At 35.1% G+C, this 71,226-nt stretch overlaps 6 protein-coding genes and 1 pseudogene across 10 annotated transcripts; 4 read left to right on the top strand and 3 right to left on the bottom strand.

Annotated features, from left to right (window-relative positions):
* The first annotated feature begins 6,096 nt into the window (after positions 1–6,096).
* Positions 6,097–6,821, top strand: LOC145619577 (uncharacterized). Its single transcript, XM_081674292.1, has 2 exons — positions 6,097–6,344; positions 6,548–6,821. The coding sequence occupies exons 1-2, from the start codon at positions 6,097–6,099 to the stop codon at positions 6,819–6,821; spliced, it is 522 nt and encodes a 173-aa protein (XP_081530418.1).
* A 4,177-nt stretch (positions 6,822–10,998) lies between these two features.
* LOC145621282 (uncharacterized) lies at positions 10,999–14,284 on the top strand. The gene is made up of 10 exons (XM_081676025.1): positions 10,999–11,153; positions 11,297–11,500; positions 12,078–12,115; positions 12,315–12,423; positions 12,515–12,538; positions 12,647–12,715; positions 12,967–13,005; positions 13,117–13,219; positions 13,319–13,376; positions 13,756–14,284. Exons 2-10 carry the CDS (start codon positions 11,330–11,332, stop codon positions 14,033–14,035), a joined length of 891 nt encoding a protein of 296 aa, XP_081532151.1. The 5' UTR covers positions 10,999–11,153; positions 11,297–11,329; the 3' UTR covers positions 14,036–14,284.
* Positions 14,285–15,494: 1,210 nt separating this feature from the next.
* LOC145621387 (uncharacterized) lies at positions 15,495–16,972 on the top strand. Its single transcript, XM_081676127.1, has 2 exons — positions 15,495–15,734; positions 15,850–16,972. The coding sequence occupies exons 1-2, from the start codon at positions 15,681–15,683 to the stop codon at positions 16,603–16,605; spliced, it is 810 nt and encodes a 269-aa protein (XP_081532253.1). The 5' UTR covers positions 15,495–15,680; the 3' UTR covers positions 16,606–16,972.
* A 6,791-nt stretch (positions 16,973–23,763) lies between these two features.
* On the bottom strand, positions 23,764–34,605 carry LOC145619275 (DNA ligase 1-like). The gene is made up of 17 exons (XM_081673937.1): positions 33,686–34,605; positions 33,272–33,388; positions 32,926–33,027; positions 32,733–32,849; positions 31,788–32,018; positions 31,538–31,632; positions 30,201–30,288; positions 29,524–29,655; positions 28,408–28,520; positions 27,756–27,857; positions 26,227–26,288; positions 25,763–25,834; positions 25,589–25,662; positions 25,419–25,475; positions 24,818–24,895; positions 24,626–24,703; positions 23,764–24,493 (listed from the first exon to the last, which is right to left on the bottom strand). The coding sequence occupies exons 1-17, from the start codon at positions 34,544–34,546 to the stop codon at positions 24,419–24,421; spliced, it is 2,454 nt and encodes an 817-aa protein (XP_081530063.1). The 5' UTR covers positions 34,547–34,605; the 3' UTR covers positions 23,764–24,418.
* A 10,177-nt stretch (positions 34,606–44,782) lies between these two features.
* LOC145620251 (protein SOSEKI 3-like) lies at positions 44,783–49,537 on the top strand. 5 transcript variants are annotated; one of them, XM_081674890.1, is made up of 6 exons: positions 44,783–45,000; positions 45,535–45,820; positions 45,896–45,965; positions 46,786–46,901; positions 46,997–47,885; positions 48,584–49,537. In XM_081674890.1, the coding sequence occupies exons 2-6, from the start codon at positions 45,631–45,633 to the stop codon at positions 48,861–48,863; spliced, it is 1,545 nt and encodes a 514-aa protein (XP_081531016.1). In that variant the 5' UTR covers positions 44,783–45,000; positions 45,535–45,630; the 3' UTR covers positions 48,864–49,537. The 5 variants fall into 5 exon arrangements, with proteins under 5 accessions (XP_081531016.1, XP_081531015.1, XP_081531013.1 ...); XM_081674889.1 differs by having other exon boundaries at positions 44,784–45,000; positions 45,568–45,820; positions 48,554–49,537; XM_081674887.1 differs by having other exon boundaries at positions 44,784–45,000; positions 48,554–49,537.
* Positions 49,538–50,927: 1,390 nt separating this feature from the next.
* Positions 50,928–52,960, bottom strand: LOC145620799 (benzyl alcohol O-benzoyltransferase-like). Its single transcript, XM_081675515.1, has 2 exons — positions 52,431–52,960; positions 50,928–52,092 (listed from the first exon to the last, which is right to left on the bottom strand). The coding sequence occupies exons 1-2, from the start codon at positions 52,881–52,883 to the stop codon at positions 51,193–51,195; spliced, it is 1,353 nt and encodes a 450-aa protein (XP_081531641.1). The 5' UTR covers positions 52,884–52,960; the 3' UTR covers positions 50,928–51,192.
* Positions 52,961–58,114: 5,154 nt separating this feature from the next.
* LOC145621547 (benzyl alcohol O-benzoyltransferase-like) lies at positions 58,115–60,831 on the bottom strand (annotated as a pseudogene).
* Between the last annotated feature and the right edge of the window lie 10,395 nt (positions 60,832–71,226).

Genomic DNA, 71,226 nt, shown 5'->3' with positions numbered 1-71,226 from the left:
ATAATAGTTTTTATTTTTTTTTTTTTATTTTTTTTTTTTTCCAATAAGATGAACTTTGTTAGACTAAAAAGTGCTTATCATTAAATGATTGAATTGAATAGGATGCTAGAAAAACTACCCGAGTACAAGATTCATACATTTGCTAACCAATTTGTAGAAAAGATATCACTCTTCTTATATTACCTTTTGTTTTCTTGAGACAAAAAAGAAAATGACTATATACTAAGGACAATGTATTAAATCATCTCTATGATGAAATTTTTTGAATTTCAATTATTTTTGTTTGCATAGGTTATTTGTATTTATTATTTATTTTTAAAGAATATTGTATGCCTTCCTATATAATAATACGTTCTAAACTTCCAATCAATGCACCTCCCATTTTCCTTCTTTCCATGCATCTTGCGGGCATTTTAGACTTATTAATTTGCTCAATAAGATAAGTTTAACTAAATCTACTCTTTACCTACCATCCAAATATCAAATGGAAAACAAACCATATTCTTGCTTAAGATCCGAAAAACCCCGTTATCGCGATATATATCGTGTGGATTGCTTTATTGTTATGGGTGAAAATTCTACCCAAGAAGAATCGAACCATGAGACGAACACGATGGTTTTAGGAAGTAGATTTCAAGCTTCAAATATCAATGATAGTTGATGAGATGGTAGAAATTGTTAAGCTTCAAATATACAAGGAAGTAAATTTCAAGCTTCAAAAACAAAAATAAACAATACAAAATGCATGAAAAAAGTCATATAAAACAAAAATGTACAAAGTATGAGTACAAGTAATGTATAATTATCAGATGCAATTTATTATTTCCACCGAAGAATAGTTTTTTTTTTTCCTTTTCCCAATAAGATGAACTTCGTTAGACTAAAAAGTGCTCATCATTAAATGATTGAATTGAATTGGATGGTAGAAAAACTACCCGAGTCTAGGAATCAGACATTTGATAACCAATTTGTAGAAAAGATATCACTCTTACATTACCTATTGTTTTCTTGAGACAAAAAAGAAAATGACTATACACTAAGGACTATGTACTAAATTATCTCTGTGATGAAATTTTTTGAATTTCAATTATTTTTGTTTGCATATGTTATTTTTAATTTTTTATTTATTTTTGAAGAATATTGCATGCCTTCCTATATAATAATACGTTCTAAACTTCCAATCATGCACCTCCTATTTTCCTACTTTCCATGCATCTTGCGGGCATTTTAGACTTATTAATTTGTTCAATAAGCTAAGTTAAACTAAATATAATCTTTACCTATCATCCAAATATCAAATGGACAACAAACCATTTTATTGCTCAAGATCCAAAAAATCCCGTCATTGCGATATATATCGTGTGGATTGCCCTTTTGTTATGCGTGAAAATTCTACCCAAGAAGAATCGAACCATGAGATGAACATGATGATTTTATGAAGTAGATTTCAAGCTTCAAATATCAATGATAGTTGACGAGATGGTAGAAATTGTTAAGCTTCAAATATACAAGGAAGTAGATTTCAAGCTTCAAAAACAAAAATGAACGGTACAAGATAAATGAAAAAAGTCATATAAAACAAAAATGTACAAAGTATGAGTACAAGTAATTTATAATTATCAGATGCAATTTATTATTTAATTTCCACTGATGAATAATAGTTTTTATTTTTTTTTTATTTTTATTATTTTTTTTTTCCAATAAGATGAACTTTGTTAGACTAAAAAGTGCTTATCATTAAATGATTGAATTGAATAGGATGCTAGAAAAACTACCCGAGTACAAGATTCATACATTTGCTAACCAATTTGTAGAAAAGATATCACTCTTCTTATATTACCTTTTGTTTTCTTGAGACAAAAAAGAAAATGACTATATACTAAGGACAATGTATTAAATCATCTCTATGATGAAATTTTTTGAATTTCAATTATTTTTGTTTGCATAGGTTATTTGTATTTATTATTTATTTTTAAAGAATATTGTATGCCTTCCTATATAATAATACGTTCTAAACTTCCAATCAATGCACCTCCCATTTTCCTTCTTTCCATGCATCTTGCGGGCATTTTAGACTTATTAATTTGCTCAATAAGATAAGTTTAACTAAATCTACTCTTTACCTACCATCCAAATATCAAATGGAAAACAAACCATATTCTTGCTTAAGATCCGAAAAACCCCGTTATCGCGATATATATCGTGTGGATTGCTTTATTGTTATGGGTGAAAATTCTACCCAAGAAGAATCGAACCATGAGACGAACACGATGGTTTTAGGAAGTAGATTTCAAGCTTCAAATATCAATGATAGTTGATGAGATGGTAGAAATTGTTAAGCTTCAAATATACAAGGAAGTAAATTTCAAGCTTCAAAAACAAAAATAAACAATACAAAATGCATGAAAAAAGTCATATAAAACAAAAATGTACAAAGTATGAGTACAAGTAATGTATAATTATCAGATGCAATTTATTATTTCCACCGAAGAATAGTTTTTTTTTTTCCTTTTCCCAATAAGATGAACTTCGTTAGACTAAAAAGTGCTCATCATTAAATGATTGAATTGAATTGGATGGTAGAAAAACTACCCGAGTCTAGGAATCAGACATTTGATAACCAATTTGTAGAAAAGATATCACTCTTACATTACCTATTGTTTTCTTGAGACAAAAAAGAAAATGACTATACACTAAGGACTATGTACTAAATTATCTCTGTGATGAAATTTTTTGAATTTCAATTATTTTTGTTTGCATATGTTATTTTTAATTTTTTATTTATTTTTGAAGAATATTGCATGCCTTCCTATATAATAATACGTTCTAAACTTCCAATCATGCACCTCCTATTTTCCTACTTTCCATGCATCTTGCGGGCATTTTAGACTTATTAATTTGTTCAATAAGCTAAGTTAAACTAAATATAATCTTTACCTATCATCCAAATATCAAATGGACAACAAACCATTTTATTGCTCAAGATCCAAAAAATCCCGTCATTGCGATATATATCGTGTGGATTGCCCTTTTGTTATGCGTGAAAATTCTACCCAAGAAGAATCGAACCATGAGATGAACATGATGATTTTATGAAGTAGATTTCAAGCTTCAAATATCAATGATAGTTGACGAGATGGTAGAAATTGTTAAGCTTCAAATATACAAGGAAGTAGATTTCAAGCTTCAAAAACAAAAATGAACGGTACAAGATAAATGAAAAAAGTCATATAAAACAAAAATGTACAAAGTATGAGTACAAGTAATTTATAATTATCAGATGCAATTTATTATTTAATTTCCACTGATGAATAATAGTTTTTATTTTTTTTTTATTTTTATTATTTTTTTTTTCCAATAAGATGAACTTTGTTAGACTAAAAAGTGCTTATCATTAAATGATTGAATTGAATAGGATGCTAGAAAAACTACCCGAGTACAAGATTCATACATTTGCTAACCAATTTGTAGAAAAGATATCACTCTTCTTATATTACCTTTTGTTTTCTTGAGACAAAAAAGAAAATGACTATATACTAAGGACAATGTATTAAATCATCTCTATGATGAAATTTTTTGAATTTCAATTATTTTTGTTTGCATAGGTTATTTGTATTTATTATTTATTTTTAAAGAATATTGTATGCCTTCCTATATAATAATACGTTCTAAACTTCCAATCAATGCACCTCCCATTTTCCTTCTTTCCATGCATCTTGCGGGCATTTTAGACTTATTAATTTGCTCAATAAGATAAGTTTAACTAAATCTACTCTTTACCTACCATCCAAATATCAAATGGAAAACAAACCATATTCTTGCTTAAGATCCGAAAAACCCCGTTATCGCGATATATATCGTGTGGATTGCTTTATTGTTATGGGTGAAAATTCTACCCAAGAAGAATCGAACCATGAGACGAACACGATGATTTTAGGAAGTAGATTTCAAGCTTCAAATATCAATGATAGTTGATGAGATAGTAGAAATTGTTAAGCTTCAAATATACAAGGAAGTAAATTTCAAGCTTCAAAAACAAAAATAAACAATACAAAATGCATGAAAAAAGTCATATAAAACAAAAATGTACAAAGTATGAGTACAAGTAATGTATAATTATCAGATGCAATTTATTATTTCCACCGAAGAATAGTTTTTTTTTTCCTTTTCCCAATAATATGAACTTCGTTAGACTAAAAAGTGCTCATCATTAAATGATTGAATTGAATTGGATGGTAGAAAAACTACCCGAGTCTAGGAATCAGACATTTGATAACCAATTTGTAGAAAAGATATCACTCTTACATTACCTATTGTTTTCTTGAGACAAAAAAGAAAATGACTATACACTAAGGACTATGTACTAAATTATCTCTGTGATGAAATTTTTTGAATTTCAATTATTTTTGTTTGCATATGTTATTTTTAATTTTTTATTTATTTTTGAAGAATATTGCATGCCTTCCTATATAATAATACGTTCTAAACTTCCAATCATGCACCTCCTATTTTCCTACTTTCCATGCATCTTGCGGGCATTTTAGACTTATTAATTTGTTCAATAAGCTAAGTTAAACTAAATATAATCTTTACCTATCATCCAAATATCAAATGGACAACAAACCATTTTATTGCTCAAGATCCAAAAAATCCCGTCATTGCGATATATATCGTGTGGATTGCCCTTTTGTTATGCGTGAAAATTCTACCCAAGAAGAATCGAACCATGAGATGAACATGATGATTTTATGAAGTAGATTTCAAGCTTCAAATATCAATGATAGTTGATGAGATGGTAGAAATTGTTAAGCTTCAAATATACAAGGAAGTAGATTTCAAGCTTCAAAAACAAAAATGAACGGTACAAGATAAATGAAAAAAGTCATATAAAACAAAAATGTACAAAGTATGAGTACAAGTAATTTATAATTATCAGATGCAATTTATTATTTAATTTCCACTGATGAATAATAGTTTTAATTTTTTTTTATTTTTTTTATTTTTTTTTTCCAATAAGATGAACTTTGTTAGACTAAAAAGTGCTTATCAATAAATGATTGAATTGAATAGGATGCTAGAAAAACTACCCGAGTACAAGATTCATACATTTGCTAACCAATTTGTAGAAAAGATATCACTCTTCTTATATTACCTTTTGTTTTCTTGAGACAAAAAAGAAAATGACTATATACTAAGGACAATGTATTAAATCATCTCTATGATGAAATTTTTTGAATTTCAATTATTTTTGTTTGCATGTGTTATTTTTATCTATTATTTATTTTTGAAGAATATTGCATGTCTTCCTATATAATAATATGTTCTAAACTTCCATTCAATGCATCTCCCATTTTCCTTCTTTCTATGCATCTTGCGGGCATAGCCGACCCCCCGATGAATGTGATAGAAGTGAGGATCGAATCATGGATGGAGCCGATCCCGGAGCCGATAGAATTGGTGTTCACTCTGAGAATACCCAATGAAGTAAGTCGTTTAATGAGATTTATCTCTAGTGCATATGTTAGTTCATCACCAACTATACCTGTTTTAATAGAAGACACAATACCAAATTTAGCTCCAAATTCTTTGCCTATTTCATGCATGGTGTGGAATGTGCAAGGGGCCGGAAGTCGTAATTTTATTAGTGCGTTACGTGATGTAATAAGGAACCATAAATCGAATGTTTTTTCACTTGTTGAGACTTATATGGGGGGTCAACAAGTCGAAAGAATTTATGCCATCTTGGGATATGCAGGTCATACTAGGGTGGATGCTCAAGGTTGTAGTGGTGGGACTTGGGTGTACTGGAAGACTGATCTTGTGACGGTTGAACTTATTTATCAACACAACCAATATATTACTATGGATATTAGGCGTGTTGGAGAGGAGCATTGGTTTTTCACAGCCGTGTATGCTAGTCCGGATCCAACGAAAAGAAGTGATTTGTAGCATGAATTGCAAGATTTTGCAGCTACTCATAACAAACCATGGATGCTAGCTGGTGATTTTAACGATACTCGTATTAATCATGAGCGTAGCACTTCTTGCTCGGAAACTAATTGACGTACTGCTCGTTTTAATGAATTGGTGGAAGATATGAATTTATTGGAGGTAGAATTCAGTGGCCTGAACCATACTTGGGCACGTGGTAATTCTACGGAGACTCGAACTAGTGCTCGACTTGATAGAGATTTGTGTAACAGTGAATGGAGTCTTCGTTTCTCAAATGCTGAAGCTAAAAAACTGCCCGCTATCCAATCGGACCATTGTCCGATTCTAATTGCACCCAATGGTTTTGCACTAATTTCTTCGATCAACAAGCCTTTCAAGTTCCAAGCTGCTTGGTTGAATCATGAGCAATTTCGTGGCTTTATGGAGGAGAAGTGGGATAAAAATTTCCCTATTGTACCTCTCCTCTAAAAAGTCAGTGGGAATTTACAAGAGTGGAACAAAGATGTGTTCCATAATATTTAAAAAAAAAAAAAAAACAAAATTTGCTAGCAAGAATAACAGGTGTTCAAAAATGTTTAGTTGATCAAAAAACTAGGGACCTCATCAAACTTGAAGCAAAGCTACGTAAGGAACTTCATGAGGTCTATGAGCAAGAGGAGTTATTATGGTATCAAAAGTCGAGGGTGGAATGGATAAAGGATGGTGATGGTGATTGTAACACCTCTTTCTTTCACTTGAGTACTATTGCTAGAAGATGGAGGAACAATATCACAGCCATTAAAGACAGTGCCAATGGGGAGTGGTTATATGAGAAGGAACGTGTTCAAGAAAACATTGTTTCATATATTAAAAATTTATTTGCGGAATAAGAGGAACAATCGAGCCATGGTCCAATGCCTTCTGATATTTTTCTAGAATTTACAAATTGTGATTGGGATTTGCTCTCACGACCCTTTGCAAGATGTGAGATTGAAAAAGTTGTTTTTGAGATGGGAGCAATGAAGGCACCGGGTCCAGATGGTTTTCAAGCCCTATTTTTCCAAAAACACTAGGATTTAGTTTGTGAGAATGTTTACAAAGTGGCTTTGGATGCTTTGAATAATGTAAAGGGAATCCCGGAGGACTTGAATGAAACATTTATATTGCTCATACCGAAAGTGGATACTCTAGAGCTTGCAACCCAATTCCGGCCGATTAGCCTTTGTAATGTGGCATACAAAATATTACTAAGGCAATTGTCAACAGGATTAAGCTAATGATGCCTCATTTAACTTCTTGTACTTAATAGAGTTTTGTGCCCGGAAGACAAATCACTGACAATATTGTGATTATGTAAGAGGTAATTCATACAATGAGGAATAAAACGGTGGAAAGGGTCTTATGGCAATTAAGATTGATTTTGAAAAGGCGTATGATCGATTGAAGTGGGATTTTGTTCGTAACACCCTCTATGAAATTAGGTTCCCTATTCTAATTAACGAGCTTATAATGGAATGTGTTACTACATCATCAATGAGGGTTCTTTGGAATGGAGAACCGACTCAAACTTTTAAGCCGGGGCGTGGTATTCGTCAAGGAGACCCTATATCTCTAAGTCTCTTTGTGTTACGTATGGAAAGGTTGAACCAACTCATTGGAGAATCTATATATTATTGAGAATAAATGGAAGCCAATTTATGCAAGTAGGAATGGACCCAAACTTTCCAATCTTTGCTTCGCCAATGACAATATCCTATTTGCCGAGGTAACAGTCGAGCAAGCAGTATTCATGCAAGAGTGCCTAGCCCGATTTTTCCGTGCCTCGAGACAGAGGGTTAGCTATCCTAAGTCTCGAATTATTTTTCTCAAAACATGTGCACTGAAGATACTATAAGCATATGTCATGCGCTTGGTATTGATGCAACGGATGACTTAGGAACCTACCTTGGTATGCCGACCCTCACTAGTAGAGTCACTAGCTCGTGATACTTTTGCATACCTATGTGAGAAAATTGATCGAAGACTCGCGGGATGGAGTCAAAATACATATCTCTTGCTGGCCGTATAACTCTAGCAAAGACAACTCTGACCACTATGAGTTCATATGCAATGCAAACGGCTAAAATTCCAAGATCAATTTTTGATGAGATAGATAAAAAAAAAATAGGAGATTTATTTGGGGTGGAGATAAGGAAAATTGTCGTATCCATCTTCTTTCTTGGGAATGTCTTCAAAAGCCGAAAGAACAAGGAGGTTTGGGAATTCGATCTTCGAGACAAGCAAACGCCGCTTTCCTAACTAAGTTAGGATGGAGAGTTTTGACGGAACCAAATGCTTAATGGTCTCGTGTTCTAACAGCTAAATACTGTAAAGGGAGATGTGATATTGACAAGTTCGAAGCTAAATCAAACGTGTCAAACGTTTGGAGAGGTATTACCGATAATGCCAAAGTTATATGTGCGGGTTCGAGAGTAGCCATTGGAAATGGAGCAAAAACTCTATTTTGGGATTACAATTGGGCAATGCCTAGCCCTTTGCGAGATGCTGCTATTGCTGAAGTCCCCCCGCATCTCAATGGAGCAACAGTTGAAGAGCTATGGGATGCTGAAAATGGTTGGAAGTGGGAGGAATTTGTAGATTTGTTCCAAGATAATATTCTGAAATTAATCGAAGCACATGCCTTGCATGATGATATTAATTCTGGTGACTTATTTTACTGGGTGGCTCTACTGAGAGTAAGTTCTCAATTAAATATGCTATGCAAATTATTCGTAGAGAGGATACATACAATTGAGAATGATCCGATTTGGAGTTTAATCTTGAAGCTAAAAGTGCACCACAGAGCAAAGATTTTCCTTTGGCTTGCTACTCATGATCGAATTATGACAAATGCAAACCGTTTGAAGAGGAATCTAACGGATAACCCATGGTGCAAGAATTGTAATACACATGAGCAGACTTCTCTACATGCGCTCAGAGATTGTCGAGTAGCTAGGGAGGTCTGGAGGCAAGTGGGTGGTCCTGCTTTAAACCCGAACTTCTATTCTGGCACCCTTTGACAATGGATTTTGCACAACATAAAGGTTCAAAATCGCAATGATCTTTCCCCTGAAATAAATATGGCCTACTTACTTCACTATAACCTTGTGGTGATATGGAGGTGGAGGAACAATTATGTCTTCGATAGAGCTAATGAGAATCCAATCGATATAAATCATTTTCTCCTAGCAAGGTTTGAGGAGGTATGACGCGTATTGGGTGATGAGGTGAGTAGTTTCCAACGTCCTACTAGAAGAAGGGAAGAAACCTATGTCAAGTGGCTAGCTCCACCAATTGGATGGCTTGCTTAGAACACCAATGGTGCAGCAAAAGGAGCCCCAGGACAGCAGGTGGTGGGCGTTTGATCCGTGATTATACGGGGAAGTTCATTCATGGCTTCTCTCTTAAATTTGGGAATTGCAATGCTTTTATAGCGAAGTTGAAGGCAGTTGGATATGGGTTGGATTTGGCAAAAAGAATCAGGGCAACCAAGGTTCAAGTGCAACTTGATAGCCGGCTTGTTGTAGCAGCTCTCACAAATGAGGAGATTCATCGAGGCCAGGGGTATCACATCATTCGAAGGTGCAAGAAGCTTATTGAATAGGGCAATTGGCAAGTGCAGATTCATCATATTTATAGAGAGGCAAACAACGCTACAGATTGGCTAGCAAATCAAGGGGTCGTCCAAAACAACTCAACTGAGTTGATTTAATTCCCTCATATTGGGTTAGGACGTATCTTGCATGATGATAGTGTAGGAGGGCTTTGCCACGTTTAATTCCTGTTTAGTTTTTGTTTGTTTGTTTGTTTTTTTTTTTTTTTTGTTTTTTTTTTTGTTTTTTTTTTTTTTTTTTTTTTTTTTCCGGGGCCTAGCCCCTCATTCGCACTAAAAAAATCACAAAAGCTAGTCAAAGTGTAATTTGTGAATATTGCAAAAGTCAAATGGTGCCAATTAAAAAAATGGAGGATGTATATTTCTTTTAGGGTCTTTCGTTAATTTCGCCCCTGAAAATGGTGGGTGTTGAAGTTAGGGTTTGTTGTGGTGTCGAGCATGACGTTTGCTATGGAGTTGAGGTCATGATGAGAAAGGTAGATGATGAATGATAAGGTTGAAGAAGGGATGATGAAGAAAGTTGAAGCAATGGAAGGAGACGGAAGGGAACGGAGGAAGAGGCCCTAAGACCAAGACTAAGACTGTCAAGAGGGTGAGTTAGCTAACAAAAAACAATAAAAAAATTGATAAACCCGTTAATATTTACCACTTTTATCATTTGATAATCTTCTCATGTTTCTGAATTGAGAAACTGGGGCTCCCTCATTCAATAGTTCAATATTCTTTTTTTAAAAAAATGAAACAATCAGCCACACATCGTGACCCGATCAAAGTTGGCTCAACCCAACACCGTGTAATGATTACAGATTCGTGTTGCCGTGCACAAGATAGTTTACCACAATTTACCTGATTAAAGTCTTGTTGACTTCACTTTACAAAAATATTTATTAAAAATAATTTCAATTCGATTAAAAAAAATTCAATTAATCAAAATAATTTTCATTCAGTAAAAATTAGTTTCATTCATTAAAATAAGTTTAGTCTTGTAAAAATAATTTCACTTTAGTAAAATAAGTTGACTTTAGTAAAAAAAAACAAAAAAAAAACAAAAAAAAAACAAAAAAATCAATAAATATAAATATTATAGAGAATTAGCAAAAATAATTTTAGTTCAGTAAAATTAATTTCAATTCAGTAAAAATAAGGTAAAGTGAGAAGGATGCTCAAAACCGGACCTTGTCCACAGTCACTCGACCTAACCAAACCCGACTATTTGTCGTGGTTGCTGAAAACCATGAGTCCATGGCTAGATCCCAAACCAAGCAAGCAAATTCAAATGTGGCTCGGGCGCCAATAAAATTTCAAAATGTCGGTTCGAACTTCGAACCTCAGCTTCGGATCACCGTTGTAACACCAAACCTCTTTAAGCTTCTTCCTCTTCCTCTTTCTCTTTCTCCCCCACCACACTTCTTTGAATCACCTTTGTTTTTCCTTCGATTCTCAAACTTTATTCTCATTGTCCCTCAAAAACCCATTTCTTAAAATCACAGAATTTTCCCTCTTTTGCTCGATTTTTGGTCAATCAATCTTCACTGATTTTGCGTTCTTTAATTTGAACTCCAGATTCTGGGTATTTTTCTTCTTTACCCTACTCAATTTCTTGCCGCTTTACTTTGTTTCAATTTCACTATAAATTTCTTCATTTTAATTAAGTTTTTTTGTAGCAAAAAAAAACCCCTTGATTTTTATTTTCTGAAGTATAATTTCAAACAGCTTCAATCTAATTTGCCGAAGTTGTTGTTATCGATGAAGGGTGATAAATCGATTAAGAGCTCAACATTTAGTAAAATGAGGAAAAGATTGTCTGATATTAGCAATTTGCATTCTCAACACAAATCGCCTTTCAAGAATCAGGAGAATGTTTTACCTGCTCCCGATACTTCTTCCAGTAAAATTTACATGGAAAAAATTCTTCAGGTGAAACCCTTTTTCTTCTATTCTCTTATAATTTATTCGTCTTTTTTTTGGTGAATATTTCCTCTTTTTATGGTTGATTTGAGTTCAATTTGCAATTTTAAATTGTACATTTTGATTTTGTTACTTAGGGAATTGGGTTTAGTTTATAATTTGATGAATTTTGCAAAACTTGTGAATTTAGGAAATGGGGTTTTGTATACAATTTGATGAAGCTTCTATGTGTTGAGTTTATTATTTAGGGAATTAGGTTTAGTTTACAATTTGTGTTTTTTAGGATTTGGGTTTAGTTTATAATTTCATGAGCATTGTGAAATTTGTGATTTTGGGAAATGGGTTTGGTTACAATTTGATGAACATTCTATGTTTTGTAGTTTTGATTAGGGAATTAGGTTTAGTTTACAATTTGTGATTTTGTTTGAAATTAGTTTATTGATGGACATTATACAGCTTAAATTTGTTATTTGGGAGAAATGGGTTTCGTTTACCATCCAAGAAGCATTATGATTTTGGGCAGTGGGTCTAGTTTAGTAGTTTATACAACCTAATGATCATTCTATGTTTTGAATTTGTGATCCAGGAAAATGCTGTGATGAAGAAACTTTTAGAAGCGAAAGAGTATCCTTCATTTTCAATTCTGTTTGAGTTTTGGCTTTGCTTGGTTTATGGATTATGTTATGTTGTTAATAACCTATAAGAGTAAATCTCAGAAAATAATGTCAGAAAGATGATGTTTAGAGTAAATTATACTTGGAAATTTAGAATGTCGAATCGGATATTAAACTATCTTCAGAATTTCCTTTACTAATATGTAAAGTAAAATTATTGAATCAAATGGAGTTGAGCTGCAGAAGCTGAGAGTTAATCTTCAGAGAACACAGCTGCAGAATTGGCATCTTGCTCAAAGCAATACTCAGATGTTAGCGGTTGGTGCATCCTTTTCATGCAGACAGTGGTTGTTTAAAGTTAGTTTTTTAGCTGAGTGGAGTGTTGATTTTCTTTTATTTATGTGTGCAGGAACTTAACATGGCTAAAGATAGGGTAAGTAAGAACATGTAACTGCTTATATAGAGATTGGTGAATGAAATCCCGTCTCCTTGACATTTTAGAGGATTTTTTAATGAACCGATTAATCTGATTGATATCCAGTTGAAAACCCTACAACATGAGCTTCTCAGCAAGGATGCCTTGTCTAAAGCAATGACTCTTGAACTAAAGGTGCGTAGTTTCTCATATTAGTCTTAGGGATTAGATTGCATGAAAGCCTTGAGAGAAAACTTGTCCTCATGCATTTAGTATAATAATTCTTTGATTCAAACTTTTGTTAATGGTTGAAATGCACTGGTAAAATAAATTGTTTCTGCTTTGAGACTTTAAAGTTAATTCTGCTGAGCTTTAATCCTTCTACAAGCTTCAGAAATACTAGGTAGCTGATGGTCCTCTTTCTGTTTGCTTTAAATATTTTGCAGGAAAAGGCAAAGGTGCACTGTAAAACAAATGGCTTGCAGGTATCTTGGAAATTGGCAGTGAACTTGTGTGCAAGTAGCCGGTATTGTGAATGTGTGAACTTTTTTGCTATCTGTGATCTTTTTCTAATTGATAATGGTTTGTTGGTGAAGGAAGAAGAGCCTAAACCAGAAGAAGCAGCTGTGGAGCAACCACTGAAGGACAATGAGAACAAAGTATCCAAAACGAAAAGAGAACGCCCTGCAAGAAGTCAATGTAATTTGCTTCTTCTGATTTATATGTTTTTGTAATTTTGATCCTGAGCACCAATTTATGTTTTCCGTGTGTTAACACATTCATATCTCACTCTTGCAGCCTTGGGACCTACAACATCTCAGCAAGCTGTTGATAAGGAGACGGTGGAAAACAAAAGGTCAGTTGTGTAGTCTGGTTGATTTTAGCATGCTCTGTAGTTTAGATTCCATTTTCTTCTCTTCATATTATGAGTGAGTATGAAATGAATTATTGCTGGAGGATATATGCTTTCTTAATGCCCTTTTTCTTATCCCTTTTTTAAAGTGGCCATGCAATATTACTCGCATAACCGTGTCTCATCCTTTTCCTATAAATAAGTTAGATTGGTTCTTGATTATGTAGAGAAAGATTGAATAAATTACAAGCAACAATATTTATGAATAAATAGTCCTGAATCATGCTTGCTAGCACGTCAAAGTAATTTATGTGATGGATTTATTGGAGAATTCTGATATTAGATGTCTGAGGACCTGAGATCTTGTATATTATGTGTTCAGGCGTTGTTTGAGGAGGCAATCAGCGAGGTTGAAGCCCCCAGGGAAACAAGATGACTTGTTTGAGATTGAAGTGGGAAAAGATGCTACCAACCAGACTACACATTTCTCACGTCGTAAATCAACCTCTGATAAAGCAGATGATGAAGAGTGTCTCTCAGAGTCCTCAAATAGTACAAGAGCACGACAATCGTCAATTGGAAGGCCACTGCGCAGGGTTACAGAAAAAGTTCAGTCATACAAGGATCCTCCACTTAATAAAAAGATGAGGAGACCAGCTTAGTAACCCTGCAGAATATCAGCCCGTGTGGATTCGATTGGAAAGGCCAACTAGGCATTCCTCACATCGTAAATCAATCTCTGTTAATGCATAGCCACTGATGTCCATGGCTCTGGAAATTATGGCTTGCTGTAGATTTGTGAAAGCTATCCTTCTAATACTGAAGTAGTTAGGATATTTTTGTCTGATCTTATTGTAACATATTTGAGCCTCTGACTTGATGCAATATCAGCTTCTGAAATCTTGCAACCATTATTACAGTGTAGAATTTTGTTAATTGCAGTAGGTCAGTACTGTTAGCTTCCAATAGTATGCTGGATTGTCATCCAGCAAATTCATGTTTATTGCTAGAAGCTAAACCCTTAAAATAATTGATTCTAGCTAAATTAAAGTGCAATCCTAACCTAATTTTAACTACTCCAATTTAAGTTACTTCTCTTTCATTTGTTTTTTGCATGTCAAATTGATTTATTGTAAGCTTCTCTGTAGATTTGGTCCTATTTATATGTTGCAATGAGGTTTCTGTTAGGATGCATTTGGGAGGATTATGTTCTATTCTCAATGACTAATAACATAACCTAGATCTGATATTAAGAGGCAAAATTTGAACCGTTGACTTTAACGTATGGACTAATGATACTAATTTACATATACCATTAACAATAATGGTGTACAAATATTATTCAGAACCTGTTTTTTACACCTCTTTTACGGCAAGAGGTGTAACAATTACTCTTAATATCATTTCTTATTGCCTGTCCATACATGTATAACTATAATTTGACCATATTTTTATACAATATGTGGGAAGATATCAATTTAGATGTTAGATTCGTCTCAATGTTATCTGATTTTAACAACAATGTACAATAAGTTTCCGAAATAAGTTGAAGATAACAAGTTACGGAGTATCAATTAAAAGAGTCGTTGAATACACTCCTCTTGAATAGACCATTACAGACTTTGGATGACTAGACCCAGAAGAAGCAACACAGCTCACAATCCAAGACTCCAAGCAAGTGTGGAAGACATACTAGAATGATATTAGTTTACTCCGTAAAATACAAGTTCCTGCTACAGCTACTCAAGTCTTTGATTGATAATTGACACTACTATTAATACAACAATTTATACTTCATCCGTCTTAAAAAGATCGCCCCAAATTCCAATTTCACTTTTTTTTGTGTATTGTACATGGATAGATACAGTTATTGATGAAGAAAGAAATAGTGAAAACAATTAAAGTTGCAAGTAGAAAAACTTACCAAATAGGATAGAGACACTTTTTAAGAATATCCATCTTTTATATAGTACAAAATACAGATTATGAGATAATCTTTTAAGGACGAAGGGAGTAACTCTATATCTTCTAACCATATATGGTGTATGGAATATAGGACTACCCCTTATTTTTCCAGCTATATTTTGGCTTCTTTTGGCTTTGTCTAAACCAACTCCACCTTACTCTTTTTACAATTTTTCTTCCTCCCACTTTATACTGCAGAAAAAAATAAAACAAACTGCCCCATTTTCTACCCACAAACAGTACCTAAACTACCATTTTGTCACCCTTATAAGAGGTAGGTACCACTAAAACTACTCTTAACCCCCACACTTCATTCCATTTTCTTCTCATTTGCAGCAAATTATGGAGACACAGAGAACTCCTCTTCTCAATTGGCCTTACTACTATCAAGGCAAGGTAATAATTTAGTTGTCGCATTACTAGTTCAAATTATAGTCAGACCGAACACTGGCAAGTTTATTCATCTATCTTGTTTATGTACTAAATTTTTTTTGGGAATTTTTGTATGCAGAGTGTAGAAGAGCTAAAGCATTCATTGGTATGCACAACATTGGAGCTAGAAACAACAAAATTAGCAGCTCAAGAAGAGATTAGGAAGAGAGAAGAACAATTAACCCATCTTCAAGAATTGCTTAATAAAGCAATTACTGAAAAAAATGAAGCTCAAGAAAATTGCAAAACCCTTCTCCTTGAAAAACTCTATATCCAACAACAGCAACAACAACAACAACAACAACAACAACAAATGGTTCTGCCTCAAGTACACTCAGGATCATCTTCAAGTATTGAAGATGAGCCTACAACAACAACAACAACAACAACAAAAAGAGTGTTTTCCAACAACAACAACAATGGAGGTAACTTGTCGTCTTCAGACGGTGAAGGGAGCATAATCTCTTCACCATCATCACCATTGCCACTGCAAACTTCACCATCCACTTTGCCGGAAACTGCCCTGCGCCTGCTAACACCCAAGAAGCCGTTACCCGAAAAGGGGAGACTCTTACAGGCTGTGATAAAAGCAGGACCATTACTTCAGACTCTGCTCTTAGCAGGACCACTCCCTCAGTGGAGGCACCAGCCACCGCCTTTGGAGAATTTCGACATTCCTCCGGTGTCGATACCGGCTGCAATGGCTACTCAGCCAGAGATTGTTCATCAAGAAGAGTTTCTTCCTAATGTTTGTGGCAGTGTTAACAGAAAAAGAGGATTTTCTGATGGTTTTTCTTCTGAGGCTAGTAAGTACCAAAGGGTACTTCTTCATTAGTATTAAATCTACTAATTATCATTTTTATGACAGTAATTTTTAAGCTAGAAATGCAGCTACTAAGAGCTGGATTTGTGGGGTTTTTGAGTATTTTTTTTGCCAATTATTTGGTGAAGGAAGAAGTGGTTTATCACACTCCTTAATTTATTAGACTATTAGAAAGGCACTTGTTTGCTAAGAGTAGTTTCAGTGCTAAATTAGATCAGTTTTTCTTGAAGCTTGTTAGAGATATGAGATATAATCAATATTAGAACATATTATAAGATGATATCTTTAGTATGTTTCATAGATTTCAGTTAAATTTGGTCCCTTATTGCAGAGCTGTAGTATGATTGTATGAACAGTTGAAGCTGTAAATGATGACCAAATTAGGGGTTAGCTTTCTGTAAGATTTGCAACTGGTGAAGTCAGAAATGCAATGATAGGGAGTTTTATTTTGTCAATGGAATTCTTGGACATTTGGACTACTTTTTTGGTTGTGATTTTTCATAAAGGATAAAGTTCTTTAAGAAAGTGTCCTAAAGTAATTTTTAAAATTAACAAACCGAATACCAAGTCAAAATTATAGTAATCCGACTCGAAATTGGTTTGAATAGGTTCCAAAAACATATGGAGTATATTAATATTTGTAGGGTAATCAGGTATTTAACCGGTTTCACTTACAAAAAATTTAGAATTTGTATCTAAATTGGTTGCAACTGATTCTTAATTTTTTTACCTGAAACTAGAACTAGTAGGTCCAATTTCGACTTCAGACCAACCGGTTTCAGACATTCGGAATTTTTGCTCCACCCCTAACTACTAGTACTATATAAGTATATATTAACACTTTAATTAAACAGTCATATTCACCTTTTACTACATGTTGGTTTCAAATTGTAATCTAGCGAAATGTACCAAAATCACGAAGACATACATTATAGCACATTATCTAGTACATATGAAAAGTTACTTATAAAGTATTATATTGCGCACATGAAACCATGTTATGGTCACGTCTTCCGTGTACAAATTGAGTTGCGTCGCTAATTCAAATTTAGGATCTCTTTGGCTAAAGAAGGTTTACCGGGCAATGCCATCATCCCTTTCCTTCAAATCCCAAAATGAAAACTAAGAGTTCTTAGGCGGGGATTTGTTGAGCCAAGATCCAATGTTGTTTCGAGTCATGTCCACAAAACTCAACCTCAGTGTGTTTAACTTTCATCTAAATCAAATCAAATGCTCAAAAAAATACAAACTTAATTTTGTCTTTTATATTTTTTGAAATAGGAAAAAAGAAAAGTAGGGGGTAAATGGGTTGAAAAACAAAATAAGAAAGAGAGAAAAAGATGAGCCTACAATAGAAATGGTGTAGTTTTAGGTGTGGACTGAAAATATAAGATTTGAAATAAATTTGTTTGGATTAAGTATTGGCTACCAACTAGGGAGGCTAACGGGTTAATCTGTCGGATAAAGTGGGTTCCACGGATCACCACCGAAATCTGGAGCCCAACTATAACATTACTCTATTACTAAACTATAAACCTAATTGTTTTATTAATCTTGTCAACATGAATCTATATTACTTTTTTGCATGGAATATTTTTTATTTGTAACAATATATTGCTAGGCTGATTCTATCTGCTCCCACTATAACACTCACTTAGTCACTTGGAATATTAAAACTTTGTAACTACTACTTCCTTTGTTTTGTATTATTTTGGTCGTGTTATTTTAAAAAAGTGATTAGTAAAGGTGAACGGACGAATTAAATTATGGCTACAAGGATAATGATTTTTTTTTAAATTACTTTATATTGTAGCATTTACCACATCACAGTGATTCTTCTTAATGTATCAAAAAAGAAATAAAAAAAAAAAGGTATATATTGTAAAATTGGTATGCATTTTTTCAGGTGAAATGCATAATAAGTCTCAAAGTTAGACATTATTTAAAATTTTCAAATAAGTTCGCATTTAGATAAGTTAAGAAATATAAGTTTAAAAAGTTTTATTAATTTCTTATGAGTTGAACCAAGCTAAAATAAGCTATAAATACACCCCTAGATCCTCAAAAACTTGCAAAGATAAGAGAAGTCACTCAGGGCCTGTTCACTTCAACTTAATTTCAGTTCAGTTCAGCTCCAATCAGTTCAATTCAGTTCAGTTCAGCTCCAAACAGTTCAGTTCAGTTCAATTCAGTTCAGCTCCTAATTTTCTTCTCTCATAAAAATTCATTTCAGCTCTATTCAGTTTAGTTCAGCTCCAATTAATTCAATTCAGTTCAGTTCAGTTTCAATCAGTTCAGTTCAGTTCAGTTCAGTAAATGTGAACAGGCCCTCAATATAATGTCACCCTCCAAAAAAAAAGGAAAAAATAAAATAGCCGAAAAGGTAGGTCGATGTCAATTAGTTATGGTGCATTTTCAACATCCTTTTTTTCTTGTCTCGATCATTTTTATTTTTATTTTATTTATAATATTTTTGTTTGGCCTTTTCCACCGCTATAAACACTGTGTGACAATGTGAAATATGCTTTTGGTATTCCAAAGTCTAAAGGATTGGAATGCAACGATGAGCTAACAGATTTTCAAGAAATTTGACGAAGTTCCTAGTTATTCAACAACGGTATACCATAGAGTTGTACGGCAATCCATTTTTGAAGATTAGTGTTTTTTATGGGTTGTATTCTAGATCTTTTCCTTGAAGATTAGTCTTTGTATCATTGTTACATTTTGCAAGGTCTAAGGGCCTGTTCTCTCCAGCTTAAGTTAAGTTCAGTTCATTTCAGTTTAGCTCAGTTCATTTCAGTTTAGTTCAATTTAATTCAATTTAGTTCACCTCAGTTCAGTAAATCAGAACAGGCCCTAAGTTCGGAAGGTGGCACTTCACCTTGTATTATGCCACATTTCTCCTTTAAACGTATAAATTTTGAGGTAGGATAAACTTTCTAAGGTAGCTATTAGATAAGTTTCATGCGATTTTAAGACATCTCTTTAAAATATAACACAAAACTTACACAATTACTGGTATAAGTTTAACACGACATGATTCTTTCTTAATCTGTTTTGAACACGGCCCACTTGAGCACGTAATTTGTTGACACGACACATGAACTTACATGTACGGCCAACCTGTGCCTAGCTCTAGTTAAAGATAGGGCATTAGTCAACCCAACTCAGTTAATGACCACCTTTATTTGTAGGTTATGTTTTAGAGGAAAGCTCTTATATAAAATGATAATATTGTCATAAACTACTTAGCTTTTGATAAACGGTGTTATTCACTACCTTTTCTAATGTTTTTAAGTAACTTCCTTTACTTATCCTAAAGTTTATATTTTACTATCCACTAACGAAATTTATTCACTTTACGTATCAATAAAGAAGTGTATTGATACTAAGTTTATATTTCACTACCCACTAACGAATGAAGTCCATATTTAGTATCACTAACGGAATCTAATTCACTTTCCTTGCATATTACGGAGTACTCCCTCCGTCCCTTTATTACATGCATGTATTTCTTTTATGGGTCATCAAAAATAAGTGTATGTTTCTATTTATAGGTTGTACTTTTTTGCAATAGGGTGTTGATATTGCCAAGGCAAAAAAAACCATTTCCAAGGCAAATTATCTACCCGCTGCCCGTAATATTTGAGAATCTAAATATGTCAAACATATTAATTTATTAATATATTTTGTAATATTTTATTGCCTATGATTAGCAATAATTTGTCAAAGAAATAGATAGATAATTAAGATGCAATGTTTAGAAAATCTTTGTCTACCAATCCTTAAGATCGAATGCCCAACAATCAGATTTTAATTAGAGTTTGAAGAATGAAGTATCCCACGTTAATATACAAACATAATGCTTTTTTTTTTTGTTTCAATGGAAAATTTTATAATAAGAGTAGAACATGAACATTTATACGTATAATGTTGACATGAAAACACTTATACTAATAGTCATTTACAAATTAATTACGCACTTAATAAATAAATAAAATTAATTAATAAATAAGTTTAGAGGTAGCTAATACCTGTAAAGCTTTGATAATGGTGTTTCTCCCAATAAAATGTTAAATTTAGTGAGTGTATGGTGATGAATAATTTAATTAATTGTAGATTTTGATGAGAATAATTAGTAGTTGAAGTTGGAAAGATTTTAATTGGAATATTTAGCTACTAAAATTATAGGCAATAAAATATTACAAAGTATATTATTGAATTAATAAGTTTGACATTTTTTGATTCTCAAATATTACGGGTAGCGGGTAGATACGTTGCCTTGGAAATGGTTTTTTTTGCCTTGGCAATATCAGCACCCTTTGCAATATTATTCTCTTTTTGATGATTTGTCACCCTTTTTCTTTTTCTTTTTTTGTACTTTAAGATCAATACTCAATACTTTCTTCTCCTACTTCACAACCACTTTTTCTTTCTTTCTCTCTATCTCTCTCTAACCCCACATGCAAATCTAAATTCCCAATTATTAGTTTTAAGATATTTTTAACTTTCTTAATTCCCGTGCAAAATGAAAAATAGTCATGTTACCCTCCGTTTTTATATACTTGCTCCATTTCTCCATGCGTAGAGTTTTAGGAGAAATTGAAGTAAGTAATAAAATATAGAGGTAGTGGGGTAGTTGAGAAAAAAAAAATTGTCAAAAAGCAAAAGTAGTGGAAGAATAGGAGGAGAGAGAATATTATGTTGGGTCCACTAAGTGTGATAAATGAATTAAATATTGTAAAAATTTTCTAAACAAGGAAATAGAGCAAGTATTAAAAAACGCCCGGAAAAAAAAAGTGGAGCAAGTATTTAAAAAAGGAGGGAGTAATAAAGGAATGGAGGGATTAGTATATTACATACTCTAGTACGATGTATATTGTTGTTTCAATTATTGTCTACCAAACACATAATTATATGTTTTCGTATTGGACCTATGGAGGAAGACATATCAAGGTTGATTGACATACATATATATGACAAATATCAAGGTTGATTGACATACATATGACAAATAAAATACATACACTAGACAATAAAATCAAAGATTCCACAATAATGGTATAGAAAAATTAAAGCTAGGTATAGGTAGTGCCTAATTAACAAAGTGGATGATAGTATGTGTGATGTACAAGGATGTCCAAGTCTATACGGAATTAAGCCAAAGTGACAATCACATTGGAGTAGAAAAGTATTACCTTGCTCTACGGCTGCTCAATACTTCTTATTAGGTTTCTTACGACTAGACTTCATTACTTCAATGGGGCAATTATGACACATGACTTTATAAGGGCACCACTTTCTCCAAACATGCATGTTACTATTTTGAAAGCTCCACCTCCCTCCAAATTCTATATAGAAAAGTACATATCACTATTAATGTACCTTTGGTCTTGGCAAACGAATCCGTCAAACAATCTATTAGGTTCAGTTTCAAGCCTATGTGTCGCAATTAGAATGTTTAATTCAGATGTGATTCCAATTAGAATCATTAAATGAGAATTGGTTGGATGATGAGTCAATTGGTTTGGTTTCAGATCTTTGTCTGCCAATCATAACGTTGGATCGATCAAGTTTCATTTAACTTAATGTTACTTTATAGGATAGTTGGATGATGAGTCATTTGATTCGGTTTTAATTTTTCAATTTTTTCGTGTGGCAATTAAAGTCATATTAGTTAGATTATATTTGAGTGATGAGTCATTTGATTCAGTTTTGAGTCAGAGACATATTTGAATCTATTGTCAATTGTATTCTATCTAGCTCTAACAATTTAAAGGTAAAGACATAAGTAAAGGACGGGGCTTTTGAGTATATTGGATACAAAAAGAAATATGAGTCAATGGATTTGGAGAGCTTTCCCATTGCTATAGCTATTAATAGAAGTCTTCCAAAAACCTTCTCCTTTGAGTCTTTAAGTCTTCATATAACTGCCTACTACAATGTTCCTATTAGTAGAACATGAGTTTGTCACTTAAGTCTAATCCCCTTTACTAGGGAGTTACTTTTAAGGGAACAAACAATTAACAATTAAATATGTCTTTAGCAATTATTACTTACATATAAAATTATCTTTAAGCTAACCACTAGCATTATTATTACGAGTACTAATACTGTGAGAAATTGACAAAAATGCCAAGCCATCCCACGTTATTTGTTAGTTGTTACAAAACCATTTTGTTTTTTTTAAATCAGAAGTGTTAAACAAGTGTGACTAAAACTACCACAAAGTAATCATGAATTCTCATTACTAACTAAAAATAATAATCTTCTCTTTTTTTAGTAAGGGACGAGAATTCATGATTACTTAAAAAAATAATAATAATAAAAATAATAAAAAATATTTAAAAAAAAAAAAAAAAAAACTAGCTTATTTTTAATTGAAGTCTCATAGCAAAATTCATAATTATGGATCAAAGTCTTTACATACTTCCTTCGTTTTATTTAGTTGCAACACACCCCTTCGTCACGCATTTTAAGGAAGATATTAGACTAGGTAAACGATAAAAATTAATTTACAAAATTTTACCACCTATAAGAAGAAAGGGATAAGTTGCTACGGTTTAAATTTCATAGCTTAATTCATTCGTTTACCTAGTTTAATTACCTCCTCGAAAAGCGTGATAAAAGGTGTGTTGTAAGTATAAAAAAACAGAAGAATTACTTCGTAACAATCCTACACTATAAAAACATTTCAACAATACTCTCATGTATTATTTAGGTATTCTCCTCGTGAAAAGGATCTCCTAATGTTCCTTTTACATTACATTTAAAAGAGAAAAAAAAAAATACACTCCTTTAACTATGGAGTATATTCATTGTTCACTTTTAATAAACACTTGTAAACTTTACAAGCTAGAATACTGAATACGAAGTATATCATCAACAATTCAATTTAAGTACATAATTCATCTTCATTCAACGTACCTTTTGCACGATGGGTCAGCGTCTCAGCGATAATACTCCGTATGTGAACACCAGGGATTGTTAAACATTTACAGAAAGTAATTACAGTAAACAATTTAGTCCGATTTGACAAAAATACAGAAGAAAATTAAGTGATTTATAAAAAGGGGCCAAAAAAAGTGGTTTATATAAAACAAACAAGGAAAGAAAAATATGAACGAAAAATGACAGTAATGTAAAGGAAAAGGGGATAAGAAAACAAAATTGAGGTTGTTTAACTATTCATTATTGGGTGTTTAGTCAATAAAATTACCTACATTAGTCATTAACGGCCATGACAATACGACTGGTAGATTTCTAACAAGCAGGCACACGGTACACCCGTGTACAGCATCCTAAAGTTATTACCGACTGATGAACAAAACTTCATTACAAGTAAAAAGACAGCAACCAAATACGATTCCATAATCACTCCATTCACTCCTACTCAATTCAGAAATACTGTATGTACATTCCTTCATAGACTACAAAATCATATTCAGAAAGGGTTGGTGATACCAAAGTAAACATGGTTGCTATAACTAAAAACATCCAAGAATCCCATTGTATTTTCAGATTCATAACTTCAGTAATGAATTCCAGACATCATTAAAATCTGATCAATTGGTTGTCCAATCTAATGCTGCGGACTAGTGGGTGCACTTTCAGTCTTTTATGTATCTTACTCAGTAAAGTCTTGGCATCTTGATACAATTGAACAAGTATGCCTCAGCCTTTGAACTGTACGTGAGCAGAGTTTCTGCTTGATTTTGAAGGGATTTTCTTTCAACCTGTATGAGCCTCAACGAGATGCTCATGAAGCAGCATGTGAATTTCAAACAGAAGACTAGCACCAACATAGGGAAAAAGTAACAGGGTATCAGTCCTCTTCTTCCATATCATCTTTTGTTTTGCGGTGTGGATTGTTAGCTTGCGATCTGTACATTTCTGCCACCTGAAAGAATGTCAGAAACATCTATCAGTGAAATACTTGGGGCCATTATTATTACTTTTAAAATTCACACCATATGTATCCTAGGAACAGAAAATTGATGTAGAACAGACTCATAAAGATCAATTACTACACCTGATCAGATGATGTGGCATCTTCTGGAGCTTTATCTTCTCTAAGGCGAACCAAACGTGGAAAACGGAGTGAAATTCCCTGATAACGAGACAAAGGATGAGAATCAACACGAGGTAGTAATAGAATTCAGAGCTTATGGACTGAACAAATGACACACATATAAAACAAAGTGGAAGTGATACAAATGCAAACCTTGTCAGAATCTACAATACCAACTGCAGCACGGTGAACAGGACTAATAGTCAAGTCAGCTGCTTTGACCTCCCATACCTGTAAAGAGCAAGCAATGCTCAATAACAGCCATCTACTATTTAGAAATCAGCTTTTGTAAACCGATGACTTATACCTAGCATTGCACATGGATCTTTATATAAACAATTTAAGGGGTACACTGATTAGACCAAGAAATGGTGGTCATTACAGACTATAAGCTCTTATGTAGGGACTAGGGAGAACCTACCCCTGTAATGGCCTACGGGATTTCAGTTTGTCGCAGTACTTCACTCATCTTTAATTAAATGATAAAAGTCACACCCAGGATATAAAGGCTACTAGAAAACAGAATTTCATTTCAGGAAAGGAGAGATATGAAGGGAAAAAGTATGACATCCCATATCCAGAATTGAATCAAGCAACCAAGCATAAAAACTGATGTTTCCATTCAAAACCAAATAGAGAATGCCTACAAAGAGCATCCTTTAGGACCTCTGCAGTTTGGAGAGAGCCAACATATTTGGCATTTATAATAGTTGCTCAATCAATAACAGGTATGACAGATAGTTTGGAAATTTACCTCAGAGGGCTCAAACCAGACATCCGGTTTCAGGTTGTCTCCATACCGAAAGTATGTCTGTATACATCAAAGACATGAAATTAACACATAAGTTCCAAGAAACCCAGACTATCAAGTTTCAAGTCCCTAAAGCAAGGAAATAGTCAAGTAAAAAGGGGAATAATGAGGACCTTAGGAGTCGAAATCACTTTAGATCGAAGACTGGAAGAACGTTCCTCAAGCACTGCCTCAGAAAAACCAGTACCTGTGACAGATGAATGTCCAGCAAACACAAACATTAAGACAATGCAAATGAAATGCATAAAACAGCTTACAGTAGCCACAAATAAACATTAACAGATTACCGATTTTGCATATGCTCTGGAACTCTTCATTGTTACTGTCATAGCAAGCAAGGAGAAAAGCACCATAAACACCTGCAAATTTAATTTATATCAGGCGACCCATGCCTTGGTAGAAAAGGTAAAAAAGCATCGGTTTGCAAGGATTTTCAAAATGTAACAAACTATGCGAAAAGGCATCTCATTTCAAGATATAATCCTACAGATAAGAGAAACAGAAACAAGTGAAAGAGCATGTAAATTTAATTTATTGCCTTTTTACTGAAAAGACTAATTAAATAAGCAGGATTATTAGTGGAGTCATGTGTCTGAGATTCATATCCAGACACAGATGTTCAGCAAATGGGTTAATTGAATTGACTAGAACCTGGAGGAAAAAACATACGAGGCAGAGCATATTTCATATGTATAGCAGATACGAGTCCATACGACAATAAGCAGAATAAGTAGATAAATGTAATCTCGACCTGTTCGTTTCCCACGGCCATGGAATGCTCCAATAGGCACCAGATCCAGAGAGTCTCCAACACTGCCGAATGAATAATATAAGCAAATTAAAAAGAGGACAAACTGGAAGGGGAAGGGGGTCAAGAAATTCAGGTTCAACCAGACTAGCTAGCTAAATCACACTCTCTAATTCTTTCAAGGCCTTTGTTTGCAAAAACTAGCTGAAAAAACTGAGAGCTCCTGAGCTGAATGAATTACTCGTAGAAGTTATAGTAAAATTAACTGTTGAGTCAGCTGAGTGAAATGACAAAAGGATATGTTTCGCTTCAAAAAATATAACATTCACATTTAGTATATTTTAAAAAATATAACTTTTTTTGAGTTTGGTAACGCTACCAGCTGACGGAATCCGCCCATTATTCCATCGGTCTATCCATGGGTAGATTAGTAAGGACTTGTTTGGTTGCACAATGAAAATGAAGGAAGTGAAAAATCATGGGAATTTGAAAATGAAAGGGTTGTTTGGTTGACAATAAAAAGTGTAAATGAGGGAATTGCATATTCATGGGAATTGTGACTTCCCACAAAACATGGGAAGTTAATTACCCAACCTCCCCTTGGTAAGCCAAAATTCCCATGATTTGCAACTTTCTTCATGCCAACCAAACAACTTTATGCAATTCCTAGGAATTCGATGTAGGTATTTAATTCCCATGAAATACAAATTCCTATGGGAAGTAAATTCCCATAGCAACCAAACGACACCTAAGTTAGGATGTTAGTACAGGTGGAAAAGCTTTGAAGGGGGGCACTTGGGCAAAATCATCGGTGGTTTGTCAATTAAGAGTGATACCAAAACCAAAAAAATGATAATATAATTACATACTCCGTCATCCATAGCCCCTCCTACTTCCCCTACCAACACTTACCAAGGAATTAAGCAGATAGTGGAAGTCAGTCCTTTTTTGTTTTTTAACTAGGAGGGGGGACATGGTTGTGAGAGTGTAGAATTAAGTGGGTCCAACAAGTGGTGCAAGAGAGGATAAGAAGGGAAAAAACAGTTAGCAAAAAGGAATAAAGCAAGAGTGGGAAGAGCTTATAGGAGCCCAATAGAAAGTGGGAAGAAAGTGATAGAGGAAGTAGTTGTTTAAAAATAAATGATACAAAATAGGTAGTTCCCCACAGGATTTCCTATATTTACGACCAAATTGTATATATATAATTAAGTTTTGTTTAGCCAAACTTCTGAAATGAAGTTCCTACTTCTTCATAGCAGTTTTCTAGGAACTGTTACTAGAGAAACATAGAGTATATCCATAAAAATTGTGTATAACAAACAGAAATCACCTAAGGATGTAAGCTATCTCTTGAAGCCCCACTTTAGCTTTCAGGTAACTGAAATGTGCTAGCAAAGCACAACTAAAATCTACTGTAGTATAATAGTTTCAGTATATATGTGGCAAACCATCCAAAATTTCCATCTGTAGTTCTTGTAGAATGTCAATGAGGATGAAATGATAAATAGTGATCAAGAAAATTATGTTCTTACCTGTCCATGTAATCCTTTTTCAATTTAAGCCAGTTATTAGATCTCTTTGAAGGCTCATAGGTGGCCTCTTGTTCCAATGTTTTGATAATCAACCCCTCACAACTGTAAAACAGAAAAAATAAAAGAGGTTGGACCAAAAAGAAAAGACAAATGTAGAAGGTAGGAAAAAAACGAATAGAATCCAGAACTGCAGTAACTTCTATAACCACTTCGAAGTTTAAAGCACAATAAATGCATCTAGAGGCCCGAAATGCAGCAAGAAGAAAAGACAGTGAAAACCTGAATAGCCGTTAGGAGTCATCTTGTATTGATGACTACCATAGGCATACCTTTGTTAATCGAAAGGCACATGAGCAACAATGAAATCAAACCCTGGACAAACTCATAGTAGCCTTACAACAAAGTCAACAACATTTCTTTTTGATAACATTACTCTAATGCTGAAACATCAGCTGCAAAAAGATGTAACATAAATTTCAACTACAAAGAGAGCCATGGCTTAAGTCACAGGAGAGCTTTATCTCAGAATATGTGTGTAGATATAACTTATTCTCTCCTGCTAAATGGAAATAGAGGTCATATCTTTAATTCTTTCAAATTTAAAAGCTTTGTCTACAGACCGTCTGTACAAAAGTTGCATGATAGAGATTACCTTGCATTGACAGACGCTTCAAGAAATTTCTGTATTTCCTCGATATCATTAGATGTGAGGATTGTTGCAAACTGAAAATATCCACAATCTTCCTCAAATGAATCATAAAGATGCTGCAGTATCAGAACAGAAAACACATTATTTCAACATAATTTTCCAATAATTATAAAGCATTAAGTACATTTTACATTTCTAGTGTTTTCTACTAATCAGAGATTTATAAGATTTGTAAACTTTGCTTGGGAATACTGTTGTGATATGTGCTCACAAGAAAGTGTCTACACTTAACCCTCCCAGAACACCCCCAACTCCAGGGTGACCATACATCCCCATAGAGAAATCAAACACTATAGGATAATTCGGCATTCTTGGGATTTTAACTCGTAACCAAAAATATTTAATCTGGCGTTTTCTACTTGGTTTTCCCTTGCCCTTTTTTAGTGCAATTTTTATGAGATTGACAACCCTTATGTCTTGCTCATACATATATTCATGCTGGTTGCAGACAGAAGGGCTTCTTATAAGCTTAGTTACAATAAAATAAACAATGAGGAATTGAGGATCACACCAAGAGGACGTATGAGAAGATCAAGATCTAGAAGCGTTAGTACCAAAGCCAAGAGTCATCTAGACGCGTTAGTACCAAAAGGCAAGAGTCATCTAATAAACTTTTTATAATACACCTGTCTTCTATTTGAGGTGCTCTAATATTGGTCTTTAAGTTAATGCTACAAAATCTTGCTTTGGGCACCCCAAGAGAAATATTGAACAAAAAAATTGGGCAAAGAGAGTAAGTGTTAGTATATTGATGCTGAATTATTCAATTCAAAACCTTATAGCAAACCAATATTCTTGACATACTCAAATTAATTTGCTGGATTAAACTTACAGCTATGTGAGAATTAGTAGCAAACTTTTTTTTTTTTCCGAACTAGTAAAATCTATGATGCAACCATTTCAGAATATAATGGCCTTAAAGATTTTTACGAAGCAGCTTGCAGCATAATATTATCACAATCTTTGTTACTCAATGTAAATAAAGAATGCACAAATTAATAAAGAATAGAGAAAAAAGATTGATGTACTGAAGATAGGAAGCATACAACACGAGATTACCTTTCTACGAACATTAAGCTGTTCCTGGAGAAGTGGCATTCCATTCAAATATAATATGTCGAAAGCAAAGACACAAACATCAACCTTTATCTCACTCATTTTGACATTTTTGCGAGCTCGGGTGCTAAGTATCTAGAACCACCGCCAAAATAGTATTAGGATAAAAATTATACAGAATCCATAACTTACAGAGGAAACAATTGATAAAAAGATTTATGATAGAAATCTTAAGCATTATCAACTATTAAAAATTGAGTCAGAGTACAACTAAAACATAAAGGTTGTTTGTGATTGTATTCTCAAATAAGTTGCTTCGGAATAGATACAATCGTATAAAAGTGAGGAACAAGGAAAAGTCTAATAATGATGATAGGAGTGCCAATAACATCAGGAATTCATTTTCTAACATTGTTAGTAATCTGCTTCATCATTTTAAGCCTTGCATAGTAAATTAGAAATTCAAATTAATGAGTGCCATCTGAAGGGTTCATTTTACAAGAGAGCATGAGCTGTAAAGAATGAATGATATGCAATAACAAAACCCTGGATGTAGCCATCCACAATACAGAAGCTACTCTATGTCTCATTTTATTAGCTTATTATCTGAGGAACAAAGGCTGCCATACACCGTCCATACTACAAAGAATGCAAATAAATGTTTCCAAAAGATTCAGTACCTGAAAAGGAAGAATCTTCTGCTTCTCACGATCATAAGCAACAATTTCACAGTCCAAAATAAAAGACTTTACAGATGGCTTCTTGAACCTGAAACACAACAGTAAAGCACAGTAACAACCAATGATTTTATAAGCATAAATGTAGATTGAAGCATCTTTACTCTTAAAAAAATTATAAAGAAGAAAATATACAACATGTCTGCAAATCATCAAGAGAAATCAAAAGCAAAATACTAAAAGGCTTGATGAAATTAGAAATCAGTTAAAAGATGAAACCATAATCCATAAGCGTCAATAATATGAATTTGTTGCCAAGAAGCCAAGAGAAAAAAGAAATACCACTTTACAACCCCATAATGTAGGCATAGCAAGCTCAACAATGAAACATTCATATACAACTTGAAATTCCAAGTAACAACATTACAAGAAGGCTCAGCCTAAGAAGCTACGCAAGGTAACTCCTAAAAGATCACAGAAGTAAGGATACACAATAAGCTATTAAGCACCAAATGATGCAACAACCACATAAGGCAAAGGATTTATTAAGTTTCAGCATGAATAAGTTTAGTCAAGTAAAAGTAAATTAAGTAAACCAGGTATAAAGTTGAGTTTAGCAAAAAAAAAAAAAAAAAACAAAAAAAAAAAAGCAAAATTAAGTTCAGTAATACAAGTAAAGTTCAGCTAAAATAAGTTCAGAAAATAGGTTGACTTCTGCAAAAGCAAACAATTAAGCAAAATATAAGGTCTTTAATATCAGTGAATTAAGTGTTTTCCTGCCAAAAAAAAAAAAGGCAAATAGGGTGCTGAGGAGAGCCAAGCCATAGTTGCAATCATCGGAAATAATAAAAAGAAAAGGGAAAAAAATTTCAGAAAAAAGCAGTACTGACTAATAGAGTCCACAAGTAAATCTAGAATTTTGTAAAAATGCTCTAAAACCAGCTAATGATTGTAGCATCTTGATAAGGTGCCAATCCTTACAACCTGAATTTATTCAACTTTTAATTTTTTATTTATTTGAGAGAACCTGAAATTTTTTCAACTAAGTTGATAAAAGAATGCAACAATGTCTGTTATGTTTATAATAACTCCTACCAATTAAATGTACCCGTTTCCGTACTCTTTCTTCTGTTCTCCCCTTCCACTCTCTTGAGTACTCAAACAAGAAAAGAAAACTCATTGACTGCAGTACCAGAACCATTACCAACTCAATAAATCATCAGGACATCAGGTAGAAGATCAAAGCAGAGTCCAAAGGCACTAATTGTCAGAGTTCCTTGAGAAACCTTGAAACGATTTCATACACTAGTGTCTATCACAAAGAACTACAATGCAGATACCTTGGAAGAGCAGCAACGACATCAGGGAATTTCTCCGTGTTCCTTTCAGCATTTCGGCTGTATATCTCAACAGAACCATCTTCCATGAAATGAATCTGCATTTAATAGCAGACAAGATAAGTACAAAACATCATTTGCAGAGGACTCACTCTTTCAGACCCCTGGCACCGAGAAAGGATATGGCACTAACATGCAATACCTAAGTAATTACAATAATCGGAGAAATTGAGAAAAGGCACACGAAAATTACTTGAGCACGTTCTCCATCATACTTGTATTCACAAGTAAATACTATATCTTGAAACTTATCTATAATTTCTGAAACTCCATTTGTTGGCTTCGCTAACATAGGTCCTATAGGAACACCTGGTGTAAAGTTACAGGCCTTTGATAGATTCCATACACCATCACTGAGAAGGGCAGGGATAATTTTATCATACACAGGAACCACAGAGTATACTTGTTTGACAATCTTTCCAGCCTGATACAGATAGAGGAATTCATGAGGATAGATCAAAAACATTAAGAAAATGTAATTAGTTTGCAAAAAAAGAATCTATGAGACTTGTGCAAAAGGCAGCATTAAGCTCTATGAAGAAATCATAATGTAGCAAACAAGTTTATTACAAAAGCAAAAACATGTAAGCAATGTAGCTATATTCAAAACCAAAACTGCTCATATCTAAGAGCTACAGAGTTTCCATGAAAAATTCAACAGTCCAAACCACATTCTCAATAAACCAGAGTTCAAGACAGAGTTAATGGAGACTAGATATGCAGTCATCCCCTTTTTAGTAAGATATGTCAAATGAAATGTCAAATAAATTTATCAAGAGGAAATGCACCAGAAATAGGTGTATGTAAAGAAATAATCCCCTTGGTTCGTGTGTGTGTGTGTGTGTGTGTGTGTGTGTGAGTGTGTGTGTGTGTGTCCTATTTTGGTATATCAGCCACTGAGTAGAAAATGTGGGGTTATCTTCACTATTACTGACAAATACCATGACCTTTGGAAAGTAGCATACATTTCCTATACTTCAGTAGAAAGTAAAATTTGTTCAGAAACATCTAATAGCAGCTAAATATCTTAGTGGGTCAACAAAGAACACAACGGCAAAACAATAATCAACAAATTCAAAGTACAATCTTGATGCCATACAAAAGTGCTGATATAAGATCTCATCTAGACACCACTTACTTCTTCTAGTGGAGATTGAATATCTGACGGGGGCTTTGAATGCTCTTCAGAATACACAGCAGCTTGTCCCAGGGCAACAAGAAGAGTTTTCTCTGCCAAACTAATCCGCAATTTTGCCTGAAACAACATAATTATGAAAATTGGAAATACAAATTTGAACATAAATGAATTGCACTTGAATCCACATGTAAACCTGAAGTAGCCGCATCAAGTAAACAGGTTCACAATCTTTGGCAGCCACAATAAGTGACTTGATATAATTCTTTTTCCTTTCTTGACTATCCTTCCCGGATGCCTATACAAATGACAAATAAATGCAATTAAGATGACTATAGAGGTGAGGCAAAAATCATCAATCAACAATAGACCTCCACTTTACTTCTAATCAAAAGATCAAAACTTATCATTTCAGAGCCACAAGGAAGAAAATGAGGATATTAGACAATAGAAAAACCATCAAAATTCATTTTCCCACTTAAACTATTATGCAAAGAAAAGATCATATGAAATGTAGCTAAAACATAAGAATTACACTCCACCTTGGCAATGAGCTGGAATGTATTAAAAACTTTGGTAATGGTCAGTGGTGGAGGTTGCCGCATCATACTTTGCTTAGAACGAATTTCTTTGGCGACATCCCCGAGATCACCTAATTCCTGTCAATGCAATACAATAACAAGTACAATCAAGGATGGATAAAGACACAAAATGCAACTTAAACAACCCTTAGAAATGTTTTAACAACCAAGAACCACCATAGTTCTACATTCTAAACCATCATAGCAGTTCTTTCTTCCCAATTATCTTCATACAACTTTCATGCATACAGACATAACACACATACACATAGTAATCAAAACTATCTCTATAACATGCATAATTTGCCATACATGATGCAACAAAAGGCAACTACATTACAAGAATAAACCAGAAGATATATTACAAGCCATTACCTTGTACAACTTTTTAACGTTTGCTTCAGTAGCTCCACAAGCCTCGGCAAGCGCCTTAATAAGCGTAGCATCACCGATTCCGAGCTCCAAACCTTGATGAGCAGGAGCAATCTTGTTGGCCAAAAGATAAACAACCTCCAAAAGATCATCAGGAGTCTTTGCAATGACAGTCCTCAACACATTACAAGTAATATCAGTGATCACAATCCTACCCGATTCACCTTTAATCATATCAAACGCCCTAGCAAGAAAAAGAAATGGAACTTTATCACCATCCCCCCACCACGCAGCCAAATTGGGGTCGAATTTCGCCGGTTTAATCTTCAAATTAGCTACAAATTCATCCACATTAAGATCAACCTTAGGTTTCTTGGCAAAAGGGTTTTTCAATTCAGTCTTTTGAGTACCCATTTCTACCACTGAATTCGATTCTTGGGGTTTCTTGGCAAAAGGGTTTTTCAATTCAGTCTTTTGGGTACCCATTTCTACCACTGAATTCGATTCTTGGGGTTTCTCAACAGAAATCGAAGTGGGGTTAGGGTTTTCTGCAATTGCGGGAGATGGGTCTAGGGTTTTTCGTTTCTTTGGGGAAGAAGAAGAAGATTTGGGGGTTTTTTTATTAGGAGATTGGGTTTTCTTCTTAGAAGATTCTCGAGCTTTGTCCATCATAGCTGCCAAAACGGAAGAAGAAGAAGGGGGAGTAGAAGAGGGTGGAGTAAAAGAAGGAGGAGTAGAAGACATGGCTCGAAGCTTGAAATTTATAGGGAAATGGAGGAGAGAGAAAGTGGAGGAGAAAATGGTGGTGTTGAGTGGGCGAAGAGTGAGAAAGCAAGAGGAAGAAAGAGGAGAGATTTTCAACATTCGACAATGTCGTCCAAGGATTTTTGGGAGTGAAGGTGGGAAAAAATGGCGGGAACTAGGCCGTATCACTATGAACATGTGAATGTCGCCGGCTACGGATGAAATGAACGTTGATACACTAAAACACTCTGCTTCTTATACAGGTGTCTATTCGGATGCTAGGGTCGGATTCGCTAAAAGATAACAAAGCTTCTTAGAGAAGCTAGAGTAATATTGAATCACTTCTTAGGAAATTTAAAACAACTTCTCAAAGAAGTTAAAAGAGGAAGACTATTCAATGGTTACACTAAAATTATAGTCATTGTAACTGTTTTCAATCTAAATCTTTAGATTTAATAGAATTAATCTCAACCGTTTATTAATTTTACCAAATAAAGATAATAAAAAACTGGAATATAACTCATCACTTTAATTAAACAGAATAATTGTATAGTTATTTCATGATTAAATGGAAAACAAGTATGAGCAACAATTGTTCAGTCATAATTCTCACACTAGGCATAACACATTAGCGGAATTATAAAGGCTTAGGATTATAAAGTAGAATGTACCATCACACCGTGGGAATACCGGCAATTTTAAAGTAGAAATCTGCCAATCATATTGATCTACTTATGGAGATTGTGTATGCGTTTGTTGCGCCAAAAATAATCATAGTACATAGTAGAATTAATTTGAGGGATGGTTAAGGGGAGGGGGAGAGAAGAAAGGGTTATTTTTTTTTAAAAAAAAAAAAAAAAAGAAAAGTTTAGTTTAGCCAATGGAATGGATGGTGTACTGTAGATTTAACACTAAAGAATTAATGGTCATGATCAAATTAATAGGTACTACGCAGTGGAAATAACATGAATCATATTTATTCAAGTACCTAAAACAAGGATCATTACATAACACATAAAGAACACATAATTGTACCTTTGAAGCGTGATTCCACGTGCGATCGAGCAAGAACAAGGGGAGATAAAGAACCTCAAGCGTGATTCCTCTACTTGGTCCACGGGCACAGATTAAGACCTCCACTAATGCTAGTTAGTTGCAATTGAACCCTTCAATTGACCTTCTACGGAGAGGAGAGACATACTAACCAAGAACCACCACACGCGCTGCCAAGGGGTGGCCGGCCGTGAGTCCAAAGGGGGGAGGAGTGAGAGCCGTGAGTTTGAGAGAAGATTGGGGTTTTGGGATTGGTTGCCTTGATGTCAAAATCTACTATAAGTTGATTATGACTTCTTACATCCAACCCTAGGCATGGATCTTATTTATAGATCCCATCTCTAAATAAGAGCCCATATCAAAAGCCCAAAACCTAATTTCAATCCAACTATGCTAGCCCAATCCAATTCATGATTAGTTAATTGCTCATGAGGCTCATTAATGGGCCTCTAACTTGCTTAACCCAATACCCTTGTGTGTGACCTCATAGAATCCATTCTAGAGGGCTTTGGACTATTTGACTAGTCCAAAGATCATCTCTCATAGTCTAGCAACAGAGGATGACGCCCCAAAAGAACGAACTTATTATCTCCATAATAGTGATCCTTGATATATCTAGTAATTGCACTTATCGAAGACATAACTCCTTCAATCAGCCCATAGCTTATGTTTTATCGAAACAACTTTAGTTCGGACGGTTATTACTTTTTCATTACTCATCAAAAAAAGGCATGTGACCACACGTTAGAAAGCTCTTGAGGTGATATTTGATTTCCAATTTGGATCAACTCAAAATATTGATTAGAGGAAGAAAAATAAAAAAATAAAAAAATATGATCATTTGAAGTTGATCCTTGCAAAATCCTTCCAAAACTTTTCCAATCAAATGCTCTTATTCCACCTAAAAATTTTGCTTCTATTTTGCTTCAATGCACTCTTTCTTGTTTTGTGAGTGAGAATAAGATCTCCATTGCCAAACTACATCATAAAAGAAAGAAAAAAAAAATGTACCAAGTGCTAGAAGAGTAACAAAAATACACAAAAAAGTAGGGCTGTCAAAAGCTGACACGACACAATAACCCGACACGAAATAAGCGGATTTGGGTCAAGAATTCTCAACCAGTTTACATAATTGGGTCAACGCGAACACGACACGAAATTAAACGGGTTAGGTTTGGGTTGAAATTTTCAACCCGAAACCGACATGCATAACCCGATTATATAAATGGGTTGAATGACAAGTCGACAACCCATCAACCCGAACTTGACAAACTCAATTTTTTATATTAAGTAGTAAAAACAAGACTAGATTTTTTTATTCAAAACTTGTAATTTTGTAAATTACCTTGACACTATTTGTATATTTTGGTAATTTTTGGCGGTTAAATTGGCAAAAAAAAAATTATGATTTTCATCTTCTGTAAATTTAAATTTAATTTGGCGGTTAATTTGAGACGATTTTTATGTATGGTTGTATTGTTAAAACTACTAGCTTTAAACTCTTTAGTATCTTTTGCTAAAACTACTAGCTTTAAACTGTTGCAGTATTATTAATGAATTAATGATGTTTGTCTTTTTTTTTTATTTTTGAATTGAATATTAATTAGTTTATTACATACTATGTGGGTAAAAGGTTACCCGGGAAACCCGTTTGATAAGCGTGTTAGATTTGGGTCAAGGGTTTTCAACTCATTTAAAACGGTTTAGGTTTGGGTCAAGGATTGTTCAGCTCGTTTAACATCGATACGAACACGAACCCCACATGACCCGACCCGACCCGACCTATTTGACAGCCTTACAAAAAAGAGCCTTGGTCTAGATGAAGAGAAAAATAACATTTCTTATTATTACAAACTAGCTTATGGTCCCGTGCAATGCACGGATTTACCAAAATTTATAAATATTTTTATTTCAAGAACTTTTTTATGATTTTTTAAAAAAATAAGTATGAAAAAATTTAATATTTTTGCTAATAATATTAAAAATTATGCATATCTTTTTAAATAATATTATTATGCTTAAATTTTCTATAAGTTGTTACAAAAATGTTTTATTGAATTTGGGACAGAAAGATTGCGTTTAAGTAGGAAAGAAAATATTATAGTGTATTAAAATTGCCTAAGATAATTTGACAAATAAAGGGAAAAAAAAAACTGGAGGGAAATTATTTAACCAGATTTTGCCACGTGTCATTTTTTATTCGCCTTTAGTATTAAGTTATTTTTTGTATTAATTGTATAGTTTTATACTTTTATATGCTTCACTAGCTTATGGTCCCGTGCAATGCACGGATTTACCAAAATTTATAAATATTTTTATTTCAAGAACTTTTTTATGATTTTTTAAAAAATAAGTATGAAAAAATTTAATATTTTGCTAATAATATTAAAAATTATGCATATCTTTTTAAATAATATTATTATGCTTAAATTTTCTATAAGTTGTTACAAAAATGTTTTATTGAATTTGGGACGGAAAGATTGCGTTTAAGTAGGAAAGAAAATAATATAGTGTATTAAAATTGCCTAAGATAATTTGACAAATAAAGGGAAAAAAAAACTGGAGGGAAATTATTTAACCAGATTTTGCCACGTGTCATTTTTTATTCGCCTTTAGTATTAAGGGCCTGTTCTCATTGACTGAACTCAGCTGAACTGAACTGAACTGAACTGAACTCAGCTGAACTGAACTGAACTGAACTGAATATTTTATAAGAGAAGGAAATTAGGAGCTGAACTGTACTGAACTGAACTGAACTGAATTTCAACGTAAGAGAACAGGCCCTAAGTTATTGATAACCATGTTGAGTGAGTTAATAAGAACATAAGGTAATGAAGTTTACAAAAATTTTGCAAACAAGGTACTAAAATAAGTAACCTCTCCAACAGTGGCGGATTTATGTACAAGCAGTGACCCCACTTGAACATAAAAAAAAAAAAAAATCTTCTTATAAAATTGATTTTTTTCCCATAAAATTACTCTCTTGACCCCATTAAAATTATCAGATGTATTTTGATCCCGTTAAATATTTTTCTTCGATCTCCACTGTTCTCCAAATTACCTTGTATAGTCGGTAAAATTAAGCTAAAAAAAGGAAATTAAATTATCAGCAGGCAGAATTAAAGGTAGGTACGAAAGTTTGGATTTGTTCATTGCATTTAAAAAAAATAACTATTACATGCCTGCATCTGTATATATTGCTCCATAGTAAACATTTTCTTTAACCTCACTTGTGTAATAAAGATCATTAAATAAATTAATTACTTGATCATCAAAAACAGTTTAATTTATATTTATAATCATCATGTTTAAGATGAGTTCAACAACAAACAAACGTTATTATGGGCTGTTAGTGTCCTAGAGCAAGGCATTGACAAAGACAGTCCTAAAAGAAGGTTGCTTGCATGCCTTGTGCCCTTGACTATGATGTAGAAATAGAAAGAAGGGGCTGCAAGTTCTTCAAGATGGGTAGATATACAGAAGACGTTACTGGTTGGGAGACTGAGGTGAATTTGGGGCTAATTTAAATTGAAGCATGAAGTAATGAGATGAGGAAAGAGTTGAAGCAATCTAATTAGAATGCAATGAACATTGAAAGTGATTACTTGATGCTAAAAATGAGAAGGGTTGCTATGATGAATTTGGGCCGGAATTCAATTGAGAACTATGGAAGGTTATTTTGTAAGTGTAATGTGGTATATCCGTATATGCTATTAAGAAATGATTGTAACGAATATGGATTGAAGAAATGATAAAAAAAACCTTCATTAATATAATATGAAGAACATCATCTTTAACCTCAAACAGTAACACAAAACACTAAAAAAAAAAAATAAAAAATGGAAACCTTTCTCTTAACAACGAATTCGTCAATTACATATTTCTATTAAATGATTCATTGAACGATAAAATCAACTTTATAATTGCACATTGAATTACTATAAATTCAAATTTTACCATTGTTTCTCTCTTTAAATAAAATCTGTTAATACTGCCTCCGATCCAAATTACTCGCAGCTTTGGAGTATTATTTGTGAGATATAAAATATTCCAAAGTTGCAAGTAATTTGGACCGGAGGTAGTATATTAAATCAAATCGTCAATCAAAGAATATAAATGAAAAATAAGTTCCTTAAATCAAGGAGGGGATCGGACCATTTTGAATTTTTTTGCTCGTGTATTTTAGATTTGTATACAATGTTCTTTTTGTGTTATTTATAAGCATAGTATTTTTTTATAATTTTTGTTTATGGATTAATGTTTGATATCAATCAATCAAAGCCTTAGCTTAATCTTATAAGTGGGTTGGCTATATGGATCTAAAGTGATTATTCCTATAATCATCCACAAAAATCCTCCTCCTCCATTCCATATAATTACGACCAAATACCTCATTCTTATTCAAATATAATATAATAAATAATTTTTGGTTAATATTAAAAAATGTATTTGAAGCTATTGAAAAACTGTGGTTGATCATTTTTATTTACCACCTTAAAATTTTTTTGGTAGATATTTATCAAAAAAAATGAATAAATAAATAAGAATGCTTAAGGAGATTCCACTTGTCACTATGGCAAGTGTGTCTTTTATTATATATATATGTAATTTATGAACGTCAAAAGAGTTTATCTCAATCAAATGTCACAACAACATTAATTTTTATGTGTTTTTGCTAAAATATTAATTTATTTAATTATTTATTTTTTAAAAATTTGATTGACATTTTTCATTTCTTTAATTAGAATCAAACATGTTACTGCAATTGTCAAACATAATACTACGTATTATTTTATAGTCATATTTAGTGCTCTGTATGTTCTTTATTTGTGTTAATAGCTTAAATAATAAATCATTTTTATTATAATAGTTTTGGCAAATATTTAAAAAAAATTATTGAAGATTTGAAATAATATTTTTGTGTGAATATATAGAAAAAAAAAAATCAAGATGAACAAATACAAAGGAATCTATTAAAATTCTCAATGTTTTTATAATATTACTAGTATTCTCAAATATTTAAAAAAAAAAAAAGAGTTTACAAGGGAAAATCATAGATAATTATCAAGATGAATTTCAAGTTGTTTTTTTTATATTAATGGTTAGCCGTGAGCATATATCATATAAGTGGTTGTATACATCATCATAGATAAGCTTGATTAGTGGTCCATTCAGTTTAACAATATTCTAAAAGTTTATGATCAAATTACCTCCAATAACTATATGAACAATATCACAACTCGCTTGGACCATACAATTGCTGTGTAACAATTAGCTATAACTAGGGTTGTTAAAAAATACCCGACCCGTTGACCTACAGAATACCCGACGAGTATTTTTGAAAATTTTCCCATTTTGGCGGGTCGGGTATCCCGCTAAAATATTAGATTCACAGTCGGGTAATAGGCCGCCCTCTTGCTGTAACGGGTACCCGCTAAATACCCGCATTCCTTTTTTTCTCTTTTTTCTCGCTGAATTCCTTTTTTTCTTTTTAGGGTTACTAACATCTCACTCTAAGTTGAGTAGCCGCCCATCTCACTTAACCACATACATACTACTTTTCTCCTCTCTATCTCTAGATATGAGGATATGATGCTCACTCCACCGCAAACCTCCACTCGACTCGACCTCATACCACATCGGAATCCACCCGTGTGCTACTGCTCCGCGCGACCACAAACCACACCGGAGGCCACCTTTGTCGCTGCTGCTCCGTGCGACCACGCAATCACACACCATACTCATATGCTGCTCCAGCTTGACACCCACCCGTTCTTTCATAATAAGTTGCAATTTTGTTTGTTATTTTAGTTGTTTGCAATTGTAAGTATAAGTAGAAATATAAATACTAATAGTTTGCTCAAATGTGGGGATTCAATGAATTGCCAAAACGGAATGAGCATGTTCCAAGTTAATTAGTAATATGGCTTTTTTTTTTTTTTTTTTTTTTTTTTTTTTTTTTGAAAAAGCAGATTTGTATTGATTATAGATTTAATTTGAGTTAGTTTTAGTAGATTTTTTTTTTATAAAAAAAAACAATATAATAACCGGTACACTGTGACCAGACCTGCTAAAACGGGTACCCGGTTTTACCGGATCGGGTAACGGGCCGAGTGATCTACTACCCGGAATTCCAGGTACTCGCTCTTCCGGGTACCCGAAAGCCCGGGTACCCGGTTATGACCACCCCTAGCTATAACTAGGGTGCTAATCGAGCGAGTCGATCACAAGTTAAGGGGCCGGGTGCTCCACTCGTGCTCGAAAACCACAGCTCGTGCTCGTTAGTCACTAAGCTCGTGAACTCACTGCTCGACTCGTGCTTGTTTATTTAAATCGTAGCTCGACTCGGCTCATAACTCGTGAAATCCAATAACCCAGTTTACAATTTTCCTAACAACATCTTCTTATTAAATATAATTTTTTAATTAGAAGTTCATGTAAATTGGACAAAAATAGATAGATAGCATAATCACGAGATTGTATGCAGAATCACAAATGTGAAAATTGCTGAAGGTTTAATATATGAGAATGCGAAATTCGTAAAATGTCATAAAAAAATTAATTAAGCGTAAATATATGAATGTGAATGTCGATTAGAAGAATAACAACAAATCTACATAGAATAAGAGTAAAAATCCCACAAACACATCTGCTATAAAAAGATCGAAAGCTTGATCATTGTTCTTAATTGATCTTGATCCCTTGTTCCTTCTTCAAATAGAATTCCTTGTGATCATTTCTTCGGAATGGTAGGGAATGGTAGAGACTAGAGAAGTAGAGAGAAAGAGCTAAAAGGAGTGGCGGCTAAGAGGGAGCTTTGAGAGTTGGTTAGTGTTTTATGGTTTTCTATGCTACTATAAAAAATGTGACTTAAGTTGTCTTTCACTCTTTCTAGAATAAATGGAGTATTTTTTTTTGAGAAAGAATAAAAGGATTTTTTATTTTATTTTATTTTGTTTTTGTTTTTTTTTTTTTTTTTTTTTTTTTTTTTTTTTTTTGGTTTTTGTTTTTGGTTTTGTTTTTTTTTTTTTTTTATTTTTTTTAAGGGGAATAAACGGAGTACTTAATTACATTATCAATTGTTTTAATTTTTCTATATGCAACAATTTTTTTTTTTTAACATATATATTTTTTGCATTTGTTATTTAATAAAATATTTTTTAAATTATCGAGCTGCTCACGAGCTTATCGAGTCGAGCAACAACTTGCTCAACTCGTGCTCGTTAAAATTTCGAGTCGAGTTGAGTCAAGTTTTGACCGAGTCGATCACGAGTTGCTCGCGAGTAGCTCAACTCGATTACTCCGCAGCACGCACCACTAGCCAAAACCCAAGCTTCTCTCTGAATGCATTCCGGGTACTAGTTCAGTTTAGTTCAGTTCAGCTCTAATAAGTTTAGTTCAAATCAGTTCAATTCAGCTGAGTTCAGTTAATGAGAACATGCCCTAAATAAGTTTCTTAATTATTACTTATTTCATATCAGATCAGAAAAATAAGTTCAATTAAAATCATATCAAAAAAATTAAGTTTAAATTAGATCACCTTATAAAAAAATATATTTTTAAGGTGCAAACCACAAAATCAGATCAACTTATAAAAAATATATTTTGATCGTGAATTTTTGTGCAATTTTTAAATAAGTAATTATCTTTAATTCCGTAATGAAAAAATTATAAACATTGAAAAAATTCACATTAATTCAAATCTAATAAGTCCCCATTTATGTATTTTATCTGTATGAGCATATGTACCGTCAAATTAAAATTTATTCAAATCAGACCATAAAATTAGATCACAACAATTACAATAGGAAGTATAAGACTACATTAATAAGGTGTTGACATAGAGTCGACCCGAGAGAATATGTTGTAGGGAACTCCCTAGACCAATTCAATGAGAACCGAATACACAACAAAAATTTGGATCAAAATCTTGTCATGTCCGAGCAAACAGAGCCGAACACTGATTATCACCTTTCATTTGTTGCTATAGTGACCATGTGCCGTAGTCCTTAGACCATAGTACAGTACTAATTTTCGAAATTAGTTGGGTTGTTAATATATAAATCAATGATTTCATAAAATATGAGGATCCAAAGAAAAATTGAAATAAAAGAAACACTTTGTAGTTGTGTTAGTTATAATTGAGTTGACACAATAATTTAAACCCACGTTGAATTAGAAGCACTAGATACTGGTAGCTTCAGGCCTCACTCTTCTCCATAAAATTTCTTGGTGAACTTTATTCCAAAAAAAAGTCTAAAAAGGATTAGAGTGTGATGTTTACCAAAAGTAAACATTGTAGGAAGCTTTAAGAAAATGAAACTTAAAGCAATAAATTAATTTTAAAAAATGAAATAAATAATGTACTGTACAAGAAACCAAAAGACAAAAGAACCAAATGATGTAAACTTATTCCTTCCCCTCAAACAATGAATTAAAAAAGGGAAGGGACCCAATCAACTAAAACTAGGTCCAAGGCTTTGGACAAGGTCATGTACTCATATAGTGACTTCATTCTCTAGTCAAAATTCATCCCTACATCGATGGAGTATTAATTTATTTTAATTGTTATTTTCGGATCACCTTGTTAGTATTTAAATTTTATTTTTCTATATAAGGCGGTGAATTACAACAAAAATTTTAAATTGGGTGGTTATTTACAACTTCTTCTTCTTCTTCTTATTTATTTATTTATTTATTATTAGTGTTAAGAAGTGATTTTCATAAAACAAGGATTTAATAGGAAATTTTGACAAAATTTTTATTGTTTTTGTATTTAGTAATGTTTTGAAAAGTAATGTTTTTTAGCTAAATTAGTACTAATACATTTATACTACATTAAAAGAAATTATAAATTCAATAATTATATCATCATTGTCTTTGAATTTCAACACAATTTAACGCAACATAAAACCATTCCCTTGTAAGAATTTTAACACTTGAGAACCACTTTCTTTAGAAAAGTAAAAATTTCTTAGGAATGCAAATGAAACATTAAAGATCATTTGAGTTTTGAGCCATAGATTTATACAAAAATATTGAATATTACCAATTTAAAAATGATACAAGGTGAGTATAAATTAATAAATCAGATTGAAACAAAAAGTGAACAAATAAAACTTCAAAAGAATAAAGAAGCATTGAGATCTACTCCTTATTTATTTTTAAAATTATACTTCTAATAATTTTAAAAGTATAGCTATGTATGTTACTTTAATAATTAACGCTCAAAATATGACCTATTATTTAGGAACGGAAGTAGTCGAGACATAAAAACAACAAAAACCTCGAATTAAAAGCAATCGGATTGGTAGAATCCCTCATTCTCCGGTTGGTCCCTTTCTTTCTCTGTATTGAACCTTTCAGACACACACCTTTGCTGTGCTGTACTGCTACTGTTCATTGCTCAGTTCCCTCTGCTTCTTTCCCGCATTTACTGTCAAACCCCATTTTTGTTCTACCTTATGACCACCATTTCCAACCACCTCCTTTCTCCCTCTTCTTTCCTCTGCTCTCTTCAGGTTCATTCTCTTTCTTCTCTCTCCTCCTTTTCATTTTCATCTTTCAATTTCTGCAGTTTTGAAATTCTGTTACCACTTTTTATATACTTTTTTTGAATTTTTGTTAGTCATTTTCTTCAGTTTAGGCTGATTTTGTTTCTGAATTTGCTTTGAAATTGGTGAAAGACTTGATTCGAGGTGAAATTTTGAAACATTTGATGTTTGTTTTGCTAGTTTTTTGTTTGATTTTGAATTGAAGCTCGGCTGTTAGCGAGATTCACGTTAATTTGGGTGATATTTGTGTACGAATTAGCTTTAAATTTGGTGAAAAAAAAGGAGATTTGAATTATAATTTTCGAAGAATTTGATGTTTATTTGGCAATTATCAATGTTTGATTTTGAATTCTAATTCTACAGTGAGTGAGATTTGCATGACTTTGGCCAGTGTCTGTGTATGAATTAGCTTGCAATTTGCGAAAATCTCGATTAGAACTTGAAATTTTGAAGAATTTGATGTTAATTTTGCTAATTTTGTGTTTGATTTTTGATTTATAGCTCATATGTGGGTGAGATTTGCGCATTTAATAGGTGGAATTTGGAAACTAAGTGTTGTTAGGGATTTGAGATTATAGAGGAGAGAGAAAGGTAAAAATGGAGGGAAGGATGAAGAAGTACAGGCAAGTGAGTCCAGAGAGAGCAAAAGTGTGGAAGGAGAGGTCGCCGAAGTATGTGCAGAATCGTAAAGTACCGGTTGTTTACTATCTGTGTCGAAATCGACAGCTCGAACATCCTCATTTCATTGAGGTTCCTATATCCTCTCCTGAGGGTCTCTATCTAAGAGGTATTGTTGTTAAATTACGAGAGTGATAATCGATGTTATCAAAACATGATGCTGATACAAGTGTGTTGTTTGCAGATGTGATTGAGAGGCTTAACAATTTGAGAGGAAGAGGCATGGCTTCAATGTATTCATGGTCTTCTAAAAGGTAGTCATACATTATCACTTTTGCACATGTTGCTTGTCTGGAAATCTAACAAAAGAAATAAAAAAAAGGGCTAAAAGGATACTTGGATGTTCTGAGTCGATTTAACTAAAGCCATTGTCTTTGTGACTTTTAATTGCAGAGTCATGTGTTCTGATTCTTCTGAAGCTTAGATGAGTTTATTGATACTGTCAACTTTAGCTTGATTTTTCTAGCTTTATTAATACTTAGTCTGATTATGGTTTTTGCATACACAATTGATTAGCGAACAAACAACATGCTCGCACTTAATTCCTGTAGCTTCCATAGAAAAAAATGTGTTCTGATTCTTCTTAAGATTAGATGAATTCCTGTCAAAAAAAAAAAAGGAAAAAACAGAAGCTTAGATGAATCGCCACTAAGTAACTTTTTAGTCTACTACTTATGGTATTTGCATACATGAATGAATAGTGAACTTATTCAAGGACAAGATGCTCACATGTAACTTTAATCTCAAATAGATGGTACTGTTGCCCATAGGATTTATGATAGTAGTCATTCATGTGAAGTGAACACTGATATCTTAGTGTTACGAGTACTAAAAATCTTGATTAAAGACATTGTGAGCAGAGAATTTGTTTGTAAAAGAATGCCTTCTCTCCTAACTATATGGATCATTGTCATTACCTTTTTTGCTGGTAAAAAAAAATTCAAAATTTACTTGTCACCAAAGAGAATTTACTTACAGCTTATCGCTTATTGCATGTGACATTTGAACTTCATCTTGAGCATAAGTGTCCTGTTATGAATTTTGAACTCATTCTGCTTCTTTAAACCGCCACAGAAGCTACAAGAGTGGGTTTGTGTGGCATGATCTCTGTGAAGATGATCTCATACTTCCGGCACACGGAGATGAGTATATTCTCAAGGGTTCCGAGATCATTGAAGATTCCAACTCAGGTAAAATTTCACTAACTGTAGCTTGTTGAAAGATTTAATGCTATGAAATTATAGCAGTGTTATATTAGTGAAAGCTGGTGTACTCAATGTTGCAGATCGTTTCAGCCCAGTAGCTGTTTACAGAATGCACAACTTAAAGCAATTGCCCGAACCACCTACTTGTAGAAGTCACGAGGATACATCCCCTTCCATGAGCACGGATGACAAGAGCACAGATGACAAAGAAACAAAGCATCCGCATGAAGATGAGACATCCCCTCCATCTCAACATTCAGGTTCCTCAGCTGTTTCTCCTGATTCAAGAGCAGGAAGCCACTCTCCATGGGCTGCTTCCTTAAGTCTGACAGAATACAAGTTACCCAAGAGTGAAGGTGCAGCTGATGCTTCTACTCAGACTGAGGAAAATCCAAAACAAGTTAATCAGAAAGAAACCTGCACTCGAGGTGTTTCTACAGAGGATGGGACATTAGATGGTGAACATCATGAGGACACCCTGAATCATGCTGATAGCTCAAAACAGAATCCAGAGATAAGCGGAAATTCTGTTTCGCCACCAACATCCTCAAGTGCATCTTCATCTGGTGGAAAGGCTGAAACGTTAGAATCTTTGATTAGGTCTGACTTAAGTAAGATTAATAGCTTCAGAAGACTTGAAGCGGAAGACATGCCATCCAGCAACAAAATGAAAGCGTCAAACATGTTGATGCAGCTGATTTCTTGTGGGTCAATTTCAGTGAAAGATCATAGTTTTGGGCTGATACCTCTCTACAGACCGAGATTTTCTGATTCAAAATTTCCTTCCCCTCTATATTCTACTTCGGTAATGTTAGGTGAGCTTGATTGCTTGTCAGACAACTCAAGGTTAATGGGTCTCAGATTGGAAGATAAGGAGTACTTTAGTGGAAGCTTGGTTGAGACTAAAATGCCAAAGGAACAAGGGGATGGGAGAACTCTTAAACGGTCTTCTTCATATAATGCTAACAGGTAATAAGCCTATATCTCAATTTGAACTTCATTTAACCTATCATATATATATATAATGCTGTTTACAACATACTTTAAATTTCTCATCCTCAACCTTAATGGCTTTGTGTGATTAGTTCTTTAGCTAAATCAAGTTTGTAGTTTCTTAGCTCATTAATACATCATGCTGAGAGGAAAACATCTTTTTGGCTCGTGAAATGGGTAAGTCTGGTAGGCTTGGAGATGAGTTAAAATTGCAAATTAAAAATTATGCCTGATGGTGAAACAGAACCTCTGGTCCTTAAAAGACCCCTGAAATTGATAGAATAAAAAAACAAATTTCTCAAATGCCTTTCTAAATCTCCTTGTCATATGGTAGATTTTGAAGAAGCATGCTAAAGAAGAGAGGTCTCCAAAAGACACTATTACTGTAGAATAAAGATCATACTGAAATTCTAGACATGATCTGTTGGTTTGCAACAAAAAAAAGATATGATAGGCTAGTATAATCTGAAACGGAAACAGGCATGTTGTCAGCTGTAATATCAATTATGCATTTGCATTATTTTTTAATTGTACTTGATATTTGTTTCTTATATTCCTATATCTGCTTAAGTTGTGAAAAAGCTGTAAGATCATATTACTAAGGAGTTGTGTTAAAGTGATATCAATCTATTGGTTTCATTCAGATCTTCTAAAAAATTTGATTCGGTAGATAGCAATGGAGAGGCAACCTCAACAAAGACTAAATGCATTCCAAGGTCCATCAAAACCTCTTTAAGCAAGCCAAGAAGCGAGTCATTGAGATCACCCATTTCAGATAAACCTAGGGTGTCTTCTGATGGAAGCCGTGAATCACGTATCATATCTCATGATATGGCAAATGGTGGCAGTAGAAGGATGTCAGAGACTTCCTCAGGGAAGAATCCATCGACAAGAGTAAATTCCTTCAGAGAAGAGGAGATTCAGGAGAAGATCATTAAAATCGAAGAAAGTTAAGTTTCAACTCCTACCCATTTTTTCGCAACTAGTACTTGATCCCATCTTTTTGTTGCCTGAATTCCACTTCCTACTATCCTAACAGGCTGGCTTCAGGAGCCCGGATTATTATTCAATCCAAAGAGAACTAACATTGCCTGCTGTAAAACTGTAAGTCTTCGCCTTCTCGGACAATCAGGATACTTTACCACAGGTCTGAATGGCAGCCATTATATTGTTGGCGGGACAATTCGACGAATCTGTAAAAATGAGAAAAAAGGAGGGAAATTTAAGATGAAAAAAAATCAAAAAATCCTTAGGAGATTGGGGGTTGAGGATGAGGTAATGTACAGCTGAGGTGGTCCTACTGCTTTGATATACAGAACTGTTTTCCAAATGTTAGGTGCCCTGCTGAAGATGTAGAGTACTGCAGTTATGCAGTGAAAGTACCATTCTAATTTTTTCTGCTATTGCTGTCCTGTATGTTGTCTCACAATAGCTTAGCTTGTACTAATAGTAAAAAAAGTAGGGCAACTAGCATCTTGTCTCTTTGTTAAATTCTTTTGTCTAAAAAAGAAAGTTTTGTTTTATTCTTCTGAAATGTTTCTCCTGGGATTTATGAGCATATGTAGGTATATCCAAATCAATGTACCATAAATATGAATGAATTAATTAATTGTTTTAATGTTGGCTTAGATTTGGCGCAAAATCTTGTATGAGATGAACAGACTTATACTACTAGTAATTTTTCTAATTTTAAAGGAGATTGAGACTCAAAAGACCAAAGTCCTTGCTTTTCTTAGGAATAACCCTATTAACTCGTAAAAAGGTTTAATTAGTAAGCTTGCTAACATTGCTGATTGACTTGCTTGTCAAGTCTAACTCCATATTCTAGTGATGTACTTGAGGAATCGGAAAAAAAAAAAAAGAAGTCAATTGGTGACATTATATTATTGAGATAGATAGAGGATGCAAGAAATACTGGTAAGAAGTTATAAGAACAAGAAGCACCATACACATAATATTTGTGGCTCGCTAACAATGTGTTGACTATATCTACAAGTAGGCAAGAGGAAGCTTTATTAAGCTCGATAAAAAATATTAACTATAAAATTAGAATTGGTTATATTAACTACGAAGTATATAATTAGGATTGGTTAAAACCTATTAAATTTATATACTATACTACTAAAACAGAAACGACGTAGGCTCCAAAAATAAGTACTCGTACTCCATAGTCCATACTATATAGAAAATTGTAGCCAATTGTAGCCAACAATCATATACTGTATAACTGTATTGGATCATTGGTAAAAGACTGGTGATTCAATGCAATATTTTAACACACTCTAATTTGTTTTATGGAAATCAGAATGCAGCCAAGGTAGCCTAGTATCTGATGAAAAGTCCTTGAAGGTCAACGTTTGCGATGTAACAGAACGATTCACATGTTTACTGCAGTGGTCCTTAAGTAATTTGTCCTCTTAATCCAGTCCTCCTTGGCACCCTCAATGGTCCAATGCCCTATAAGCTATGGCCCTTATGTAAATGTTTATCTATTTATTTATTTATTATTATTATTATTTTTTTTTTTTCATTTTTCTTAAAATAAAAAATAATGCTTGGTGCATCTATAAAAAGTTTTTTTTTTTTTGGGCCACCAAGGCACCAATACGTTAGATGAAACTTCCTCTTAATTCCCTCAACATACTCTAGTGGCTCTTTCAATGATTGAAGCAAAAATGGTTGACTACGACGATCAAACATGATACTCCCATTGTGTTTTTCTAAAAGCGTGTTAATTTGATTTTTACACTATATCCATATACTTTGTATCACTTTAATAGTTAATGAAATTCTGTATATAAATTAAATAAGATTAAACACAGTCATACGAGTACTTGTTTCAAATGGGTATATATTGAATATTAAATTTTTTTTATAATATACTTTCGTATATACTTAATGTTAATAAAAGATATTATCAGCTAAAGACACATGAAATAAAAACAAAGGTAACAATGTTTGTTTATAAGTTTATAACCTACCTAGGCATAAAATTTTTGGGCAAAGCTCATAGTCATATCGAGTTAAAGTAAAATTGTTATAATTTAGAAATGCAGAGAAAGTATAAGCTACAATACCAAGTACCCCGAATAAATTGGAGAACATTTTAAAATTAATTTCTATTTCTTTCAACCATACTTTGTTATTGTACTACGTACAATAATTTATTCTAATACAATTACAAGAAATCTGTAAAAGAATGTAAATAAATTTTGGTCTACAACAATTGTTAAATTAATATTCATAACACTTCGAAGTCCAAAGCACCTTGCAATGCCTAAGTTTAAAAATGGTTAAATGTTGAGGGGTAAATGTCAACCATAGCACGTAGTTCCTTAACAAAAACATCCATTACCGTAGGAGGCAAGGAAATAGGCACCATAATCATATTATCACCTTTCTTGTTCTTAAAGGTAATAAAGAAGCTTGCATCCGGTACGGACCCGTTACTAGCCGGCCCTCCGTAAACGGGTTTTCCCCACCCGAAATCCACGTCAGCAAACCCTAAATGCCTAAGGTCGGACACCACGTACGTTTGACGTACCGAAAATTCTGGCCTATCATTTGTTACCATAAGGTTCATAATAGACCTCATATATTCCTCGTTCACTTCTTTTTTGGTAGACCTAATGAGGTCCAATATATATGTGATGTTATTGTTACATATATCGCCCGCCCTAGCGCAAACTGCCGGAAATGCACACGCATTTCCGTAGTATCCCTTCGCTAAGGGCGGGTTAAACTTGTTCCTTGCATTGACAGCGAATAGTAGACGGACCTCTTCCTCGGGGTCTAGTCCAAGTGCTATGATACGACACCGCCATAGGGAGGCGCTAAGGATGTCAAAAGAGGAGAATTGTTTGATATGTGGAGGGACATTGCGGCGTAGGGCTGCAAGCTCGGTTGGTCCGAAGAGGAAGGATTGTTGGACAAGGTTGGCTTGATCATTAGAGTGGTGATCAATTTCTTCGTGTTGGTCATACTCGGGGTGAGGGAAGGTGACATTTGTGGGTTCTTTCGCGGTTAAGCGTTCACGATCCCAAACTGGGGGGACGGATGGGGTGGTGAAGCCTCTCGCTAGCTCGCCTACCGCGTTCATTAGTTGCATTACGCCTGTGCCATCGGCGATGACATGGTTTCCTCGAATGGCTACTATGAATCCACCACACCTAAGACGGGTTACCTATACATCAAAGAATATGTCGTATGTTAGCATATTATCAAAGAATTAAACTAGAAGATAATATTTTTTATTTGAAGGAAACATAAATGATTTAATCATCTTAATATATGTTCATTATAATTAATGGAATTTATATCATCAACCTTTGTTAATGTATAAAAGTATGAGCACGCATAACTTAACTAAGTACTAAAAAGTAGTACGTATAATCTCCGTTTCATATTATTTATAATGATTAAACATTTTCCTAATACTTTATGTTAAATTGTTGCAAATAATATGAAACAGAGATAATAATATAATTGCATATTACGGAGTAACAAAAAACAATTAAGTACCTGAACAATGAACAAGGGAGTGCCAATCATTCCATCAGTACCAGGAATGTCATAAAGCAAATCCTCCAAAGGAAATGGAGGATGAATTTCATCTCCGAAATCCTCTAACGTTGCATCCGCCTCAGCCTCGATGAAGGGCACGCCTTCACCCGTGCAATCGACAATGAGCTTCCTCTTCGGCCCTTCTACTAGCCGGCCAGCATAGGGGTAGAAAAACACAAGAGCCTTAGCAAGAGCATCCTTGACCACCTTCACCGGGTCTTTCCCCTCCATGGAGGGGTCAGCCCGGTAAAACATGATACCCGGCATTTGAAATCGAAGACCCTCTTGGTCATCGATATCCGAGAGCGGCTTTAGCTCTCGTGGTGTAGGCTCAGCCGGGCACACTAGCTCTGGCTCCCCTCGTGTTACGTTTAACACTAGGGGAGTCGTGTCTTGTGCCATAAGAGCCATAATAATTGGTCGAGTAGTGTATGAAGATGATTTAGCTAGGAGTTGTATAAAATGAGAGTACAATGAAGCAAGTTATTATAAACTTTGATGGTGTAAGATAAATGCATGTGTTCACGTCTATTTATAGATGTAAAAAGTTAATTGTTTAATTAATATTTATTAAATCAACAAAAGTAAAGTAATTGGCCTAATTGCATTATGATTGGATTGAAGATTAGGTTAAAGTTTTAGGCCACGTGAACAATACTAGCTATTAATTCAGTTAATAAGATTGGATAATTAATAAAAATGGGTGGAATTGAACTTTCATGTGAGTGGCTGCGGGAGTATGTGGATGATGTATTTCTTCTTCTTCTTCTTCTTTTTTATTTTTTTTATTTTTTATTTTTTTTATTTTATTTTTTTATAGTTGGGTTAGGTGCAATTCACATAAAGACCAGGAAAATAAAAATAATATTGCAAGTTAGTTGCATGCAATTCATCCGTATTTACCAGAGAAAAATAAAAAATTGAAGAAACTGTGGGATGTCATAAGAAAAGTCAAAATTGAACCAACAATACGTGTTGATAAGAAAATCTTTATTCAAAGCAATATGATTTGTATGAACCATATGGAGTATTGGAGTACAGTCAACTTTATTCATTTTTGAATAAGATTAAGTAGTACGGACTAATCCCTTTTATATCACTAATGACTAACCTATATAATATGAACTACTCCCGTCTTGTGTTTTAGCTAGTTTCCAGGATTTTTATTAGCTAGTCACAATTTGAAATTTTTACGTAGTCTTTTGAAATACGATTACCATGATATGTTAATGATTATATAATTTATAATTGATGTGAAAGTATTGTGTAGAACGAACTCACGTGAGTCCGGTCATACAAACAGAAATTCTTAACTGTCGGAAATTAGATAATGATGGTCAGATATTAAGTTATAAATATCAGATTTTAGATTAAAAGTGTCAGAAATTAGATAATAATGGTCCGATATTAGATTATAAGTGTCATATATTAGCTATTAATTGTCAGAATTTAGATTATAATAGTCAAATATTAAATTATAATATCAGATATTAGATTGTAATTGTTAGAAATAAGATTATAATTATCATATAATAGATTGAAAGTGTCAGAAATTATATAATAATAGTCACATATTATTTCACCAAAAAATAATAGTCACATATTAGTAATCAGTATCAGATATTAGATTGATCAAAATATTTTATATTGTTAATATTCTTGTAACAAATTTAGATCGTCGCCACCGTCATTTTCAACTCCAGGCAACTTTCCTGCAAGTTATGGACCTTATAGCCCTCCACTTGGATCTCTTCCTGCAGGTTTAGCTGCTCTGCGACTCGACTTCAGTCTCATCACCCTGGTAGTTTTCTTTATCACAGGAAAACTAATTCTGAGTACATGAGTTTTTTGAAATAAGAAGGTTAACTAGGATCCTAGCTAATGGTAAAAGAATGTTATGCTCTTGTACAGATATTTTAGACCTATGAGATTGAGACAACGAAATATGGAAGTGATTTATAGAAAATTACATTAGCTTTTGAAACAGGGGAAATCAGACAATATTGTATAAACACGAAGAAGGAGGAGGTGGGGTCGTCGGTGTTGGGGAATGGGTGGGGGAGGGTCGCCGGCGCCGGGGGGATGGGAGGGGAGGGTGGTCGTCGGCCACCGAAAGTGGCTAGGTAGTGGCAGTGGCAGTAGGTGGGTGATAGGTGTGTGAATTTTAAACCGGACTCATGTGAAACGGTCTCACGCAAAACCTTCTCATAATTGATATTTTTTTTTTAAGTAATTAAGGGTCTGTTCACGTTTACTTAACTTCAGTTCAGTTCAGTTCAGCTCCAATCAGTTCAGTTCAGTTCAGCTCTTAATTTCCCTCTCTCATAAAATATTTATTTCAGCTCAATTCAGTTCAGTTCAGTTCAGCTCCAATCAGTTCAGTTCAGTTCAGCTCACTTCAGTAAATGTGAACAGGTCCTAAATATATTGCTTTATTAATGGTATACTGGTATTAGACAGTATTATCAACATTTTTTTGATTTATCAAATTTTTAGTTTCATTTGTGTAATTTTTATTCTTATTTTCTAGTTTCTCAAAAAAATATATATATTATGTTGGATAAAATTGTTCAAAATTTGTATTAATCTTGGAAAAAATACACCCACAAGTTCCCTCTAGGTTTTCTCCTTGGGAGGGTTTTTTTGTTCCCTCCAGGATTTCTCCCTTGGGAGGGTTTTTCTAGCCTCCATTGCTAGATTTTTCTTCTTTTTCTGAAGGTTTTCCTTCAATCTTCTCATTCTCTCTCTTTCTCTTCCATCTCTTTTCTTCTGATCTCAATTGTAAATTTTTGTAGGGGGCTTCCATCGGTATTTTTACCGGTGGTAAGCCCCAAAAAAACTTTTTAATTGCTTTCAATAAAAGATCACATCTTTATGATGGAGTTTGATCTACTATTAGGTTTAATTTATTTGTTTGTTCGTATGTCAAAGTTTGAAGATTTAGGGTTTCACAATCTCCAAAAGTGTCTAGAAGGCCATATGAGTTTTTTCACCCAAACAACTATTCATATGTGGATCTCAAGCCGAATTAGTGCTAACTCATAGATTGTATTGCTTCAGATGGAGATTTTTATAAAGGCGATCGTTGATCAAATCTGCGATGTAACTAGTTTTAAGGTGAATTGTATTTGTATTGGAATTTTAGATTTCCTCGAAATTGTTTGTAAGTGCCGTTTGGCTATCTTTCATTAATGAAATCCTTTCTCTTCTTGTCAAAAAAAAAAAAAAAAAAATTGTTCAAAATTTATATTTACATTGTAGATATAAGGCTATACCCATCTATAGTAGATAAGTATTCACATTGTAGATATAATAAGACTAATTGTGGACATTTTATAACGTGAAAAAATGAACCGATCATATTATATATCATTATAATAATATGGTAGTCATTTTTCAAATGACCGCTGTAAAATCATCCGTCACAATTATAGTTGTTCCATGGTGAAGAGTAAAGAAATTGGGTTTTTATTTATTTATTTATTTATTTTTTTTTTTTTTTTTTACAAGCTAGGAAGTTGTTGCCTAATCTAGATTCCTCTTGCCGTTGACGGTTGACGCCACCCGTGGCCAGTAAGTTGAGCAATAATGACTATTCGTATTGTTTTTAATTAGTTGACATTCATGATATAAAGTTGTTTCTTTGATATTGAACACTTGCAACTTGCAAACTAGTTAGGCTATTGGTTGTTCACGTCTACTAATTTGACAATAAGAATCAAATACTAGGTACCAAGAAATATCGTGGCTGGTGCTTATCAAAATCTAGCAAACCAAGCCTTCGTGTCTCGCTTTTCATCTCAATTTACGGAATACTTCGTATAAATATTTTATTTGATCTATTATTTCTTTTATAATTCAAACAAATAATTATTTGAGCTCCTTAACCTATTAATTCATTCAATCGGCTATCTTATCAATTTCAACAACTTATCAATTTTAACAATTTATCAATTTTAACTCCAATCTATTAGTGCTACATATATAGGCTAGGGGTAGGTGCTAATTGAGCAGGACAACTCGCGAGCAACTCGAACTCGACTCGGTCAACGCTATGTCAAAACTCGACTCGAGTTTGCTCGTGCTCGCTCGAATCAGCTAAAAACTCGATAATTGTACAAAAAATTCAATTTTTTTCTATTCAATCATCTTTAAAAACAAAAATTTACCTTGACACTTAATAAATTTAAAATAATAAGCTTAAGTAGAAAAAATTTTGAAATTCAAGAGACGTAAACCTTTAAACGAACAACTCGTGATCGACTCAACTAGACTCGAAAATTAATAAGCACAAGTCGAGCGACCCTCTGCTCGTGATCGACTCGCTCGATTAGCACCTCGCCTAAGCTTTACTAAAGCTACACAACATGGGAATCTAAAATTACGCAAGCAATAATTCACTAATTCTTTCGAATTATCTGAATGATTTCTAGCTTATGGCTATAGGGCACGCAGTGTAGTTCTAGTAGTTTGTATATATGGTTGTTTTGTCTCGGAAACTCCTTTTCGATGGAATCACGATTGCAATTAAAGGCGACCAATCTGACCATCAGTTGGTCTACACTAGGTTAGAGGTGAGTCGGCTTGGGGAGTCTTGTTATGGGATTGGCCCATGTTAGTTAACAAGTTTGGCTAGGTTGTGCACAGGATGAATGGGTGGACCAAGCATGAGCTAGCTTATAGATTGATTAGATTGTGTGTCTGTGTCGAATTGGGTTGAATGGTTCACGAGTTCAGTTCAGGAAGTGGGTTTAAGTATTTTTCCTACAAAATAAAAAATGTCATAAAAAAGTAAAAAAAAAAAAAAAAAAAGAAAAAAGAAAAAAAAACCTGTTAGAATTACTTTACTTATTTTACATAAGATAAAATTTTTTTTTTTTATCATTTTATATACAGTTTTTTATTGCTGAATATTTTTAATTTTGTAATGAAATATATAATGAAAATTACATATATATTAATAAAATAATCATTATTACCAAGCTAATCCGACTGTAGTTGATATAATATTCTCTATAGATTAACGTACATATAAGGTCAAAATTTAGTCAAATATGACAATCTGATTAGGAGTAAAAATAAGTTCACATTAGATTAGAAAAATAATAAGTTCAGCTTGGATCATATAAGCAAAAATAAGGTGATATGAAAAGAGAAAAGTGGATACACAAGATTAATTAATTATATAACTAATCATTTAAATATTTGGGTTTGGAGTAATTTACGGATTAAGATAAAAACAGGTATTTCAATATTTTATGCGATTTGGTTCATGCAGCATTGGTTAAAGTTTCGTTGCTAGACTTGCTACTACTACTGCTACTGCTATTGGGTCACATTATCATGCTACTGTATTGTTGTTAAATTTCCTACTTTCATTAAGAAAATAAGAATTGTAAGAAAATAAGAATTCATTAAATTAACAATTCTTATTTTCTTAATGAAAGTAGGAAATTTAACAAAATTATACATTATGAATTTATTTAATTAATAGATTACATACAAAACTTACATCCAACCTTACAATATTTATTAGAATTATTACCAAAGCTTGATATAGGATCCATATTATGTTCCTAACTATGCATCGTGTAGTGCCAATATGGCTATAATAATACTAGAAAAGCTCAAAAGCCAATTATTTATAGATGAACTTGGAGCATCTCTTGCAATTCCTTAACAAAAACATCCATTTCAGGCGAAGGCAAGGAAATGGGTACCATAATCATAGTCTCCCCTTTCTTGTTCTTAAAGGATATAAAGAAGCTTGCATCCGGGACCGAACCATTACTCGCCGGCCCTCCAAAAACCGGCTTCCCCCACCCGAAATCCACGTCCGCGAACCCTAAGTGCCTTAAGTCCGACACCACGTAAGACTGATGCACGGTAAAATGTGGTCTATCTTTTGTTACCATAAGGTCCATAATAGACCTCATATATTCCTCATTCACTTCATTTTTAGTGTTCCTTATTAGATCCAAAATATAGCCAACTTTGTTGTTGCATATATCCCCTGCTTTAGCACAGACAGCTGGAAATGCACATGCATTTCCGTAGTAACCCTTAGCTAGTGGTGGATTAAACTTATTCCTCGCGTTCACAGCAAAGAGTAGACGAACCTCTTGATCATGGTCAAGTTTAAGGCGCATATGATGTCAAAGGAGGAGAATTGTTTAGTTTGAGGAGGGACAAGACGGCGTAGGGCAGCAAGCTCGGTCGGTCCAAAGAGGAAGGACTGTTGGATTAGTTCAGGTTGATCATTGGAGTGGTGGTCAATAACTTCGTGTTGGTCGAACTCGGGGTGGGGAAAGGTGACTTTTGGGGATCCTCTAGCAGTTAAGCGTTCGCGGTCCCAAATGGGGAGGATAGATGGGGTGGCAAAGCCTCTCCCTATCTCGCCTACTGCGTTCATTAGTTGCATTATGCCACTTCCATCGTTGATAACGTGGTTTACTCGAAGAGCCACTATGAATCCTCCGCATCTTAGACGAGTTACCTATGTATCACATAACATAGAAAAAAACAAGTGATTTTTCTTTGATTAGATGTTATTTAAAATAGTAACAAAATCAATGGAAACAAGCTAAGGCTATGTAAAAAAAATTGGGTCATTTGGATGAATAATTGTTGTAAATTACATTAAAACTACACTGCCCTGTCCTTAATAGATATTGTTTTATATTTTCTTTTTAATATTGTCTTTATAGAAATCGTTCACTCTCGTTTTAGTTATTAGCATAGCCTCTATAATCTTTTATACTTCATTTACTACCTCACATACGTCACACTAGAGAACAAATCTACATAAATAACACAAATTTTAAAAGATGTAGGTTTAACTGTATAGAAATGCTACACTTTTCTTAATGAAGCTATCACTTTTTTACAAGGAAATTTTAAACCTTCTATTATGTCCATTTTAGCAATTACCACCTTGTATTTTTTTTTTGAAAATTACCACCTTCTATTTTCAAAAACATCAAAAGTTACCACCTTCTCCACCACATGACGTCATGCCTTTACCTTTCCCTCCTATTTCCCTCCCATTTCTTCGATTCTCATATTTCCTCTTACTTTTTTTCCCCTAAAAAAATCAGAACTCTTTAATTCACTCCTCTAAATCCAAATTGACGAACAATTATTGGTGGTTGCTGCAACATGACAATGATTCCCAAAAGAAAGGTATGTTGTTCATCTTAATTTCTTAAATTTAGGGGTTTTCAATGCGTTTTAGGGTTTATGATTGTAATTTTGGGAATCAAATTAACAACAAATTAGGGTTGAAATTAGGGTTTTGCGAATCAAATTAGGGGTGAGGGTGTTCAATTGGTGAACTAATTGACAATAAATTGTGAATTATTACCTGGTTGAAATTAGGGTTTTGCAATCAAATTAGGGGTGAGGGTGTTCAATTGGTGAACTAATTGAGAATCCTAGCTTCCCCCCCCCCCCTTCAACAATGACGTTTCCAACCCAATTGTACTATGATACTGCGCTTAGAACAAGGTACAATTTTGGGCAATCTAGCAACTATTTTGACCAAGAATTATGAGGAAGAGAAAGGATGTGACAATAGGGAGTAAATTTTCAGGTTGTATTAGGTGGGTGAGGAAGAATTGATTGCCATTAATGGTGAAGAGAGACAAGGGAGATGAGAATCGAAGTGAGGAAGGGGAAATAGAAGGGAAATAGGCAAGATGACGTCATGTGGTGGAGAAGGTGGTAACTTTTGATGTTTTTGAAAATAGAAGGTGGTAATTTTCAAAAAAAAAAAAAATACAAGGTGGTAATTGCTAAAATGGACATAATAGAAAGTGGTAATTGTCAAAATTTCCTTTTTACAATCTTATTAAAAATTTTATCATGTAAAGGCACTATATATAGAGCATGGAATGATATTTAGTACCTGAATTATGAGCAAGGGAGTGCCAAGCATTCCATCAGCACCAGGAATGTCATAAAGCAAATCCTCCAAAGGAAATGGAGGATGAATTTCATCTCCGAAATCCTCAAGTGTTGCATCCGCCTCAGCCTCGATGAAGGGCATGCCTTCTCCGGTGCAATCGACAATGAGCTTCCTCTTAGGCCCTTCTACAAGCCGTCCAGCGTAAGGGTAGAAAAACACAAGAGCCTTAGCCAGAGCATCCTTGACCACCTTCACCGGGTCTTTCCCCTCCAAGGAGGGGTCAGCCCGGTAAAACATTATGCCCGGCATTTGAAATCGAAGACCCTCTTGGTCATCGATGTCTGAGAGCGGTTTTAGCTCTCGCGGTGTAGGCTCAGCCGGGCACACTAGCTCTGGCTCCCCTCGTGTTACGTTTAACACTAGGGGAGTCGTGTCTTGTGCCATAAGAGACATATTAGTTGGTTGTTTAGACGTCAAATAATACTAATAATCAAGCTTAATAGATGTGTATGAAATGAAATCTATCTATGAGATTATGAAGGGGAATTGTAGAGAATATGTTAACGTCCATAGATTATTTATAGTATAAAGATTGAAGCATATCCTTAGATCGACCACGTGATCAAGCAATAGTTTTATAGATTCAATTAAGGGACATAGAAATAAAATGGACGAATTTCGTCAAAGGAATTGAAGGGGTAGGTGGTGCATGCATACTAGAATATAACTCATATTAGAAGGGCGTAAGGAGGTGGCTAAGAAGCAACTCTCATTAGTTAATTAAAGAGATAAAAATGGGACAAAACTATAAAATGGAGAGCCCTCGACCATTGGTCACAAAATAATACTATTTTCATTTCATTTTGTTTGTCGTGATTTTATTTATTTGGTCAAATTGAAAAGAATTGACCATGATCACCAATATTATTCATTGATTTATTTATTTATTTATTTATTTTTTTTTTTTTTGGTGGGTGAAAATTATATGTGAAACTTGTTAGATTTATTATCTTGACGTATAAAAATTTCTAATAATGTGAAGTTAAAATATTGCTAGCTAGTTAAAGGCGTAAATTGGACAAGTGTATAGAATGAAAGGCGTAAAGACGTTGATATTTATGTAGAACAAGACTTATTTATACATATGTCATTTATATATACAAAGATCTCTCTAATCAAGTGTACAATAATAATTTGATTTTGGCAATCAACCATCATTGTTAACTAAGCTCATCAAAAATAGTTTCTCAAAAAAAAAAAAAAAAAAAAGTTAATAAAAAATAACTTAGTTTAGTAAGAATACAATTTATTTTTTTATTGAAACAAGAAAGAATACATTTTAATATAACTAGAAAGAATGAAAACATAATAGCTAATTGATAAAATTAGATTTAAATAGTAAAAACAATTTAATTTTACATTCAAAAAATTAATTAAAAAATAGTAAAATAATTTAAGTGTAACATAAAAAATTAAATTTTAGTAAATGAACTCGATGTAACATCTTCAATACTCTCTATGTTTCATATTGATCTTCTCACTTTGGCAATTTTGTCTCAAAAAAAATTTTAAGTGAGAAATTAAATATGAAAAAGAGGGAGTTTATATAAATTTAAAAAACAAAAAGACAAATAGTGCACCCAAGGAAGAAAATCTAAGGCCATGTTTTCTTCACCACCTTAAATTAATAATATTTAGTAATAAGTTCTGTTTAGCAAATATAGTTTTAGTTTAGTAAAAGAAAAAAAATTTAAATTTAGTAAAAATAAGTTATAATCTTTAAATTACTTATAATAACAAATATAATTGCTGAGGCAAATATTGTTATTTGCCAACAAATCAAATACCCTATCTCATTCTAGAGTATTAAGGAGGGTTGTCCCTCGAGTTAATGGATTTTTTATTTATTTTTTATTTTTTATTTTTTTTTTGACACAAAGTTAATGGTTTTAAAAGATCGATAACCTTGCTAACGTAACAAAAACAAAGAAAGAAGCTTTCCAAATAAATTAAACAAGTTAAATTGCTTCACTACTAGAAAACAGGCAAATAACGACGGAAAAAATCCGTCGGAAACACCCTGTTTTCCGTCGGAATACCCTTCGTCGGAAAAAGGGCCTTTTCCGACGGAATTTCCGTCGGAAACACTATTCCGACGGAATTCAGTTCGTCGGAAGCGATTTCCAGGCCCGATACAGTCCGTCGCAAGTTTCCCACTACTTAGCCAATCCCTAGATTTAAGGCAACCGCATGCAACCACGAAGACTAAGCATAACCCTCAAGGAGTCCCTACTATTAATAGTCCACTAAGGAAGCTTTGGGTAGACAATCTACAAGCCATGGTCTTTCCTTAGCATCAAGCATATGGCCACGTAAGTCCATGGTTTCGTCGAAGGCACCAAAGACATCGTTGACCCGGGCCGTCCTCGTTCCTCCATGCCGGGGCCACTACGGTTATCACCATGGAGACCCCTAGCATGATCCCAAGAGCATCCCTTAGTAAAACCACGCACCACCTAGCAAGCATGCACGGTACTAAGACCTCGGCCTTCGTTAGTCAACCTGCACCCATCCTAGTCGGGACTACTGAGTCGGTTTGTCCTATCGAGTGTCCACCATAGCCATCCATGTGTGCCATGGTCCCCATAGGCCATCCTATGTCCAAGACCATGCCTAAGGCCCCTAGCCTTAAGGCCACCCTTGGGTCAGCCACTGACCCCTTGAGTGAGCACTCGCCCCCTAAAGAGCTTTATATGGTACTAGCCTTAAAATCCTAGTGAACACCCAACTTACAGTAACACAATAATGGGCTTTCTAGCCCAATCCTTGAACCCAACCTTGACCCTAAGGCCATGTATGATCTATTAGGGTCCCAATAAGTCCCCTCAATAAGTATCAAAGGTTGTTATGGAGTTTTGCCCAACCAAACACTCCGAGGATCTTTTTAGCGCGCACGCGCGTATGCTAGTCTAAGGCCCATGGCCTAGCCGACTATGGCTTTGCTAGCACCATGGCCTAAGCACTTGGAGGCCATCTACATTAACCTCACACGCCTTAGGCATGGTAGTGAGCTATTCTAGCCTCACTTGGCTCGTCCGTTCCGTCGTGTGGGCAAGTGAGAACCCGAAGGCCTTGGGCGCCTATGTGGGGTGGTCGACAGTCTTGCCTAGGTCGACCAAAATGACTGTGACAAACCTCCCCCACCAAAAGAGCTTGACGTCCTCGTCAAAGATCAAGAAGGTAGATCGTCTCACGATCTATGCTTTCCCCAACGAAAGCCCTCACTTAATCGGGGTTTCACCCTTAGCCTCTTTGGTTAGAGGTTACTAATCACACCGTTAACCTCGACGATACCCTCTAGTATCATCTTTGGACCATGACTTTCCCTTGATTGGGCTAGGTGTCTCGCACGACTTCCTTACTTAACACCCGGTTGGACTACTTTGTAATCTAACGTGTACTAGGCAACATCATAGGTCCATCTAGTTTTACCCTCATCGAATATTCCTTTAAAAAGCCGGCATGGAACTACTTGGACTTTCTTTCGTTTCTTTTTCACGAAAGAAATCTTATAGGGTTGCTCCATATCCACGGAGCTTCATGAGACATTTCACATCTCTCCCAAAGGCCACCCCTCACTCGGATTAACACCACTTTGGGCTAAAGTGACGGCATACCTTTGCCTTACACTTGCTTGGAAGTGCTCATGTGCCTGGGGATCCACATGCAAGCTCTTTCACCAAGACTTCCGTTAGCTCTTAGGCAACCTCGGTTTAGTCGGCAGCAATCGTCATTGCTTCCCATCCGACTCACAATCATTCGCAATGATTGATGGTCCGCAGACCGACTCATTATCTGAGCCACACCATGGTATTTCTTCGTTGATTTCACTCAACAATTCTGAACATCCCATGAGAAACGGTGGCAGCAAGGTTCTACCTTACTCCATCCATTGCATGAACATGCTCCGAATTACCCTTCAAGCATGAACTCTCTAGCCATAGTAATGCTTATGGACATAAGGATACCTTTCGTTGTTCAAACTTTCACAGACTATAACTCGAACACTCCATCGGATTGTAGCAATATCCCTTGATTAGCCCCTAAGTACCAAGTGACCGTAGTCAAGACTACTCTCTTGACTTCCCCAAATCACTCATACGCGGGAAATATCTTGGGAAATACGCATCGCACCCATGATGGTGTTGCTCCCAGCAACATTTGTGGTCACCCACTGTTCGACTCTAATAGTCAACCAAGTTTAAGCGATCGAAGATACATCTCAACCAAGTTTAAGCGATCGAAGATACATCCTTACCTGATCAAGCATCATTCATATAGCATCACTTTGAAGGTTTTCGAACTTTGTTCACCTCAAGGATATCACACTTACCTTGAGCGCACAAGACCTCCTACTTGTGCCCTTGGCCCACCAAGGCATCATCGACCTTCCATGGCCATCAAAGGCTCTCCCACCTTTGACATGGGCTCTTTGTGCAAGGATAACACACATCTGGCTAGAAGATCGTCGTTCTTGGTAGACCATCACCTCTATGCACAACCCTTATCAAGGCAATGGCATCACGCGGCCATGCTCCATGGTCCATCCATGGTTTTGCTATATCAAACCCTTCGCAAGGGTGATCCGTAATGTCTGGCGCTAGAGTCATTTCCTCAATGCCCTAGACTTCAAGTCTAGTATGGGTGCAACACCTCGGTTGCAAGGATGCTCGCCGTCATCCCTTTTTACCCTAAGAGGTTCCCATAGTTCATCCCAGAACTTTGACATTTGGATTGACATGGTACTCAACGACCATATGCCCAACCACATGGGACTTTGCGTTGCTTTCCTTAGCTTGCTCACCGTTCCAAGCTAAGTTTGCAAAGTTTGACAACTCCGCCAAGGTTTTCATAGGGAAGGATCTTGCCTCATCATTAGCATCCATCCCTTCGACAACCCCACTTATACTTTGAGAATCGGGTGTAACCCCCAGCTTAACTGCCAACCTTTGTAGGATGTCCCCATTCCGGTTGGAATTCTCAAAGGTTTAAGTGTGATTCGTAGGGAAATTTATTGCTACTAAGGACTTACCGCTCAACTTCCCCATTCTTTACATTCGCCTTGTTTCAAGTCAGTTTCATAGGTGGAATGGCACCTCGTGCACACTTCCGGCTTAAAATCAACACATCGATTAAGCTAGTGTGTTATCGCATAACACACCATGACTAGGGAAACAGGCAATGTAATGAACCAAAAGCAACATTTCTTTTCATTAATAATTTAATTTACGATTTGCGTATGTACATAAAGCAAACGAAATTCAAAATGAAATGAAAAGACAACATGACAAGCAACGATAAACATAGATAAATAAAATCCTCACATAGGATGTACCCTTAGCTTCATGGACCAAAGGGGCCGAAATCAGTCTTGAACTTAGCATACTCAGGGGTGGTCGGGTTATATTCTGGTAAAGGAATCACCATATTTCCCTCATCGTCACTGAAGTGATACCCCTTCCAACTAGGAGAGCTCTAAGCCTTAGCCGGAGCATCATCTACGCTCTCATCCTCCGAGTCCTCAAGGTTGACCACCTCCACGGCCTTGGTTGCTACCTATGAGATTGGACGCTTGTGCCAACTTCTTAGACCTTCCCTTGGGGACAGCACCCACCTTGCTTTCTTGAGTCAACGGATCTTCAATCCAACCACCTTCATGAGCAATAATAGCATTGCAAGGAACAAAGTTAGTCACCGAAGCTACTTCCATCCTTGGAGAGGGGACTTGTGAGATGAAGTTACTGCTAACATCCCACACACGGCTGCACCACTTTTCCATGACTTCCGCCTGGCGGTCGTCCATGGAGAACATTTCTCCAGCCTTCACCTGATCCCACTAAGAAGACCATGGATCCTCAAGGCTGAACCCCAACTTTTCACGGTTTTCTTTCACAAGGGCCTTCAACTGGCTAAGGGACAGCCATGGGTCACTCGAGTGAAGCACCTCACCAGCTAGATCCCCCAAGTAGGTCATTTACCTTGGCGTACAAGGGGTCCTCATCTAGGAGGTCTTCAAGTTCCTTCGTGGGTTGAGGGGTGTGAGCCCTTGGAGGAGGCACGCAACCACTTGGTTCTCCAGCAACAGCACGAAGAGGCTTGGCCGCAATCGGGCTGACCGACACACCCTTAGGAATGTCCCTTGTGAAGGTCAGTTTTCTAGCCGTAGGGTTCGACACTGACCATGCTTGCTTCATTGATCGAGAGGGAGGAGGTCTCATTTTGTTGCGTAGCTTAAGTGGAACTTGCCTTTCCGGCAGGTCGGACCAAATTGTCACGTAAGTCATGGGCTGAGGAACCATACTTAAGTCATGTAAGTCAATTTGGTCACCTTGGACGGTTATGCTGAGGTGGCAAGTGGCTAAGTATGGTTCCTAAAATATAGAACCATGATGTTAGTGGGATGACTAACGGTTAATTTGACCGGACCTTTGACGTGGTCAAACACTCAAACGGAGACGCGGTTAACCACTCCGGAGTCGGTTCCTATAAACTAGGGACCCTAGAGTAGTGGGGTGCAACCATGGACGTGGGTAGTTGTTCTGAGGGGATAATGCCACGTCAGATGGAAGTTACTCCACTCACTTAGTGGCCTTAGAAAATAGGAGCACTAAGGGAGTGGGCAGTTACGTACAGGCGGTTGAGCGCCACTCAAGCACACTGATGCAGTCTCCTAAAAATATGGGGACATGGCATAGTGGGGCTTGACGATTACCAAGCGGTTACAAGAATATGTTGAACGTGGATAACTCCTTGAGTACGTGGACAAGTCCAGATGCATCCAAGTAGGCATCTAAGTAGTGGGCGGTTACTAGATCATGGGTGTAGTGGGCATAGTGGGTAGTTTTTCCTATCTGACTGGGCTGTAGTCAGTGCCTATAAATAGGCCAAGGCATTCATTTGCTGGGCATCGAATTTGGGAGCTCTAGAGAGAGAATCTAGAGAGAGAATCTAGAGAGAGAAACTCCTTGTAATTTGTAAGCCACGAAAATAATAAAGTGTTCCTCGTTGTAGGTGCTTATCTCTTCCTTATGTGCGTTTATCCTTCGTTGTTTGATTGTTAGGCTGGTCTAGGCTTGGTCTAGGCGCCATCACGGGAACCTCCTTGGTCCCTAACTTAGAAAAAAAAGTTTGTCCTCAAATTTTCCCGTGACAATTTGCTCCGACCTGCCGGAAAGGCAAGTTCCACTTAAGCTATGCAACAAAATGAGACCTCCTCCCTCTCGATCAGTGAAGCAAGCTTGGTCAGTGTCGAACCCTACGGCTAGAAAACTGACCTTCACAAGGGACATTCCCAAGGGCGTGTCAGTCAGCCCGATTGCGGCCAAGCCCCTTCGTGCTGTTGCTGGAGAACCAAGTGGTTGCGTGCCTCCTCCAAGGGCTCACACCCCCAACCCACGTAGGAACTTGAAGACCTCCTAGATGAGGACCCCTTGTACGCCAAGGTCATGACCTACTTGGGGGATCTAGCTAGTGAGGTGCTACACTCGAGTGACCCATGGCTGTCCCTTAGCCAGTTGAAGGCTCTTGTGAAAGAAAACCGTGAGAAGCTGGGGTTCAACCTTGAGGATCCATGGTCTTCTTGGTGGGATCAGGTGAAGGCTGGAGAAATGTTCTCAATGGACGACCGCCAGGCGGATTTCATGGAAAAGTGGTGCAGCCGTGTGTGGGATGTTAGCAGTAACTTCATCTCACAAGTCCCCTCTCCAAGGATGGAAGTAGCTTCGGTGATTAACTTTGTTCCTTGCAATCCTATTGTTGCTCATGCAGGTGGTTGGATTGAAGATCCACCGACTCAAGAAAGCAAGGTGGGTGCTGTCCCCAAGGGAAGGTCTAAGAAGTTGGCACAAGCGTCCAATCTCATCAAGGTAGCAACCAAGGCCGTGGAGGTGGTCAACCTTGAGGACTTGGAGGATGAGAGTGTAGATGATGCTCCGGCTAAGGCTGAGAGCTCTCCTAGTGGGAAGGGGTATCACTTCAGTGACGATGAGGGAAATATGGTGATTCCTTCACCAGAATATAACCCGACCACCCCCGAGTATGCCAAGTTCAAGACTGATTTCGATCCCTTTGGTCCATGAAGCTAAGGGCACATCCTATGTGAGGATTTTATTTATCTATGTTTATCGTTGCTTGTCATGTTGTCTTTTCATTTCGTTTTGAATTTCGTTTGCTTTATGTACATACGCAAATTGTAAATTAAATTATTAATGAAAAGAAATGTTGCTTTTGGGTTCATTACATTGCCTGTTTCCCTAGTCACGGTGTGTTATGCGATAACACACTAGCTTAATCGATGTGTTGATTTTAAGCCGGAGGTGTGCACGAGGTGCCACTCCACCTATGAAACTGACTTGAAACAAGGCGAGTGTAAAGAATGGGAAAGTTGAGCGGTAAGTCCTTAGTAGCAATAAATTTCCTTACAAATCACAATTAAACCTTTGAGAATTCCAACCGGAATGGGGACATCCTACAAAGGTTGGCAGTTAAGCTAGGGGTTACATCCGATTCTCAAAGTATAAGTGGGGTTGTCGAAGGGATGGATGCTAATTAGGAGGCAAGATCCTTCCCTATGAAAACCTTGGCAGAGTTGTTAAACTTTGCAAACTTAGCTTGGAACGGTGAGCAAGCTAAGGAAAGCAACGCAAAGTCCCATGTGGTTGGGCATATGGTCGTTGAGTACCATGTCAATCTGAATGTCAAAGTTCAAGGATGAACTATGGGACCCTCTAAGGGTAAAAAGGGATGACGGCGAGCATCCTTGCAGCCGGGGTGTTGCACTCATATTAGACTTAAAGTATAGGGCATAGAGGAAATGACTCTAGCGCCAGACATTGCGGATCACCCTTGCGAAGGGTTTGATATAGCAAAACCGTGGATGGACCATGGAGCATGGTCGCGTGATGCCATTGCCTTGCTAAGGGTTGTGCATAGAGGTAATGGTCTACCGAGAACGACGTTCTTGTAGCCAGATGTGTGTTATCCTTGCACAAAGAGCCCAAGTCAAAGGTGGGAGAGCCTTTGATGGCCGTGGAAGGTCGATGATGCCTTGGCTGGCCCCATGGGCGGCCAAGGGCACAAGTAGAATAGCTTGTGTACTCAAGGTAAGCGTAGTATCCTTGAGGTGAACAAAGTTCGGGAACCTTAAAAGTTAGGCTATGTGAATGATCTTTTGATCAGATAAGGATGTATCTTGGTTACTCAAAATTGACTGACTATTAGAATCTAATAAGTGTGGGGCGGCCACAAATGTTGCTCGGAGCAACACCATCATGGATGCGATGCGTATTGCCTAAGATATGCTCCGTGTATGGGTGATTTGGGAAGTCAAGAGAGTGGTCTTGACTACGGTCACTTGGTACTTGGGGGCTAATCAAGGAATATTGCGACGATCCGATGGAGTGTTCGAGTTATAGTCTGTGAAAGTTTGATCAGCGAAAGGTATCCTTATGTCCATGAGCAATACTATGACTAGAGGGGTCATGCTTGAAGGGTGGTTCAGAACTTGTTCACACAATGGGAGGAGTAAGGTAGGACCTTGCTGCCACCGTTTCTCATGGGAAGATGAGAATTGTTGAGTGAACTCAACGAAGAAATACAATGGTGTGAAGCTCAGAGAACTAGCCGGTCTATGGACCATCAACTTCTCAACCTCTAATTACATAGTATATCAAGTGATTTTTTTAATTATATTATAACTGATATATATTTAGTATTTATAAAAAATTAAAAATAAAAATGGGTCTATGGGTCGGATCTGGGTCGGGTCTGGGTCTACAATTTTTGAACTCGGACCCAGACCCGACCCATTAAGCTTAGACCCAGATCCGACCCAGACCCATCGGGTCTAAAATTTAAGGACCCGGACCCTAAAATATGGATCGGGTCCAACCAGGTCTGGGTCGGGTCCAGGACCCATTGCCATCCCTACGAGCAACGAACACTCAAAGGATTAGTTCCCAAAACAAACCTCTCTCCTCATCATCATAAATAATAATTGATATGCACCCATATTTATAGGATGGGGAATCCTACAAAGATAAGATAGGAAACTAAATAATTATACCCTAAATTAAGATAGAATATTAAGAATTTTAATCCTAATCATATTTTTTCTATCTACTAAATCTATCTTAACGAAAACAAATTAAATAAATAGATATCCTAGTAATTAAAATTTTTAAAGCTTAAAATAGAACAACCCTTTCATGTAAAAGGTAAACCCATAGGCAAAAATTATAATAACTAAAAATAATTACAAGATAGTGTAGATTTCTAGAAACTCCACGAAGTTTCAAGAAAACCCATATTGGAGTATTGCTCCCGCATCATGTTGTTTTGGGATTTGGGTGTAAGTGTATATTGAAACCACAAATAGCGAGCTTCTAGTTTGAAGCCGGATGATTAGTACTCTGAGACTTTGGTAAGGTAAAATAGGGTCCTATCGTGTTGCGAGTTCAATCAGGAACTAGTGACAAAATGTCTTATTTTAGTTGGTTGTAACTAAGAGTGTTTGGCATATTATAGTGAATTGGTTGTATGTTGAAAATCTGTTGGGGTCGAGGTTAACTTCTAGTTAGATCCTGGAAGGCTTCCTAGTAAACATCTTTGTGTGACTTCAAGTTCTTATTTTTTTTGTTTTAAATTCCGCAAAAAGTAAGCCCTTAGGAACTTACTACAATTCACTCTCCCTCTTTGTAGTAGCTCATCTCAACTAACAATGAAGAAGCTAAGATAATATAATGCACGTAACGTAGCTAGCAATCTAGCAATACCAAACAATGTACTTCC

Source organism: Chenopodium album, chromosome 27 (genome assembly GCF_948465745.1).
Source record: "Chenopodium album chromosome 27, dcCheAlbu1.1, whole genome shotgun sequence".
In the NCBI taxonomy this organism is placed as follows: Eukaryota; Viridiplantae; Streptophyta; class Magnoliopsida; order Caryophyllales; family Amaranthaceae; genus Chenopodium; species Chenopodium album.
This window is presented reverse-complemented; position numbering and strand designations above follow the sequence as displayed.

What these genes read in the sequence shown, in the direction of transcription:
- LOC145619577 (XM_081674292.1), top strand. Translation starts at nt 6,097, where the DNA reads ATGAATTTATTGGAGGTAGAATTCAGTGGCCTGAACCATACTTGGGCA. An exon ending in TTCAAGTTCCAAGCTGCTTG is followed by an intron (nt 6,345 to 6,547) that starts GTTGAATCATGA and finishes TCAAAAAACTAG; the next exon opens with GGACCTCATCAAACTTGAAG.
- LOC145621387 (XM_081676127.1), top strand. Translation starts at nt 15,681, where the DNA reads ATGGAGACACAGAGAACTCCTCTTCTCAATTGGCCTTACTACTATCAA. An exon ending in CTTACTACTATCAAGGCAAG is followed by an intron (nt 15,735 to 15,849) that starts GTAATAATTTAG and finishes TTTTGTATGCAG; the next exon opens with AGTGTAGAAGAGCTAAAGCA.
- LOC145620251 (XM_081674889.1), top strand. Translation starts at nt 45,631, where the DNA reads ATGGAGGGAAGGATGAAGAAGTACAGGCAAGTGAGTCCAGAGAGAGCA. An exon ending in TGAGGGTCTCTATCTAAGAG is followed by an intron (nt 45,821 to 45,895) that starts GTATTGTTGTTA and finishes TGTTGTTTGCAG; the next exon opens with ATGTGATTGAGAGGCTTAAC. An exon ending in TCTTCATATAATGCTAACAG is followed by an intron (nt 47,886 to 48,553) that starts GTAATAAGCCTA and finishes GGTTTCATTCAG; the next exon opens with ATCTTCTAAAAAATTTGATT.
- LOC145619275 (XM_081673937.1), bottom strand. Translation starts at nt 34,546, where the DNA reads ATGTTGAAAATCTCTCCTCTTTCTTCCTCTTGCTTTCTCACTCTTCGC. An exon ending in GTCGTTGCTGCTCTTCCAAG is followed by an intron (nt 30,289 to 31,537) that starts GTATCTGCATTG and finishes GTTGTGTTTCAG; the next exon opens with GTTCAAGAAGCCATCTGTAA. An exon ending in AGCTTAATGTTCGTAGAAAG is followed by an intron (nt 28,521 to 29,523) that starts GTAATCTCGTGT and finishes CTGATACTGCAG; the next exon opens with CATCTTTATGATTCATTTGA.
- LOC145620799 (XM_081675515.1), bottom strand. Translation starts at nt 52,883, where the DNA reads ATGGCTCTTATGGCACAAGACACGACTCCCCTAGTGTTAAACGTAACA. An exon ending in CTCCCTTGTTCATTGTTCAG is followed by an intron (nt 52,093 to 52,430) that starts GTACTTAATTGT and finishes TTTGATGTATAG; the next exon opens with GTAACCCGTCTTAGGTGTGG.
- LOC145621282 (XM_081676025.1), top strand. Translation starts at nt 11,330, where the DNA reads ATGAAGGGTGATAAATCGATTAAGAGCTCAACATTTAGTAAAATGAGG. An exon ending in TTAACATGGCTAAAGATAGG is followed by an intron (nt 12,539 to 12,646) that starts GTAAGTAAGAAC and finishes ATTGATATCCAG; the next exon opens with TTGAAAACCCTACAACATGA. An exon ending in GTAAAACAAATGGCTTGCAG is followed by an intron (nt 13,006 to 13,116) that starts GTATCTTGGAAA and finishes TTGTTGGTGAAG; the next exon opens with GAAGAAGAGCCTAAACCAGA.